The sequence below is a fragment of the Schistocerca serialis genome, chromosome 3 (genome assembly GCF_023864345.2).
Source record: "Schistocerca serialis cubense isolate TAMUIC-IGC-003099 chromosome 3, iqSchSeri2.2, whole genome shotgun sequence".
Lineage (NCBI taxonomy): Eukaryota > Metazoa > Arthropoda > Insecta > Orthoptera > Acrididae > Schistocerca > Schistocerca serialis.
In genome coordinates, this window is record NC_064640.1 from 318,799,983 (window position 1) to 318,872,071 (window position 72,089).

At 44.1% G+C, this 72,089-nt stretch overlaps 1 protein-coding gene across 1 annotated transcript; it reads right to left on the bottom strand.

The window, feature by feature from the left end:
- Positions 1 to 19,844: 19,844 nt before the first annotated feature.
- Positions 19,845 to 52,166, bottom strand: LOC126470805 (uncharacterized). The gene is made up of 3 exons (XM_050098817.1): positions 52,067 to 52,166; positions 31,677 to 32,027; positions 19,845 to 20,015 (listed from the first exon to the last, which is right to left on the bottom strand). Exons 2-3 carry the CDS (start codon positions 32,022 to 32,024, stop codon positions 19,845 to 19,847), a joined length of 519 nt encoding a protein of 172 aa, XP_049954774.1. The 5' UTR covers positions 32,025 to 32,027; positions 52,067 to 52,166.
- Positions 52,167 to 72,089: the final 19,923 nt, after the last annotated feature.

Sequence of the window (72,089 nt, forward strand, 5' to 3'; positions counted from 1 at the left end):
TCTGAATACAGCATCATGATGGACGTATCAATGTGTAAAGGCTCTGAGGAGAAACAACAGAGCAGGATTGTATTCGCCGTCGTCATACGCGCCTAGCACCTTGTGTGACGATACGGAGTGCCACTGGGTACACAATACGATCATCTGTGGTTCGCACAGCAAGTTGTTTGGACAGCAAGCATTACATTTCTAGCGTGTTAAGGCCGGTGACTGCAGCCTATCTTGGAGGTCTTAGTGACATAGTTCAACAAGATAATGCAAGACCATGTGTTTCTTGTTCTGTCCTGACTTACCTCAATACAGAAGATGTTCAGCTGTTGTCCTTGCTAGCACGATCTCTGACCCACTGAAAACATCTGGTCATTTGTTGCCGAGAGACTGGCACGCCAACACTCACCAGCCACCACAGACGAACTCTTTCATAGACTTGACGCAGTATGGAATGATGTACCCACAGCTGTCATGCAAGCTTAGCTCGACTCTGTTTCCAGCCTGATTAGAGCCAATGTACCTTTCGGAGGTGGCAGCTCTGTGTACTAAATGTCGACTCTGTGGACCCCAAAATCACTTACGCATTTAATCATGAATTCTTCCTATTATAGTGTGCACTTGCTCCATGAAATACAGACATTGCCGAAGTCGGATGGCTTGCGTGCCTCAACGATACAGATAGCCGTACCGTAGATATTGCCACAACCAAGGGGTATCAGTGCAGAAGCCAGATACATGTGGTTCCTGAAAAGGGGCAGCAGCTTTTTCAGTTGTTGGAGGGGCAACAGTCTGATTGATCTGGCCTAGCAACATCAGCCAACATAACCTCGCAGCGTTGTTACTGCCAACGGCTGAATGAAGGGGAAAACAGCAGCTGCTGCTTTTACCGAGGACTTGAAGCTCTGATTTATGATTAAGTGATAATGGCATCCTCTTTGGAAAAATATTCCGGAGGTAAAAAGTAAAAAAAAAAAAAAGTAAAAAAAAAGAATACTCAGGAGTATGTCGTCATCAGAGAAAGAAAACTGGCATTCTATAGGTCGGAGCATGGAATGTTAGATCCCTTAATTGGGAAGCTAGGCTAGAAAATTTAAAAAGGGAGAAATTGATAAGCTTAAGTTCCAAATAATGGGAATTAGCGAAGTTCGGTGGCAAGAGAAGCAGGGTTTCCCGTCAGGTGAGTACGGGATTATAAATACAAAATCAAGTAGCTCTAACGCAGGAGAACGTCTAATGATGAATAAGAAAACAGGAATGCGGGTAAGCTCTTGTAGGCAGCATAGTGAACGCATTATTGTATCTAACATGGAGACAAGCGAATACTCCCCACAATAGTACAAGTTTGTATGCCAGCTACAGAGGTGGAAAATAATATGGAAACGCATGCATGAACATTGTCCTCAATGCGTTCCAAGTGTAAGTCGTGGCCAGAACACAGTTCCGTGTAGCTGTGAGTGCGTTATGCCGGAGCTCAATGCACTCGATCATGGACAAATTGTTGGTGCTCGTATGGTGTGTGCTTCCGATAATCAAGACAACCGAAGTGTTTGATGTCTCAGGAGGCATCGTATCAAAGATTTATACTGCATACAGGGAAAGCAGAAAAAAATCATTCGCTAAGTTACAACGAGGACGAAAGATCGTGACAGACGCTCACTGAAAAAGATTATGACGAAAAATGAGCGGACAACAGCTGCAAAAGTCATTGGAGAACTGAATGTCGCACTTGCGAACCCTGTCGGGGTAAAAATAATATGAAGGGAGCTCCATATGCTGGCAATTGTAGGGCGAGCTGGAATTCCAAAATCACTCATCAGTGATACATGACGGGAATTTGGTGGTGATTTGGGCAGCCATACTGTGGTATTCCATGGACCACATTGTTACTCTGCAAGATCGCATTACTGCCAAGGATTATATGATCATTTTGGCTGATCAGGTCGATCACATGTAAAATGTTTGTTCCCCAGTAGTGATGCTGTGTTCCAAGACGGCAGAGGACCTGTTCACATAGCTGGCAACGTCGAAGACTGGTTTTATGAACACGAGAATGAATTGTCACATCCCCCTGGCTACCGTAGTTACGTTACCTCAGTATTATTGATCCTCTGTGGTCTGCTTTGAAGAGAAGGGGGTAAGATCGCTATCCACCTTCATCATCGTTATGAGAACTTGCTTCTATTTTGCAGAAAAATGACATAGGAGTCCCTTGAAAACTGTATAGGATCCTTATCTATCCAGTCAGAGACGACTGGAAGCTGTTTTGAAAGCTAACGGTTTACCTTCACCGTATTAGGCATGGTAATGCGTTGTGTTTTTCGTGTTTTCATATTTATGTCCACCCCTTTTAGCTCTGAAGATGATGAAGAGATTGAAAGAATGTATAACGAGATAAAAGAAATTATTCAAATAGTTGAGAGAGAGACAAAATTAATTGTGATGGGTTACTGGAATTCAGTGGTAGGAGGAGGAAGAGAAGGAAAAGTAATCGGTTAACATGGACTGAGGGGAAGAGATGAAAGAGAAAGCCGCCTGGGAGAATTTAGGAAAGACCATAAATAATCGCAAACACTTGGGTTAAGAATTATGAAAGAAGGTCGTATACGTGGGAGACACCTAGAGACACTGGGAGGTTTCAGAGTGAATATACAGGGTGATTCAAAAAGAATACCACAACTTTAGGAATTTAAAACTCTGCAACAACAAAAGGCAGAGCTAAGCACTATCTGTCGGCGAATTAAGGGAGCTATAAAGTTTCATTTAGTTGTACATTTGTTCGCTTGAGGCGCTGTTGACTAGGCGTCAGCGTCAGTTGATGCTAAGATGGCGACCGCTCAACAGAAAGCTTTTTGTGTTATTGAGTACGGCAGAAGTGAATCGACGACAGTTGTTCAGCGTGCATTTCGAACGAAGTATGGTGTTAAACCTCCTGATAGGTGGTGTATTAAACGTTGGTATAAACAGTTTACAGATAATGAGTGTTTGTGCAAAGGGAAAAGTTCTGGACGGCCGAGAACGAGTGATGAAAATGTAGCATGCATCCAGCAAGCATTTGTTCGCAGCCCAGGAAAATCGACTCGCAGAGCTAGCAGAGAGCTGCAAATTCCACAATCAACTGTATGGAGAGTCCTACGAAAAAGGTTAGTTATGAAACCTTCTCGTCTGAAATTGGTTCAAGCACTGTCTGCAGCTGATAAGATTAAAGGAATCGATTTCTGTGATTTTAACCTTGCTCAAATGGAAACAGATGAATCTTTCGTTTCAAAGATTGTGTTTAGTGATGAAGCAACTTTCCACACTAACGGGAAAGTCAACCGTCACAATGTCTGTATATGGGGCACTGAGAATCCGCGGGAAACAACGTGACTCGCCTAAGGTGAACGTTTTCTGTGCCATTTCAGCCAATAAAGTTTTTGGTCCCTTTTTATTCGAAGGTGCTACTGTAACTGGACTACAGTATCTGGAGATGTTAGAGAATTGGCAGTTCCCTCAGCTCGAACAAGAAGCACAACAATTCATATTTCAGCAGGATGGAGCGCCACCACATTGGCACTTATCTGTCCGTAACTACCTGAACGTCAACTACCCGACGCGATGGATCGGCCGCCAGGCAGCCCGTGACAGAGCACTTAATCACGGGCCTCCAAGAAGCCCTGATCTTACCCCCTGCGATTTTTTCTTATGGGGGTATGTTAAGGATATGGTGTTTTGGCCACCTCTCCCAGCCACCGTTGATGATTTGAAACGAGAAATAACAGCAGCTATCCAAACTGTTACGCCTGATATGCTACAGAGAGTGTGGAACGAGTTGGAGTATCGGGTTGATATTGCTCGAGTGTCTGGAGGGGGCCATATTGAACATCTCTGAACTTGTTTTTGAGTGAAAAAAACCTTTTTAAATACTCTTTGTAATGATGTATAACAGAAGGTTATATTATGTTTCTTTCATTAAATACACATTTTTAAAGTTGTGGTATTCTTTTTGAATAATGGTAAGACAGAGATTTAGGAACCATATTTTAAAATGTGAGACATTTCCAGGGGATGATGTGGACTCTGACCATAATTTATTGGTTGTCAACTGTAGGTTCAAACTGATGAATCCGCAAAATGGTAGAAAATTAAGAAGATGGGACCTCGGTATGTAGAAGGAACCAGAAGTTTTTGAAAGTTACAGAGGAATCATTAGGTAACGACTGAGCAAACAGGGAAAAACAATACAATAGAAGACAAATGGGTAGCTTTGAGAGATGTAAAAGTGTAGACAGCAGTTGATCAAATAGGTAAACAGACAAGGCTTAGGAGGATTCCACATATATCACAGGAGATAGTTCATTTAGTTGATAAAAGGAGAAAATACACTGAAGAGCCAAGGAAACTGGTACATCTGCCTAATATCGCGTAGGGCCCCGCGAGCACGCAAAAGTGCCACAACACGACGTGGCATGGACTCGACTAATGTCTGAAGTAGTGCTGGAGGAAACTGACACCATGAATTGTGCAGGGCTGTCCATAAATCCGTAAGATTACGAGGGGGTGGAGATCTCTTCTGAACAGCACGTTGCAAGGCATCCCAGATATGTTCAACAATGTTCATTTCTGGGGAGTTTGTTTAAACTTAGAAGAGTGTACCTGGAGCCACTTTGTAGTAATTCTGGACGTATAGGGTGTCGCATTGTCCTGCTGGAATTGCCCAAGTCCGTCGGAATGCACAATTGACATGATTGGATGCAGGTGATCAGACAGGATGTTTACGTATGTGTCACCTGTCAGAGTCGTATCTAGACTTATCAGGGTTCCCATATGACCCCAAATGCACACGCCCCACACCATTACAGAGCCTCCACCGGCTTGAACAGTCCCCTGCTGACATGCAGGGTCCATGGATTCGTGAGGTTGTCTCCATACCCGTACACGTCTATCCGCTCGAAACAATTTGACACGAGACTCTTCCGAGCAGGCAACATGTTTCCCGTCATCAACAGTCCAATGAGGATGTTGACGGGCCGAGGAGAGGCGTAAAGTTTTGTATCGTGCAGTAATCAAGAGTACACGAGTGGGCCTTTGGCTCTTAAAGCCCATATCGATGATGTTTCGTTGAATGGTTGGCACACTGACACTTGTTGATGGTCCAACATTGAAATCTGGAGCAGTTTGCAGAAGGGTCGCACTTCTGTGACGTTGAACGATTCTCTTCAGTTGTCATTGCTCCCGTTCTTGCAGTATGCTGAAGATTTGATGTTTTACCGGATTTGTGATATTCACGGTACACTTGAGAAATGGTTGTAAGGGAAATCCCCATTTCATCACTACCTCGGAGATGCTGGTATGCCAACTATAACACCACGTTCAAATTCAGTTAATTGTTGATTACCTGCCATTGTAGCGGGAGTAACCCATCTAACAATTGTGTCAGACACTTGCTGTCTATCCGGCCGCGGTGGCCGTGCGGTTCTAGGCACTTCAGTCCGCAACCACGTGACTGCTACGGTCGCAGGTTCGAATCCTGCCTCGGGCATGGATGTGTGTGATGTCCTTAGGTTGATTAGGTTTAAGCAGTTCTAAGTTCTAGGGGACTGATGACCTCAGATGTTGAGTTCCATAGTGCTCAGAGCCATTTGAACCATTTGCACTTGTTGTCTTATATAGACGTTGCCGACCGCAGCGCCGTGTTCTGCCTGTTTACATATGTCTATATTGGAATAAGCATGCCTATACCAGTTTCTTTGGCACTTTAGCTTATAAAAGTGGAAACAGGCGAATGGGAATACGAATGTCTAAAAAATGAGACTGACAATAAATGCAAAATGACAACACAGGGGTGGTTAGAGGACACATGTAAGTCTACAGAAGCGTGTATAACTAGGTAAAAGATAGATACCGCCTATAGGACAATTAAAGTGGCCTTTGGGGAAAGGAGAAGCAGCTGTTTGAATACGAAGAGGTCAGATGGAAAACCAGTACTAAGCAAAGAAGGGAAAGCTGAAAGGTGGAAGGAATATTAGTGCAGCTATACAAAGGAAATGAAGGCAATATTATAGAAAAGGAAGATCAGGTAGATGGAGGGGAGATAGGAGACATCATACTGTAAGAAGATTTTGTCAGAGCACTGATAGACCCACGCCGAAACAAGGCCGCTGAGTAGAAGACCTACCCTCAGAGGCGCTGATATCCCTGTGAGAGCCAGCCTAGACAAAACTATTCTACTTATTGTGCCAGATACGTGACAAAAGAAATACCCTTCGACTTAAGAAGAACGTAATAACTTCAATTTAAAAGAAGGCGGGTGCTGAAAGGTGTGAATATTACCGAAATACCAGTTTAATAAGTCATGGTTACGAAGTACTGTCATGAATTATTTACAGAAGAATGGCAAAATTGGTAGACACCGATGTTGGAAAGATTAGTTTTGATGGGAACGCACGAGGCAGTACTGACCTCATGATTTATCTTAGAAGATATAACCCTAAAGAGAACCACTGAAATGACGGTCGAAACGTCGGCATTTTTAGTTGTTTCAATGTTTCATAACTACGCGGCCTAATGCCTAAAATGATTTAATTAATTTATTTATTCAAATAACCCTTTTACAGAGCGGGGTAAACCAGTATGTCAGTTGTTGCTAAATAAATTCTTCTTCATCTTCTCGCTCATTCGTTTCATATGTTAGATCTCTGCTTAAGGAGCTGTGGGAAATTATGATGCTGTTTTCTTTTTCTTTCCAGTTCCTCCCTGACGACCATTTTTTGAATTTTCTCCTAAATAAATTCCCGTTGTATGTGTCCACTATGTTGATGTTTGCTTGTTCGGGCCATTAACCGTCTGTGTAAAATTTGATCGTTGTCCTATCAGATCCATGATTTCACTCAAGATTTGCTTTCGTCAGCCTATCATTAGCCAATCTAGTCAAATGTCCGAAGAACGACATTATTCTATTGCACATTGCGTGTATTATGTTCTCTTTTGTTCTCTTTATGTTCACTTACTTCTTTGTTAGGTCGTGGCCTTTTGTTTATGTGATCTTGGGCCTAGTACGCTTCTAACCAGTCTTCTTTCTGTTTTCGTGATTTTGTTTATGCCATCTTCCCGCAGTAGTTTTAGTGATTCTTCGGTCTCACTACTCTTTCACAATGTTTAATTTTGGTGGCCCAAGATAAAGAATTTTTCCTGCATATGTTTCTGGTGTTCTGGAATGGAATCTTCATCGTATTTGCGCTGGTGTGTAGATGGTCCTTTTCATTGTTGCTTACGCTTAGCCACTCACCTAAATATGAGTATTTGAACGCGCTGTCTTTCTTGATTTGGTTTTGATTTATGAGTAATTTCTGTGGGCAATTTTCAATTTTATTGTGAATTCTGTCTTCTTCTTCCTCAATTCACTTACGCTTTCAACAGTCGGTGTAACTTCACTCTGTCTATTTCTTCCATTCCACTCTATTTTTACACGCCACGCGGAGTGGCCGTCCGGTTTGAGGCGCCATGTCACGAATTGGGCGACCCCTCCCGCCGGAGGTTAGAGTCCTCCCTCGGGCATGGGTGTGTGTGTTGTTCTTAGAAGAAGTTAGTTTAAATAATGTGTAAGTCTAGGGACTGATGACGTTAGCAGTTTTATCCCTTAGGAACTCACATACATCTGAATATTTTTTATTCTCGCACAATCTCTTCGTTTTCACGATTGTTTTGCCATTTGTCCCAGTTTCTCGATACTGTTATCCCATGTGATGCGTGCTCTTCCTAGTCGAGATCCTCCCTGCACACGAATTTGAAATACATGTTTAGCTTTTATTTCAAAATGGTTCAAATGGCTCTGAGCACTATGGGACTTAACTTCTGAAGTCATCAGTCCCCTAGAACTTAGAACTACTTAAACCTAAATAACCTAAGGACATCACATGCATCCATGCCCGAGGCAGGCTTCGAACCTGCGACCGTAGCGGTCGCGCGGTTCCAGACTGAAGCGCCTAGAACCACTCGGCCACTTCGGCCGGCAGCTTTTATTTCCTCTCCCGTTCTCTTAACATGCCCTACCACCCCAACTGACGCTCATCAGCCACAACACTCATTGCTGTCGTCTTCTTAGACTCTTCCCTATTTCTTTCATTTCTAGCTCCATCTCTTCTGATCTTTCCCGCTTCTCTCCTCATAAACTAAGTTTCTGTGGCAGTAATCCCACTGTTTGTCTTGTAATGCCAAACTTTCCGTACCATACTCTGTAATTGGTCCCATAATTGCATTGTAAATTTGCATTTTAGTTTTCATACTTATCTCTTTTTCCCTATTACTGTGTTATTCATCTAATAGTACACTGAGACTGAATTTTTAATTCTGTTTATTACCTCTTATTCTATAATTCCATAATTACTTTGTATAAGAAAAGCCAAACTCCGCCCGAGCAGGCCGTGAAGGCCCAACGATACCGACCGGCCGCCGTGTCTTCCTGAGTCCACAGGCGTCACTGGATGCGGATATGGAGGGGCATGAGGTCAGCAAAACACTCTCCCGACCGTATGTCAGTTTACGAGACCGTATTACTTTGTATGGTGACTAGATATTCAAAATGTTCTACTTTTTCATGACATTATCCATATTGAGTTCTTCTTCCTGCCTTGTTTTGAAACCCACGTCACTTGGCTTTTGTCTGCATTCGCTGTCATTCCCTTCCTGGTCGGTTCTTTATATCATTCCACTACGACCTGATGAAGCCTTTGTGGTGTGTGAGTCACTAATACTATATCATCTGCAGTGAGCAATGTTCGCAGGTAGACTGTTGTAGTCTATACCTTCCTAGCTTTGTTCTGTAGGTTTGACGCTTACACCTTTTTGTTATGTTATATAGAAAGATGTCAAAGATTAATGGGCTGTGGCTATTACCCTGTTTGGTTCTCTTCTCCATTGGAAATTCTTCTGATTTTTCATCGTCAATACGAATCACTCCAGTTGGTCGTTCATACGCTCTCTTCACGGCTATCACCAATTTGATTGGTACCCCTTCGCTACCAGTGCTTCTCACAGGTACTGTGTTGGCACAGAGTCATATGTAGCTTTAAGATCGAGAAATGCGAGATAACGCTCCGGTTCATCGTCTATGGTATTCTCCATGATGGTTCTTACAATGTAGATGTGGTCTTGTGATAAATTCTGTCTTAAGGAAAGAAATTTGTGAAACGATTATTCCTGTTAGCACAAGTAGTTTTCTGTCTGGATTTTGGTCTTTTTAGAGTGTCTGTTAACAAGCCAATGTCATCTGCGAATGTCAGGCAGTCCACACAGATATCATCTTTTTGATTTCCCCATTTGATGCGTTTCTTGTTGGATTTTCTCCACACTCCGACCACCTTCCGCAGGGGGCAGCTTAAAAGCAAAGGTGATAGTCCATCAGGGGAATTCTTCAAAGAAGTTGACTTTAGAGGAAACGTTTGTTAATGAGCCTTGGCTAGTGTTTGTAATTTTTGGATCTAAAGCGTATTTTTTCATAAGATCGGCGAGGGATTTCCTGTTATGTAAATTGAAGGTGGAGGGGGGCGAAAGGAATGGTAGGGGGAGGACTATTGATGTCAGCTGGATCGGGACTTCGTGTAGAATCAGCGGCGACGATTGAGAATGTGTGTCGGACCGGGAGTCGAAACCGGGATCTCCTGCTCACTAGACGGTTGCGTTAACCACTGCCCCACCCGGACACGGTATTTACCGCAGCTGCGCGATCTATCTCGCCACACCTCTCGGCCGACGCACATTCCCTTCGAGCGCCACCTATCTGCAGTCCCTGTCCACGTCCTCCCTGCTCGCTGCTTTGAGATTCCCACAGGAGCCCGGACGTAACTGTGCATCCGCACTGAAGGTGGTGGATTCATTATGCATTGAGGCGAATCAGTTATATTCTATATTCTATTGTTATTTTCTATTCCTTCGGCCATGTACGAAAGAATAGAAACCACACATCATGGAATTGGGGGATTTCCTTGGAATCTAAAAGTGCAACTGAAATATCTTTGTTTTTCAGTTGTCTCATTTGCTGAAACCGAGTGCTGCTGTTTCATTATTGATCTAAAAGCGACGTATGCAATCAATCCTATGGAAAGTGAAGAAACATACACAGTAGAATTGTCACATTCAAGATCACCCATACTTCAGGGGATACTCTGTTTTATTACACTGCAAGACAAAAAAATGAAGCATCCAGAAGAGAAGGGGAAACGAAATGAAACATCACGGCTTGAGTGAGTATGTGATGTTTTTTTCAGTAATTACAAAATACAAAAGCGAGTTAAATTACAAAGAACTTCGCAGTATGGGCCCACTGATCAGTATAACGTTGCAACCCCTCTGTTCTGGATGCATGAACTGATTCGGTTGACAAACGTGTTATAAAACTGTTGTATCCTCTCTTGTGGCAAGCTGGCCCACAACTGTTGTAACTGGCCATTGGTATCGTGTATACTGCCAGTGGGAATGTGTTGATGTCCGAACTGGTCCCACACATGTTCTGTAGGGAGCGGATCTGGGGATATTGTCGGCCACGGAAATACCTCAGTATCACGCAGACAGTTTATGAAGACATGTGAGACGCGTCGACGAGCATTGTCCCATTGAAAAATTGCACTACGATGCTGTCACACGAGAGGAGGACGTGAGGGCTAGGATGTCCCTGACATACTGTAATGTCTTCACTATCAAACGTGACATAAAGTCATACCCGATGGCTCCCCATACCATAACGGCAGCAGTAATATCGCTTTGTTTCTCTAAAACATTGCAGGAGTTGGACGCCTTTTCGTGTAGCCGCTATACTCGCTGACAATAGCCATCCGGGGTAGCGCAGAACCGCGAATCATTGATGAACAAAATGCTATGCCATTCACCAGCAGTCCATGTTTTACGGTCGTGGCTCCACTCCAAACGCTGCCATTTGTGTTGCGGTGTCGTATGGGGTCCGTTACTTATTCTTGGATGGCAAGCACAGATGTACCTGTTGCACAATACGGCAATCCTCCCTTGTGGTGGTCATACGGGGTCGACTAGAACCTTGACTACGAGTATTCCTCTCATCACGTTCCCATGCGGTCCAACATCGGGCACTGTCACACTCAAATGCCCGACAAATCAGGATACTGTACGACTGAGCAGCCGGCCAAATGGAGAACCACTATGGGGCCCCTTTCAAACTCAGTCAGGTCTCACACGAGAGAGCCGCATCTCAGTGTCTCCACAGTTACTGCCCAACATCTAACACTGTTCACGCCTCTTATATACAATGTGGGGTAAATAAAATAGTCCCGGACGAGTGGATACGATTTGACGTGAATTTGTGGCAGCGTTAACGGAGGAGGAAACGACCTACAATTACTTCCAACAGATTGGAGTAACTGCCCATACAGCCGGCCGAACCTGGAGCACATATTTACACAGTCTTCACGCCTGACAGAGTTATTAGCAGAGATCAGCCTGGTCGTGGCCCTAGCTGCTCACCCAGGTCATCTGATCTGTCAGTGTGCGATTACTTTGTCTGGGGAGCCCTCAAGTCTAAGGTGTAGCGCCACAACTCTCATAGGCTTCAAGAATTGCAGCAGAACGTTCCGCATGAAACTGCAGCAATTCTAACATTCCAGCTTCGATCTGCCTCCAGCAACTTGCCGACCAATGCTCAAAAGTGCCAACATATGAGTGATGGTCACTCTCAGCATGTACTATAGTGAAGTTTTTACTGTATTTCCCGCCGGCCGGTGTGGCCGTGCGGTTAAAGGCGCTTCAGTCTGGAACCGCGTGACCGCTACGGTCGCAGGTTCGAATCCTGCCTCGGGCATGGATGTGTGTGATGTCCTTAGGTTAGTTAGGTTTAAGTAGTTCTAAGTTCTAGGGGACTGATGACCACAGAAGTTAAGTCCCATAGACCTCAGAGCCATTTGAACCATTTGAACTGTATTTCCCATTCTGTGCCGTGTTCCCTTGTAGCCTGGAACTCTGTTCTCCGGGTCATTTTTATTTGCCCTACCCTGTACCTTACCAGGTCTGGGGGTAACATTAGACAAGAACAATAGTAATGCACTTTGGTGGTAGCTTTACCTGTCGCGGAGAACTGAAGCTCTGTTATCATTTACATACCCGACGATGATGGGTACATGTACGAAGCTGCACTGACATCTGTCCACTTGTTCCAGATGCTTCACTTTTGTGTCGGGTGTTGTGGTACCCCGGGGTGTGGTGACGTTGTAGTGTTCACTATACGAAACAGTCACATCATGCTGCTGTCTGTTAGTAACTGAAGAACTTATTTCCGAAGTGTCTTAAAGGAAAGTATTTAAATTGCCACTATTTTTACGCTCTTGATGCATTATACATCCCTACACGCATGTTATGTGTTACCTACCAAGCTGTCCTAAATATTACGTTAAAAGAACATTTGAAAATTGTTTTATTTCCAAAGCACCTTATATGTTCCCTGTTTTTTTTTTTTCAAATATATCTTAATTCCTTCTGTCACATCCATGATCACAAAGAAGTCCAGTGACTTGTCACATCTGCTCCTATTTTCCTCGTCGGTACGTGAAGGAAGCTGGTATTTTAGAGTTGGTGCATGTTTTATTCTTCACATTTTTGTAACAGAAAAAATTTGTCGGCGATCGTAAGGAGTGTGTCACGTGGGGAATCCCTCAAGATTAAGATTTCTAACGCCTGCGAGCTACCTCTTAAAACTGTAATGTATCAGATAGATGGGTAACCGTCTGCTCAAACACAATAGAAGAAAGCTATTTTTTGCCCACAATACCGACCAAAGACAGATTAATCCTAGACACTTCGATCCGTCTGGAATTCGGAACTGGACCGTAAAAGCCACCACAAGTGAGCTCCCAAGTGCACCAGGTCCATGTTTTGCCCGGCTGCAGGGACGCAGATGATTTGCAGAACAGAGATTCTCGTTTAAAACTGTTCTGCTGCACATGGAGCTTGTAGGTACTGGGGAAACAAAAGAATACTTCCAGCGAAAACTTCTTGGTGTGGGTGTGGTTCTTTTTAGTGTGGGAAAATAGCTTATTAGAGAACTGCTACTAAAGTGGTTATTAAACAATTTGACTCACGAGAAGTAGAATCTGTGCTGGTCGATCAGATGCATGGCGGCAACCACAGAAAACCTTGCATAACACTAGGGAGAAATCTACTCAGTGTAGGGCGCTTAACTGCTAACCTTCAGAAGAAAGATTTCGAAGTGAGCTTCGACACAGCTCGGAGGTCATCCAGTACTTTGGTTCTGACTGCACTGACTCTTAGAGTCATAGCCAGAAGCAATCTTCCGAGATATTTTCTTAAGTTTACCGCAGGCTATGAGTACATACTATAGTCTAATTAATTATTGTTCTTATTAAATGAAATCCAACTGTGTGAAATAACATTCAAAGAATTTGTTCTTATCAAAACGCCGTAGTCTATGTGAGCTAGTTTCTAACATTTCCAAAAGCTGTAGGGTGATTACTGTAGGATAATTATTAACTTGTGTTCGCACTACCCGGTCGCTGTAGACTGACATACCTTCATAATCTCTTCTTAGATGATTCTATAGCTTTCAATATTTTTTCCAACATTTGAGAATAGGAGCTCTCGAAACCAGGCAGTTTTTAAGTAAATGGCATATTGGTTGTTGTTTGGAGATATTTTATGTAACACTAGACGAGTACTCAGCCTTAACTTGGTATGTATTTATTCCAATCTTCTGTAATTCCATTTCCTCCTTTCCCCTTTTCTGTCCATCTCCTCCTCTGCCTCTCTCACTGTCTCCTCCTCCCTCTCTCTTTTTTCTCCTACTCCACACTCACCATAATCTCAGTCCACCTCCTCCTGACCCTCACTCTGTCCATCTGCTACAGCCCCTCTCACTGTCCATCGGTACCTCCTTCGTCTCTCTGTCCATCTCCTCCTCCTCTCCATACATCTCTTCTTCCCCCTCTCTCTGTCCATTGGTTCCTCCCCCATGTCTCTGTCCGTCTCCTCCCTCTCTCTCTGTCCATCTCCTCCTCTGCTCTGTCTGTCTGTCTCCTCTTCCCCCTCCCCCCCCACCTCTGTCCATCTTCTCCTTTTCCCTTTTTCTATCTCCTCCTCCCCCCTCTTTCTGTTCATCTCCTCCTCTTCCCTTTCTCTCCCCATTTCCTCCACCCCCTCTCTCTGCCCACATTCTACTCCCCATATCAGTGTCCATCTCCTCTCCCCTCTTGTCGTTAGTCTCCTCCTCCCCTTTTCTCTCTCCATCATTACGTTGTCACCCCCATCCAAATAGCAAATTCGTCGTTCCCGCCTCATCAATATTTCTTTCCAGATATTAAGTAACATGTGTACCAACTTCGGTCGAAACAGATCCTCGAGTTTATGAGAAGCTTTATACCAGCGGATTTGCCCGCGTTCGGAAATATCAAATATATTTGACCTATATTTAACATATGTCTCACATTACTTCTGCACATATTTCACATGTAGCTCTGGCGAATTTCGCCGTGCAGTGTCGTTTTCAAGCAGCTCAGTTTTTATGGCGTCATGTCTCCCAAACTGTATGTCATACAATGATATAATTTGGCAAGTACATATAGTGGTATATGTAGATACTTCTTGGGAAATGTATTATGAATAGAGTTAGTAGCAAAAAAGTAATAAATGATAACGTTATGCCTAACGCGGCAGTTTTACTGCATGAACAGCGAAAATATAGTAGGCGGTAAGCTTTTTTCCTTTAATCATTTTGTGAAGGGTGTCAGCGAGGACAGGTCTCTTGAGGGTTTGAAATTATGAGTAAAGTTTGTTGCAAGTCACTTAGTGCTCTCGTTCCGAAATATTGGATGAAAACATTCTGGCTATTTGCGCATCATGAGCTACGTTTCATTTTGACCCTCATCCCTTTCAGCGATAGGTGGTTGTTGACCCCACAGCGACAGAAAATGATATATGTATCAAGTTTGGTTGAAATCGATTCAGTGGTTTAGGAGGAGATATGGAGCATACATACATTTTTACAATATGTTTGGATTTCCGAAGATCTGATTTTCCATTAACCAGTGTGAACATTGATCATGTGGTGGTAAAAAAATCACAAATTCATTAAGTTCTGAATGAATTATTCAATTTAAAAATAAAAAATTGCGATTTCTGGGTTACAGAATTTAATGGATGTGAGGCACATTGTGTAGAGGCTCTTCATTTCAATAGGAGGGTGTGACGCGAAATGATGACAGAGCTATAGTATCGGGAAAAGGAAGTAGTAATATTCAGTTTATTAGTATGGTCTACTACCATGCATTCTTTCGAAATAGCGTATCTTAGGACGCTGCTTGCGTAAGCTCCATTTCTAATCAACACTAGTACTTGCTGGCAGCATGAAAAAGTGAGTGGATTGCCTACCCCCCTGGTGCCTAAATATCGGTGGATAGGTGTCTGTTTACAGCGATATCTTTCAAGTGCCCAACAAAGGCGCGAAGGTGGCATCGATGGTGTTACCAAACTAGAGTTCCTAGAGGGATCCTTTGGCATTTTATTTGATAGTATGTCAATGTCGCCACCACTTTCCCCCAAAAACACCCTTTTCTGCTTGAGATCATGTTTAGATTTTGTCGAATGGTTCTGAACGGTCACTAATGGTTCCATCCTGTATACCAGACCAACAATTGACATCATGCTACACTCGAAAGGGATGAGATCACACACGTTCTGTGCGACTGCAGGCCTGTAATGTCCTTAGGGAAGGGTTGAATCGTTCGGGGGTGTCAGCAGTGCCAAAGGTTGTCAAGAACGTCGTTCTGTTACACATCGCACGGCAAATTGTCGTTATCGCTTGTGAAATGTGTGAAATCGAGTACCCCAAGGGAAGGTGTGGTTTCATTCGCACCCTTCACGGCACCTCCTCAGGCCTTCTCTGGTGATTTACGAGCAGAGGTGTGGCCGAAATATTTCCCTTACTCAAACATAAGAAAACTGCGTGATTTCGACGTTGGCCTTTGTCGCAGAGGCTTCACGAGAAGGGGTAAGACGTAAGCAGATGTGTGACCGCGTTTTGATAGTGTGACACGTCCACGGTGGTGTTGGTCAGAATTGCGGTGCCAATGTTATATCAATAATCCACTTCACACCTCACACGAACTTCTGATTTTTTCTTGCACTCGTCGACACCTTATTCTTCGAAGCGTCGACGAGCCCGAGGGTGACGTCGGAGGGCGCTTCGCCTATGTACCATTACAGAGGAAGTTTGGAGGCACCTTCGAGCCAAAGTTCAACTTCATTGTAATCGGAGAAAATGACGGCGTTACAAATAAGCGCCCCTTTAATTTTGTTTCGCAGTGTAAGTTACAGTAGAAGCACAGGACGAAGGAAGTGGAGAGGGTTAGATCGATACCTGTCGCAAGACAGAAATATGAAGAAGGAAGCAAGCAGAGAATCGAATGTCTAAGGAAGTGACTGCGCTTGTTTTAAGGGACCATAGAGACATTCAGCTGAAATGACTTAAGGAAATCACAGGAAAAACGAAATCAAGATGGCTGCTCAGAGAATTAATTATCCTTCGAATTACAAGTGTTGCATCTTAATCGCTATGTCACCCCACTCTTCAGCAGAGATGGTTATTGATAACTGAAGACCGGAAATTAGAAGCACTGAAAGTGACAAAACTGGATATTTTATCTGTAAACCCACTTACGGGTTATGGCTAATAACTTGAGATACACACATAAAAAAACGTTTTGCAAAACCCCGGTTCCCAGAAATCCTGAAGATAGTCGTTGAATGCGGATATTTTATCACAGACACAGTTCCTTTGACTGTTCAGAGATGTAACTAAACCCGCCCAAAGATGTAAACAACCATGGGTGAGCAGCGCCTAATAGACGGAGGGGGTCCGACAGATGATCCGTTCCAGTCATTCCACCAGGAAGAAGGTACACGGCTCGTGTTGTCTATAGTTCAACAATGCCTAGACGCTCAATACCGCGGTTCGATCGCTTCCGCATTGTTACTGTGTGCCAGGAAGGGCTCTCCACAAGGGAAGTGTCCAGGCGTCTAGGAGTGAACCAAAGTGATGTTGTTCGGACATGGAGGAGACACAGAGAGACAGGAACTGTTAATAATGTACCTCGCTCAGGCCGCCCAAGGGCTAATACTGCAGTGGATGACCGCTACCTACGCATTCTAGCTCGGAGGAATCCTGACGGCAACGCCACCATGTTGAATCATGCTTTTCGTGCAGCCGTGTTACGACTCAAGCTGTGCGCAATAGACTGCATATTGCGCAACTTCACTCCCGACGTCCGTGACGAGGTCCATCTTTGCAACCACGACACCGTGCAGCGGGGTACAGATGGGCCCAACAACATGCCGAATGGACCGCACAGGATTGGCTCACGTTCTCTTCACCGATGAGTGTCGCATATGCTTTCGACTAGACAATCGTTGGTGGTGTGTTTGGAGGTAACCCAGTCAGGCTGCACTCTTTAGACACACTGTCCAGCAAGTGCAGCAAGGTAGAGGTTCCCTGCTGTTTTGGGGTGGCATTATGTGGGCCGACGTATGCCATTGGTGGTCATGGAAGGCGCCGCAACGGCTGTACGATACGTGAATGCCACCTTCCGACCGATAGTGTAACCACATCGGCAGCATATTGGCGAGGCATTCGTTTTCATGAACGACTATTCACGCCCCATCGTGCACACCTTGGGAATGACTTACTTCAGGATAACGGAATCACTCGACTAGAGTGGCCAGCATGTTCTGCAGACATGAACCATATCGAACATGCCTGGGATAGATTGAAAAGTGTTGTTTATGGGTGATGTGACTCACCAATCACTCTGAGGGATCTACGCCAAATCGCTGTTGAGGAGTGGGACACTCTGGATCAACAGTGCCTTGATTAACTTGTGGATAGTATGCCACAACGACTAAAGGCATGCAGCGATGCAAGAGGACGTGCTACTGGATATTAGAGGTACCAGTGTGTACAGCAATCTGGACCACCGCTTCTGAAGGTCTCGCTGTATTGTGGTACAACATGCAATGTGTGGTTTTCATGAGCAACAAAAAGGGCGGAAATGATGTTTCTGTTGATCTCTATTCCACTTTTCCGTACAGGTTATGGAACTCCCGGAACCGTGGTGATTCAAACGTTTTGTTGATGTGTGTAGATTGGAAGAACGAAAAAGCCTCCTTGTATTAAAAACTCCAATACTAGATATAGCAGCATGTAAGTTCCTTTGTTCGTGATTTGGGGACGCTGTTGTACTGAGCGTATTTGACCATGGTGACAAACATTTTATAGTCTGTTTTTCGCTTGCTTTCTTAGGAGCAACAAGCAGTAGTTCATTTTACTTCAGTTCAGTTATTTTCGACGTGAATCTTTTGACTCCAGTGCATCACGATTGAAAGAAAAGGCAAGATCAGAAACTTAAAGACTATTGGGCTAAGAATTCTAGGAACCTTGTATGTAACATACAAAGAGACTTCTTGTGCTCAGAAAGAACCACCCCAACGTGCTGTAAGATGAAATCACCATAATTTAACTGCGTCTTGTGCAGCATAATGAAATCAAACAAAATTTCGTGTAATTTCTGAGTTCAAACTGCATACTCTTCCCATCCTACGAAATATTCCTCCCCTTATTGACCGATAAATTAAGTGCTGAAAGAAAGAAGCAGCTATCAGTCATGTTCGATTATCTTAAAATGAAATACAAGGAATTTTATTTCTCGTTGTGTCAGTGATGTCAATGTTGTATTTCTTGTTATTGTTCAGAAATAAGTGAGGTTATCCGTGTACATTAAGTAATTCCTTGGGGGTGAAGCATGGCAATTACATCTTGCCTAGCTATTAATTTACATATTTTAATTATAAAATTATAACACTTTTGTTACACTTTTTGTGTTAGAAGTTACAAATGAGGCCGGCCGCAGTGGCTGAGCGGTTCTAGGCGCTTCAGTCTGGACCCGCGCAACGGCTACGGTCGCAGGTTCGAATCCTGCCTCGGGCATGGATGTGTGTGATGTCCTTAGGTTAGTTAGGTTTAAATAGTTCTAAGTTCTAGAGGACTGATGACCTCAGATGTTAAGTCCCATAGTGCTCAGAACCATTTGCACCAAATGCAAATGAGATTAATCGATCATAATTTGCATCCCTTCAATTAAAATGATTTTTAATGGGAATCTTTCATGCTTTCTTCCTGTTTTCTTAAAATTTGAAATTTCGCCCTTTCAGCGTATCCCATTCCCAGCCGAATATTTATGATCACTAGACTATTCGCAAATAACTTGGTTTAAATTACTGAATTCCCGCTGTATGTCCACCAGATGACCAGTTGTGACACTATTGATGATGACCCATCCGTGATGTTGGAACTTTAAGCTCGGCTCATAGTGTTCTTCATGGGAGTATATTATGTGTCTGCAGCGGGTTTGTTTCGTCCCTTCATTTTTGTGTCCATAATCAGACATCGATACAGTTAAAATTCGAAATCGTCCTGTAGTGGACAGTGTTGCATTTTACAGACAATATATTCCTAAATAATTTTCTACGTGTTTGCGGTGAAGAGGAAATTTTGTATAGTCATGTTGGTCATTCTTTGTACCATGTTCAGCAAGTTGAAGGTCAACGAGGTAAATATAAAAAGAACAGTAGTTGTATACACTCAGACTATAAAGCTGTATTAAAGAAATTTATTACAACTATGTCACTTCGAAGAACTTGGCTCATGTCAGTGACATTACTTTATTGTTAGAGGATCAAATATTACATCTATTGGTATTCACCAAATTTTGTCCACTCATTGATCCTTTTTCTTGTGGAGCAAACTTATGAGACTCAAGCCTATAAACTATAGCGAATAAATAAGGAGGTGACATTTAGGGAATGATGTCGCAGCTGCAGGCGAGGCCGCCGTCCCCCTGCTTGCAGAGCACGTGGCACAGCGCGTCCCAGTCCTCCTCCGTCTCCGCCGCCTCAAACGTCGTCATTGACTTCGCCATTGTTCTCAGCACGGTGTCTTGCTTCTTACATTCGCTACAGCCATAAACCTGAAACATTTCAACAGTCACATTTCTAATCTACGTGAAATTTCTTGAGAATTAATGAGTAAGCAATTGTAAGAATGGAGTTAAAAAAGCACTGTACAAAAGAGTAGCTTAAAATTAAACGAAGAAAAAACTGACCAACTTCGAAAAAAAATTGTATTTTGTGTCAAATGTTACGCTGAACTTTTCCCATTATTTTTCTATGAAAATCCGAGCTTTCGATATGTTTACCACTGTCTTCGTCGAGTAGGCAACTGACTGTCAAAGAAGTAACTGAATCACACAGATGTAAATTAACCCTAGGACGCCCAAGCCTTTTTTTCTAACTTGGATGCCTACGGGGGGGGGGGGGGGGGGGGGAGGTTCGGCGAGCCCAAAGGTATTAAATAAGTTTACTTTAGAAATGGTTTATGTATTTTAACTAAGGCATCGGTTTATACATGTTGTTAATTGTTATAAATATTGGATTGAGTGAATAAAATATTGACATATTACAATACAAAATATAGATGTGTTCACATACATTAGACTACTCTGAGTCCTCAACTTCAAGGCAAGAGACATACTTCACAATTTTTTCTGAATGTGTCTTACACACATGTTTATGACACTTTCTGCAATACTGTTTTTGTTTACTTAGATTGTTGTACTTCTGCTTCTTTTTTTTAGCTTCTCTTACACAAATATGGCACCGACCTTTCCCTGCAGAGGCTGACGTGCTTCTGTTGTCACTTCTTTAATTTTCTTTTGTACAATACTCTCCATTGATTGAACAATTTGGTTAGATAACCCTCTTGCATTGGCACTTTTTTCTTCTACCTGCAATTTCACTAGTTCCATCCCAGCTTGCAGAAGATAAAGTTTCCGTTTGTTGTGTTTCTTTTCATTCCATCTTGGATGTTGCTGGATGAATATGGCGGTTGTATTGATAACACAAATGTCGATGAGAGAGTAAAATACAGATAGAGGCCATCTCTTTGTTCCCCTCTTGCAGGTGTACATTCGCGCCATTTAATGGCTGGCTCTGAGCACTATGGGACCTAACATCTATGGTCATCAGTCCCCTAGAACTTAGAACTACTTAAACCTAACTAACCTGAGGACATCACACAACATCCAGTCATCACGAGGCAGAGAAAGTCCCTGGCCCCGCCGGGAACGCCATTTGATCAATGGTATTAATTCCACCTTTAGTGGAATTATAATATGCATTTATCTCGGTTTTATTCTTCTCTCCTCCAACAGTGCCTTTATCTTAGTGCATTGTTGACAACATCAGTAAGTTTTTACTTGGTTTATACAGTAGTGGAAACCTATCATTCACTTTGTTGGAAACATCACGGATTGCTTTGAACTTCTCTGCTTCCCTTCTTAGCTGGCGGGTACTTTTGTCATCAGACCTTATGATTGCAATAAGTTCCTTGAAACGTTCACTTGTCATAATACCCTTGTAAACTGGCCGACCCATTAGGTCTAACCAAAGATCGTGTACACTGACAGAATTGTCCTTATTTGCCCCCATAAGTATCAGGATTCCTATAAAGGCATACAATTCTTTCTCATTAGTCAAAATAACATTTCGCCTAACTGCCTCTTCATTTGAATGTTTTACTATAACATCCATGATGTCAGGCGTAAGAAGTAACTTCAAGGCTTCTCCAGGTGAATGGCAAACACCAGCTGGAGTTACTCCTGCTTGCTCTCTTACTATATTAGAAACAGACCTCCGAGGAATTCTAGGCTATGTGGTTACGTACCTTCTTCCAGACTTGGCCACAATAACATCCTGATGGTCACTGCCTGAAGCGGCGCTATCTTCATCGTCTCTAACATCCACATCACTTTCCCGATCTGAATCATACTCCATAACACCATCCTCATATTCACTTCCACTCCCCGAGTCAGAATATTCATCTAAAATTTCATTAAGAACTCTTTCTAACGACGAGTCACGTATTCTTTTAGTCATTTCTAAGTCTGGGTGTGAACAGTAGGGAAATGCACTAACTCACTGCAAGTTTACAAGATGAACAACAACTGACTGACATCAACAATTACTTCCTCTGAAAGTAAACCGATTGTTGTGAATATCAAGAATACCAACCAACAAGAAACTAACTTGCATTGTTGTAGAGATGAGAAATACGAAATCCTACTAAGGGAAATTTTTTATAGCATGGAAGCCTAAGGGGGGGGGAGGGGTTTTTTCGACCCATAATAAGTTTATTTATTTTTTCTTTCAAAGCAGGAATTTTATAGAAAATATATTGACACTAATGTTTCATAAAATAGCCAACAAACAATAACTCAAAGGGAATGTGTAGTATGAAAGTTACTTGGGCAAAAGCAGGGGACATACAAAAATTGTGGGTTCAACGAACCCCCTCCCCCCCCTTAGGCGTCCTAGGGTTAAGTAGTAATAGCCGCTGCGAACAGAGAATACGTTGGTGCCAACGATGAAAAGTGATCCTAAGCGGTTTTGTTGCCATCACTGGGACATATCTTGTCAGTCCAAAAAATTTCGGGATTGCATCAATAAAAATAGACAAAAGTTAAAATGCTGGTTTTAATGTTTCAGGTGTTATTCCAGTTTTGAATTTATTATCTGTTTGTTAGTAGAACTCATAGATAATAAGTTCCCATAGTTTCATTGATGAAATCGTATCCGAAGTGCCTGAAAAATAATTAAATGTGTGACGCAATCTTGCTGCCACGCCCATTGTTTGAAGCAAAAATTCAGTACTGGCTCGGTTTACAACGATTCCGTGGACTACTTTTAAGCAAACCTGCGCAGGATACATCTAGAAGGCTGTGAATCCTAAACTTCTAAACACGTGTTTTCATACAAATGAGCCTCTAAATTCACTCACATGGAAACGGTGCCCTAAAAATACGTTTTCATCTGCTACGGTTGCAGAAGTGCAACATATGATGCAGTTCTTGTATTTAATGGAGGAAATATAGGGAGGATAAAGATATCAGAGACACTTGCTTTAAGGTAGCAAATTTTACTCAAGACATCTTGGGAGAAATAGATTTGCATCGTTTCTACGCAGCTGAAAAGTCTTTGAAGACCTGGCAAAGGAAAGAAGGTAGAAAACAAGAAACCAGAAGAGAAGCCTTGAAGGGAAAGAGGACCTTGAGTACAAATCTGGGGCCTTCTGAGGAGGTGACACAATAAAAAACGTTAGAGTGAACTTTAAATTGCATTCCCTGAAAGCTATGGTTTCTGAAGTTTATGTACCTTTTACTCAGAATCTATGAAGGCTATAATTACGAAATTTTGTGCACTTATTTCTATAAACCCAATAAACGTTGTTTCAAGAGTAAATTTTGAAATTATGAGTCTAAGCTGAGACATGGGCGAAGAGCTTGGAAATTTGAATGCGTTTTATATTACACTCACAGAATTATAATTAAAAATTATTAAAACTGTCCTATTGGATATAGTCAAGAACCTCTTGGAAGATCTTACTATATGCAAAGAGATTAAACAGAGAAAATTCGTAGAAATGTCTTGAATAGTTTCTGAGAAAAAGGTACATATATTATTTTCTGAAAATAAAATTTTTATATTACATAAAAAGTTAAATATATACAGGGTGTTACAAAAAGGTACGGCCAAACTTTCAGGAAACATTCCTCACACACAAAGAAAGAAAATATGTTCTGTGGACATGTGTCCGGAAACGCTTACTTTCCATGTTAGAGCTCATTTTATTACTTCTCTTCAAATCACATTAATCATGGAATGGAAACACACAGCAACAGAACGTACCAGCGTGACTTCAAACACTTTGTTACAGGAAATGTTCAAAATGTCCTCCGTTAGCGAGGATACATGCATCCACCCTCCGTCGCATGGAATCCCTGATGCGCTGATGCAGCCCTGGAGAATGGCGTATTGTATCACAGCCGTCCACAATACGAGCATGAAGAGTGTCTACATTTGGTACCGGGGTTGCGTAGACAAGAGCTTTCAAATGCCCCCATAAATGAAAGTCAAGAGGGTTGAGGTCAGGAGAGCGTGGAGGCCATGGAATTGGTCCGCCTCTACCAATCCATCGGTCACTGGATCTGTTGTTGAGAAGCGTACGAACACTTCGACTGAAATGTGCAGGAGCTCCATCGCGCATGAAGCACATGTTGCGTCGTACTTCTAAAGGCACATGCTCTAGCAGCACAGGTAGAGTATCCCGTATGAAATCATGATAACGTGCTCCATAGAGCGTAGGTGGACGAAACTAAAATGAGCTCTAACATGGAAATTAAGCGTTTCCGGACACATGTCCACATAACATCTTTTCTTTATTTGTGTGTGAGGAATGTTTCCTGAAAGTTTGGCCTTACCTTTTTGTAACACCCTGTATAATCAAGGAACTTAACAGTAAATGTGTTAAATTCATGTTACGCATCTTACAAAGTTTCATTTCTGTATCTTCAAAATTGTGGATTTGGTGCTTCCTTTAAGTGGAGTGTGTTTTCCTTAACGTCCCCCCGGCGCTCGCGTGTCAGGTTGGCTTGAATGTCTATTACATGGTCAAAGCGTTGACCCTTCATTACAAGTTCTTTACTTACTCATTTTAGATAGGTACGTACTGACAACACCATGTCTCAACATCTGTGATGTTTTTTTTTTTTTGCAGAAAAGGATTGTCCGATTTTTGCATTTCAATCTAGTGTCGGCAGACGTCCTCACATGGCTGTTTGTGTTTGGGAGTCAAGGCCTGAGGGACAAACTTTGCACACGCTTTTCTCTTCTTCAGAACATTCTGAGTACTGTCTTGACCACATAATTTATGGACAGATGGTGCCCCATTGGAATGTGTGACACAATGACACTGACATACTAGGGCTGCACGTGCAAATGTCTGCTGAGTGATCAATTGCACGTATGTTGCCTACAGTTGTTAGTTCAAGCTGCGACCGTATTACTGCGCTGACGTCGCTTAAACGCAAGAAGTAAAACTAGTCTCGAAACTTTTATGACGAACGGTGTACTGTGCTCCTAGAAGTCACTTGGTATCAAGTGCTCGCTTTCAGGCGCTGCTAAATGCGTAGCCCGTATCTCTGTTAATACTGTTGACACACATTCTACGTATTATGCCGCAGCCTCTTCGATGACGAGTGCCAATAGTTCGAAGCGTGCCCCAGAAAAAGTGTCTGCTCGAACAAGATTCTGTGCGTATTCGTAATGCTGTGCTCTGTAGTAACAATTTTTTTTACATTTCTGTACTCGATGTGCTGCCAGTGTTCGTAGTGCGCTGGGAATCGGCTCAACTGATACATTCACATGGAACACATTCGAACTCTAAGGCCACGAATATTTGTCAAAGGATGCTGAGCTACTTTTGAAAAATAGGCTGCTGCTGAAAATACACTCCTGGAAATTGAAATAAGAACACTGTGAATTCATTGTCCCAGGAAGGGGAAACTTTATTGACACATTCCTGGGGTCAGATACATCACATGATCACACTGACAGAACCACAGGCACATAGACACAGGCAACAGAGCATGCACAATGTCGGCACTAGTACAGTGTATATCCACCTTTCGCAGCAATGCAGGCTGCTATTCTCCCATGGAGACGATCGTAGAGATGCTGGATGTAGTCCTGTGGAACGGCTTGCCATGCCATTTCCACCTGGCGCCTCAGTTGGACCAGTGGCGTGCTGGACGTGCAGACCGCGTGAGACGACGCTTCCTCTAGTCCCAAACATGCTCAATGGAGGACAGATCCGGAGATCTTGCTGGCCAGGGTAGTTGACTTACACCTTCTAGAGCACGTTGGGTGGCACGGGATACATGCGGACGTGCATTGTCCTGTTGGAACAGCAAGTTCCCTTGCCGGTCTAGGAATGGTAGAACGATGGGTTCGATGACGGTTTGGTTGTACCGTGCACTATTCAGTGTCCCCTCGACGATCACCAGTGGTGTACGGCCAGTGTAGGAGATCGCTCCCCACACCATGATGCCGGGTGTTGCCCGTGTGTGCCTCGGTCGTATGCAGTCCTGATTGTGGCGCTCACCTGCACGGCGCCAAACACGCATACGACCATCATTGGCACCAAGGCAGAAGCGACTCTCATCGCTGAAGACGACACGTCTCCATTCGTCCCTCCATTCACGCCTGTCGCGACACCACCGGAGGCGGGCTGCACGATGTTGGGGCGTGAGCGGAAGACGGCCTAACGGTGTGCGGGACCGTAGCCCAGCTTCATGGAGACGGTTGCGAATGGTCCTCGCCGATACCCCAGGAGCGACAGTGTCCCTAATTTTCTGGGAAGTGGCGGTGCGGTCCCCTACGGCACTGCGTAGGATCCTACGGTCTTGGCGTGCATCCGTGCATCGCTGCGGTCCGGTCCCAGGTCGACGGGCACGTGCACCTTCCGCCGACCACTGGCGACAACATCGATGTACTGTGGAGACCGCACGCCCCACGTGTTGAGCAATTCGGCGGTACGTCCACCCGGCCTCCCGCATGCCCACTATACGCCCTCTCTCAAAGTCCGTCAACTGCACATACGGTTCACGTCCACGCTGTCGCGGCATGCTACCAGTGTTAAAGACTGCGATGGAGCTCCGTATGCCACGGCAAACTGGCTGACACTGACGGCGGCAGTGCACAAATGCTGCGCAGCTAGCCCCATTCGACGGCCAACACCGCGGTTCCTGGTGTGTCCGCTGTGCCGTGCGTGTGATCATTGCTTGTACAACCCTCTCGCAGTGTCCGGAGCAAGTATGGTGGGTCTGACACACCGGTGTCAATGTGTTCTTTTTTCCATTTCCAGGAGTGTAATTTTACGAACAAGCACAAGGTAACGTTCGGGGAGACACGCATTCTAGCCCACGCTCCAAACTACTGAGACTCAAATCATCAAAAAAGCTAAGATTCAAATGGCTCTGAGCACTATGGGACTAAACTTCTGAGGTCATCAGTCCCCTAGAACTTAGAACTACTTAAACCTAACTAACCTATGGACATCACACACAGCCGTGCCTGAGGCACGATTCGAACCTGCGACCGTAGCAGTCACGCGGTTCCATACTGAAGCGCCTAGAACCGCTCGGCCACACCGGCCGGCAAAGGGGCTAAGGAAATTATTACGTGCGTCAAGATGTTTAATATTAATACGACATATGCAGTCAGCAATATGTAGAAGTGAGAACTTAATACTGAGACACTACCTAGGAGATCATCCCTTATCTATATAGTGATGGAAACAAAAGACGCAGCGAACGACGTTTCATCATTGGTGGCAATGCAATCACTGGTTACAGTGCGTAGTACTACACATGTACGATTCCGTTACTTATTTGTCAGTCAATTGCTTTCCCGATGATGATAATGGTGGACACTATTGAATGCTTGAATTTTTGTGCAGAATTAACGCAAAAGTACCATTTAATACAACAACTGTGTCATGAAATGCTCCACGAGTATATTAAATTAAGTATTAAATTAAAATTATTTCTTTTACTCTCTGTTTTGTGGAAAAAGGAGTGAATAGTGAGAAATTCTACGCACTATCTACATTAATTATTGAAACTGAAGTGTAATTCCGTAATAACGTTCAAGAAACATGCATCCTAAGCAAAGATGATAACTGCATCGACAAAATGGGGTGGAGTGTTCGAAGAATCCAAAAATTACAATTAAAAATCAGAATGTTGTGCATAAATACACAAAGCATCTGATGTCTGGAAAGTGATGCTTGCTAAAACGTCTGGTAGAAGCAATGGGAATGAAAAACAATTGTTGATGACAATTAAGACACGTCAGCTCTGGTAAATTATCACAAGTGTTATCTGCACTGTTCCTCCCGAGGCAATACAAAACACCGAATTTTCAAATTGAAATTACTTGGGTAGTTGCTGATGTTAAACAATATCCTGGATTTAAAGAGTGGTGAAATTTTGAAGAAATGTTTTGTAACGTAGCTGTGAAAGCAAGTTTACCTGCCCAATGAGTGTGCCGTGAAACGCCTCATAAAAATTTTCTGGCCTTATGACAACATACACTTATGAGTACTTGAATTATAGACAGTTGCTATGTTAGAGAGAGGAAGCTTCTTCCCTCACGCTGAATGGATTAGTCTCACTTGTCAAGCGACTGAGATGTCTGCACGGTGGTCGAGCTCAGAAGAGGCAGGACGAACGATATGAGCCCATTAGTTGGCGATCAAATCATGGTTGCCCTGGACGGGGGTGCATGCTTTGGACTGTTCGGGAGCCATTCTTCTTGAGTGTACTGGGGGTACTTCGATTCGGGAAAAACTGACGCCCATAGTCACCTTTCGTGATCAACAGCTCGTTGATAATGAAGTTTCGCCTCCGACTATCACTGATCATTTCAGCGGATTGACGGGACACATTTGCCGCGCGGAGTGGCCACGCGGTTAGAGGCGCCATGTCACTGGCTGCGCGGACCCTCCCTCCGTAGTTTCGAGTCCTCCCTCGGGCATGGGTGTGTGTGTTGTTCTTAGCATAAGTTAGTTTAAATAGTGTGAAAGTATAGGGACCGATGACCTCAGCAGTTCCGTCCCTTAGAAATTCACACACATTTAGCGGGACACATTGCAGCATATTACCCCCAATTCAGAGCTGGATGCCAACCTGTGAGCAGCTAAATGATCGAGAAACACTTTCCCCTTATGACGTACAGAAGTCACAGCCCCATCATTATACATAGGCTCTTCGCATGTCACTGAGCACAGAGGTTAAAATTGACTGTGGGACACGAAGAGTGCAATCCCGAAGCATGGAGAAAGTTCTCCTATACGGATGAATCACGGTTCAAACCGATGACAGGCTACGGGTACATCGGAAACCGCATGATGTGATGCCTGCTTACTGGTTAGGCTGCTTATTGGTTAGACTGGTGACAAAACGAGGTGACGCAGTGGTTAAGACAATGTATTCGCATTCAAGAGGAGTTGTTTCATATCCCCATCAAGTCTTACCGGGCTATGTTTGCATAGTTTCTCTCTATTAAAGTGAATCCTGGAATGGTTTGTTTTAAACGGTCGATTTCCTTCTCCATTCTTGTTTCATTCAAGCTTGTGGTCCGTCCTTTATCAACTCATCATCGAAAAGACGCTAAACCTTGATATTCTTCCCTTTCTTCAGCAATCTGCGGAGGAGGAATTCTCGCGTGGAAGATGCTTACCTGGGAAGTTATGGGATACCTACTGACCTGCTATCGTCTCTTGCAAGCGGGCGGTGCAGAGACGTATTGTCCGATCAAGTGCAAGCGTTTGTTCGCCTTCAGCAACTGACCCGTACATTTAACAAAACAGTGTATCGTTCCATAACTCCGGAGCTGTGTTAGAATGGGTTGAGGAATCCACTACGAATCTAAAAGCGCTTGTGTGGCCTCGTGATTATCACGAACAAAAAAATGGTTCAAATGGCTCTGAGCACTATGGGACTTAACTTCTGAGGTCATGAGTCCCCTAGAACTTAGAACTACTTAAACCTAACTAACCTAAGGACACCACACACGTCCATGCCCGAGGCAGGATTCGAACCTGCGACCGCAGCGGTCTCGCGGTTCCAGACTGTAGCGCCTAGAACCGCGCGGCCACTCCGGCCGGCTATCACGAACAAACACAACACTTCAGTACTAATTCTAGACTGGTAGTATGATTCCTAGTTTCACGAATGTATGAATCGATTCTTTTTATGTTGTGTCCTACATAACAGTCGGAGGCGAAAGAAGAATTGACCGGGACTTCAGAGATGCTAATCACTTAGGCATATCGCTGCCGACCCTCATTCTCCGGGTAATGTGGTGTGATCCCATAACCGAATTCCAGGAACAAAGGAGCGTAAAGCAGATGTAGCAGAAGAGCATTTGTAGACATATCGTCACGGGACGAAACCACTGTATATTGTGCTTCTGTCGGTGAGGTAGAATTAGACTTGCTTTTCCTGACTGTATCGGTATGCGGTAGTTTGTGGACTATCTAGGCTTCTTGGCTCTAACTCATGTATATCAACAATCAATAAATGTATTATGACTCGATTTCATTGAAACTTTCTATTTCTCTTCCTGATGTTTAACCATGTATCAATATTCAGATAAATAAATTCTCTCAGATACCATATTAAAACAGCGGAAGTATCCGTACGTATAAAGGAAGGCCAGATTGGTGTTAGAATATGGTGACGCATTGCCACAAGAGTAACGCCGTTATCAGCACAATACTAGGTGACTTTGTCATTTAGTGACGTAGCACATTTCATAATTCCTAATGTACCTTTTACATTATTACTAACTTTTGCCACGAAAATGTAGAAAGCGTTGAGATCAGTTGGAGTAAACGTATGTCGTAGCTTGGAAGTCGTAGGCACTGAGATAAATACTCATGGACACTTACGTTGTAAAAGCTAGAGGAGGTGTGTTAGATTAATATCCATATCGCTGATTTAACATTTTTATTCGTAAAAAAAGTTTGCGTAAAACTTACACTGAGATGACAAAAGTCATGGGATGGCGATATGCACATATACAGGTGGCGGTAATGTTGTATACACAATGTACAAAAGGGCAATACATTGGCAGAACTATAGTTTGTGTTCGGGTGATTCACGTGAAAAGGTTTCCGACGTGATTACGGGAGCAGACTTTGAACGCGGAATGGTAACTCGATTTAGACGCTTGGGACATTCCATTTCGGACATCATTAGGGAATTCAATATTCTGTGATCCTCAGTGTCAAGAGTGTGTTGAGAATACCAAATTTCAGACATTACCTCTCACCGCGGACAACGCAGTGGCCGACGGGCTTCACTTAACGACCGAGAGCAGCGCCATTTGCGTAGAGTGGTCAGCGCCAACACACAAGCAACACTGCGTGAAATAACTGCAGAAATATATGTGAGACATACGACGTACGTATCCATTAGGACAGTGCAGCGAAATTTGGCATTAATGGGCTCTGGCAGCAGACGACCATCGCGAGTGCCTTTGCTAACAGCTCGACATCGCCTGCAATGCCTCTCCTGGGCTCATGACCATTTCGATTAGACCTTAGAGTGGCACAGACCTCACGAACCCATGGATCCAGGTTGTTAACAAGTCATTGCGCAAACTCGTGGTGGCTTCGTAGTTGTGTGGGTTGTGTTTACATGGAATGTACTGGATCCTTTGGTCCACTTGAACCGATCATTGACTGGAAATGGTTAAGTTAGGTTACTTGGAGACCAATTACAGACATTCATGAACCTCATGTTCCCAAACAAAGATGGAATTTTTCTGGACGACAATGAGCCATGTTACCGGGACACAATACATCGCGATTGGTTGGAGAACATTCTGGACAGTTCGTGCGAAAGATTTGGCCACACATATCGCCCGACATGAATCACACCGAACATTTATGGGAGGTAATCGATACCTCAGTTCGTCGCACTGGCAGCTCTTTCGCAATTATGGACTGCTATAGAGACAGCATGACTCAATATTTCTGCAGGTGACTTCCAACGACTAATCGAGTCCATGCAACACCGAGCTGCTGCACTACGAAGGGTAAAAGAAGATCCGACACTGTATTAAAAGGTATCCCACGACTTTTGTCACCTCAGTGTAAAGCGGACCATTAAGGCAGACATCGTACTGGTTACAGTGTGGGGACTTGGTGAGCTGAATGAACTGACCGTGACATTCTGCAGCGAACAGAAGGCGTCACAGACGGCTGTCCAGTTGGCGGCGGGCCGCGGGAACTGCTGCCTGCAGCGACACAACGGATAGCCCAAACCGTTTTGGCAGAGCGTGGGACACACAGTGTTGCGCGGCTTGACACCACTCTGCTTGTCCGTGGCCGTGTGCGTCAGGTTGGGCGGCACGGCAGCCTCGAAGAGAGAGACGCACGAGTCAGCGCCCAGCCCGTTGATGCACAGGTCTACGTACGTGCGGCGCTCGCTCAGCAGCTGCGGGGGCAGCGCCACTGCCGACAGCGCGCCCGCCGCCACCACCATGCATGTCAGCCTCAGTGCCGCCTGCATGCTCTGCAACAAACAGAAGTCATCACAGCTACACACTTCTGCATCTCCTGTGCAACCATCGTCGTCGTGGCAAATTGTTTGGTGTCCCCCGAAACATGTATACCCACAACATTCGTGAGTATTGCTCATCAGTCTGGGACCCACCCGGATAGCTGTGCATCTTAAATCGCCCTCTTCCGAGACGTGAAGTCGAGGCGGATCAGGCTCGAATCTGCTTGGTGGGTTAACGACGAGGCCCGGTTTGCGATGTGTGTGAAATCTTATAGGACTTAACTGCTAATGCCATCAGTCCCTAAGCGTACACACTACTTAACCTAAATTATCCTAAGAACAAACACACACACCCATGCCCGAGGGAGGACTCGAACCTTCGCTGGGACCAGGTGCACAGTCCATGACTGCAGCGCCTTAGACCGCTCGGTGCCGACAAGCCTGGAAGTGGTTTACAGGCAGTCCCACACTAGGTGAATAACGAGCTTGTACCCACGTTACACCTTAGATAAATGATACACAAACATTAGAAAACTCTCTCAAACTTGCACATGGACTTTACACGCAGAAAGTTGGAGTACACTGATTGCGTCCTTGGGGAGGGGGCTGGAGGTGGTAGGAGGGGCAAATAGAAGATATATGACCTTAAATCTTCTTGAACTGATAATCAGTATCAGTCTGAGACCCTTACCAGGTTAAATTAATAAGGGAGATAGACAAGATCCACCGGAGAACGAAACGTTTCGTCACGGAATCGCTTAGTTGGTGCCTGAGCGTTACGGAGATGCTCAACAAACTCCAGCGGCAGACGCTACGAGAGAAGTGTCATGAATCATTGAGAGGTTTACCATTGAGTCTCCAAGAGAGTCCGTTCCGGGGAGAGTCGGACAACATATTACTTCCACCCACATACGTCTCGCGTAATAACCATACCGAGAAAATTCGAGAAATTAGAGGTGGCAGCGGTAAAATACAGGGAGCGAAAGGCTATTTACAATTTGTACAGAAACCAGATGGCAGTTATAAGAGTCGAGGGGCACGAAAGGGAAGCAGTAGTTGGGATGGGAGTGAGACAGGCTTGTAGCCTATCCCCGATGTTATTCAATCTGTATATTGAGCAAGCAGTAAAGGAAACAGAAGAAAAATTCGGAGTTGGAATTAAAATCCATAGAGAAGAAATAAAAACTTTGAGGTTCGCCGATGACTTTGTAATTCTGTCAGAGACAGCAAAGGACCTGGAAGAGCAGCTGAACGGAATGGGCCGTGTCTTCAAAGGAGGATATGAGATGAACATCAACAAAAGCAAAACGAGAATAATGGAATATAGTCGAATAAAATCGGGCGATGCTGCGGGAATTAGATTAGGAAATGAGACGCTTAAAGTGGTAAATGAGTTTTGCTATTTGGGGAGCAAAATACCTGATGATGGCCGAAGTAGAGACGATATAAAATGTAGACTGGCAATGGCAAGGAAAGCGTTTCTGAAGAACAGAAATTTGTTAACTTCGAATATAGATTTAAGTGTCAGGTAGTCATTTCTGAAAGTATTTGTATGGAGAGTAGCCATGTATGAAAGTGAAACGTGGACGATAAATAGTTTGGACAAGAAGAGAGTAGAAGCTTTCGAAATGTGGTGCTACAGAAGAGTGCTGAAGATTAGATGAATAGATCACATGACTAATGAGGAGGTATTGAACAGAATTGGGGCGAAGAGGAGTTTGTGACACAACTTGACTAGAAGTAGGGATCGGTTGGTAGGACATATTCTGAGACATCAAGGGTTCACCAATTTAGTATTGGAGGGCAGCGTGGAGGGTAAAAATCGTAGAGGTAGACCAAGAGATGAATACACTAAAGAGATTCAGAAGGATGTAGGTTGCAGTAGGTACTGGGAGATGAAGAAGCTTGGACAGGATTGAGTAGCATGGAGAGCTGCATCAAACCAGTCTCTGGACTGAAGACCACAACAACAACAACAACAACAACAGAGGTTTCGTGACAATCATCTTTCCCATACGTCATTCACGAATGGAACAGGGAAGGGAGGTCAGTGAGTGGTGCGAGAAGTACCCTTCACCACGCACCATTAGCTGACTTGCGAAGGATAGACGAAGTGTAGACGGCGAGAACAGACTACTTGGGAAAACCTATGAAGTCCTTTCCCTTCTTAGTCTATGCCGTGGCATCTAAACCGAGGTTGTCAAGGAGTGTGTCGACGCGAGCCACTCTGACAAAAGGTATCGTCACCGACATTTAACTAGCGAGGGGAAAGTAGGTTATGACGTACGGATGATGATCATTCAACTATGCGCCCGTGTCCTGAGTTAAATGTTCCATATGAAGAGACAGACTGGGATGTTGTTGATAGAGATTGATTCATAGGAGGGGAACGTTAAACTTCTTCTATCCCCTTGCGATTATTCGTGTGTGCCACATCGGTATTTAACTTTTACCTGCAACAGGAGTATCAGGTGGCAGAAGACTGCATAATTGGCAGTGATGTAGGATATGGACGTCTAATTTTGCCTGAGAAGAAATTTATGGCACATTTGGACTAAAAAAAGGAATCAGTTGATAAGACACATCCTGATGCATCAAGAAAACTTCAGTTTGGTCACGGAGAGAAGTGGGTGCAATGGGGGAAGGCTCTAAAATTTGTAGAGGGTGACCAAAGCACGAATCCACTAAGCAGTTTCCAATGGGTGAGGCTGCAGTAGTTACGACAAGAAGAAGAAGTTTGCACAGGATAGACTAGCGAGGAATGAAGAAAACATTTTTTTTTTTTTGTAACTCCGAGTATAAGATCAGATTAAAAATCCAAAGCATTTGTTTTAATTGCCGGTTAGTCATGCGCGCACCTTTAACCTACTTAAAGTTTGTATATTTGGAAAAAAATTAAAGTGGACTGTGATGGGCGTATCATCGCCAAATGGAGACACCGAAAAAGTTGGCGCAGTGAGAAAACGCTGCACTCATATTCTGGAGAAAGTCGGTTCAAACCCTCGTCCAACCATCCAGATTTCGGTTTTCCATCATTCCCCTAAATCGCTTAAGGCGAATGGTGGTATAGTTGCTTTGATAGGCTATGGACGATTTCCTTCCCCAAACTGAATCTATGCGTCGTCTCTAATGACATCGTAGTCGACGGGATGTTATACCCTAAGTCTCCTTCGATTGCGGCCATGAGTCACAACGCGAGACGCTGTTCGACTATCTTTCAGCAGAATAAATACTTTGCTTGTTTTCAGAAAGACAATACCAGTTAACTATTTTCAGACCAATAGAAATACCGTTACTGACAGGCTTATGAAGCCACTATGATTGGCAATTATGCTATCTGAATTTGTGCTCTGAATCAGAGAAATAGCGGACATGATTTTGAGGTATTGCCTACTACTTTGCTAGAATTTCAAGACACGCTAAAGTAATACTCACTTGGGATGGAGTGTAAGAGATCATTTCTCAACCGTGGCTAGCTGATGCATTTTCAATAAACGACATGTGTGATGCCATGTCAAAATACCAAGCAGTATTTGTGTTGAAATTTTATTGGAGAATTTAGTCTCAGCCGCCTTGAGAAATCGCAAGTACACGAAATTTGATGTAACTCGTGTCGTCGATGATATTAAAATTTCTAGGAAAGCATTTGTGAGCTTTGAGCTTTCCCTAACCAACTTCTCAGATAAGTTCAATGCGGTTAATATTCAACGAATTTATGGAACTCAGATCGAGTGAAATTCATTATGATTATTCTTAAGCGATATTAAAATACACCTGTGACCGGTTTATTCACTATAAAATACCACGTCTGGAGAGAAGAAATGAATGAACCATGATGTGGTGGATCTGGCCACCAGTAACACTGAAACATACTTTAGTTTTATGTAACAATAACAGCAACCAGGAAAGCTCAAGCCACTGTCCTCTTAAGAGAGTAATCCCGCCACTGACCCGTTTCTTATTTTTTATTTTTGTTTACACACATCAAAAAGAGTTTTGCATCACCTCGTTTCCGAGAGTTCCAAACCTATACAGAAAATTGGAACAGAGATCAACATAAACATTATTTCCACCCTTTTTCTTGCTCATGAAAACCACACATTGCATGCTGTACCACCATACAACGAGACATTCAGAAGTGTTCGTCCAGATTGCTGTATACACCGGTACCTATAATACCCATTAGCACATCCTCTTGAATTGATGCATGCCTGTGTTCGATGTGGCATACCATCTACAAGTTAATCAAGGCACTGTTGGTTCAGATTGTCCTACTCCTCGACGGAGATTCGGCGTAAATCCCTCAGAGAGGTTGGTGGGTCACGTCATCCATGAACAGCTCTTTTCAATCTATTCCAGGAACGTTCGATAGGGCTCATGCCTGGAGAACATGCTGGTCACTCTAGTCGAGCGATGTCGTTATCCTGAAGGAAGTCATTCACAAGATGTGGACAGTGGGGGTGCGAATTGTCATCCATACCTCGCCAGTATGCTGCCGACGTCGTTGCACCATTGGTCGGAGTATGGAATTCACGTATCATACAGCCACTATGGCGCCTTCCATGACCACCAGCGGCGTACGTCGGCCGACCACATAATGTCACTCCAAAACAGCAGGGAACCTCCACTTTGTTGCACTCCCTGGACAATGCTCTAAGGCGTTCAGCCTGACTGGGTTGCCTCCAAACACGTCTCCAGCGATTGTCTGGTTAAAGACATATGCGACACTCATCGATGAAGAGAACGTGATGCCAGACCTGAGCAGTCCATTCGGCATGTTGTTGGGGCCATCTGTACCGCGCTGCATGGTGTCGTGGTTGTAAAGATGGACCTCGCCATGGACGTCGGGAGTGAAGTTACGCTTCATGCAGCCTATTGCGCACAGTTTGAGTCGTAACACGACGTCCTGTGACTGCATGAAAAGCATTATTCAACATGGTGGCGTTGCTGTCAGGGTTCCTCCGAGCCATAATCCATAGGTAGCGGTCATCCACTGCAGTAGTAGCCCTTGGGCGGCCTGAGCGAGGCATATCATCTACAGTACCTGTCTCTGTATCTCCTCCATGAGCCAGCAACATTGCTGTGGTTCACTCCGAGTCGTCTGGACACTTCGCTTGTTGATAGCCCTTCCTGATACAAAGTAACAATGCTGACGCGATCGAACCGCGGTATTGACCGTCTAGGCATGGTTGAACTACTACAAACAACACGAGCCGTGTACCTCCTTCGTGGTGGAATGACTGGAACTGATCGGCTGTCGGACTCCTTTCGTCTTTACATCTTTTAGCGGATTTAGTGACATCTCTGAACAGTCAAAGAGATTGTGTCTGTGATACAATATCCACAGTCAACGTCTGTCTTCATGAGTTATGTGGGCTGGGGTGATGCAAAACTTTTTTTGATGTGTGTATATCTTTCTGTGAAAGCTCTTATTTCCTTTATTTTCTTACGACGATCGTTTCTCCCACTGTTGGTCGGTGACAACAAAATGTTTTCGCTTTCGGAAGAGAAAGTTGGTGGCTGAAATTTCGTGAGAAGATTCTGTCGCAACGAGAAGCGCTTTGGTTTTGATGATGTCCATCACAAATCCTGTATCACGTCTGTGACACTCTCTACCCTCTTTCTTGATAACATAAAACGGGCTGCCTTTCTTTGACCTTTCTCGATGTACTCCGTTAATCCTATCTAATAAGGATCCCCAATCGCGCAGTAGTACTTCAATACAGAATGGACAAGCGTGATATGGGCAGTCTCTTTAGTAAATTTCTTGCATCTTCTATGTGTTCTGCCAGTAAAAGTGGTCTTTGTTTTGCCTTCCCCGGAATTTTTCTATGTGTTCTGTCAAATTTAAGTTGTTCGTAAAAGTAATTTGTGGTGTCACCGCCAGACACCACACTTGCTAGGTGGTAGCTTAAATCGGCCGCGGTCCATTTAGTACATGTCGGACCCGCGTGTCGCCACTGTGTGATCGCAGACCGAGCGCCACCACAAGGCAGGTCTCGAGATACGGAAGAGCACTCGGCCCAGTTGTACGACGACATTGCTAGCGACTACACTTACGATGCCTTTCTCTCATTTGCCGAGAGACAGTTAGAATAGCCTTCAGCTAAGTCCATGGCTACGACCTAGCAAGGCGCCATTAGCCTTACATAGTTTGATAGTTATCGTATGAAAGGTCTCATCAAGAATGCTGTATTCATAACAAGGATAAATAAAAGTTAAGTATTTGAGGAGCTGCATACTTTTCTTATTAGAATTCACTACTTATCCCGTTACAGAATTCACGCCCGTCTGCGTTAGATAGCGTGCATTTCGGCCTCCTCTATCTACAAGGTGTTGGCACATTTGCCAACACATCATAATTACTAGATATTTAGCTGAATTAGATGTGACAGATTTATCGTGTAAGCGAAGTTTAACGGATTCCTTTTGGCTCTCCTGTGGATGACCTCACGCTTTTCATTATTTAGGGTCAAATTACAATTTTCACACAATACAGATATCTTATCTCAATCATTCTGCAATTGATTTTGATCTTCTGATGAATTTACTAGACGATAAACGAAAACGTCATGTCCAGATAACCTAAGACTCCTGCTCATATTGTGTCTTAAATCGTTTATACAGGGCGTTACAAAAAGGTAGGGCCAAACGTTCAGGAAACATTCCTCACACACAAATAAAGAAAAGATGTTATGTGGACATGTGTCCGGAAACGCTTAATTTCCATGTTAGAGCTCATTTTAGTTTCGTCAGTATGTACTCTACTTCCTCGATTCACCGCCAGTTGACCAAATCGAAGGAAGGTAATGTTGACTTCGGTGCTTGTGTTGACATGCGACTCATTGCTCTACAGTACTAGCATCAAGCACGTCAGTACGTAGCATCAACAGGTTAGTGTTCATCACGAACGTGGTTTTTGCAGTCAGTGCAATGTATACAAATGCGGAGTTGGCAGATGCCCATTTGATGTATGGATTAGCACGGGGCAATAGCCGTGGCGCGGTACGGAACATTCCAGCCTATGGCTCGTGACTGAGGAAGACCTAGAACGACGAGGACACCTGCAATGGACGAGGCAATTCTTCGTGCAGTTGACGATAACCCTAATGTCAGCGTCAGAGAAGTTGCTGCTGTACAAGGTAACGTTGACCACGTCACTGTATGGAGAGTGCTACGGGAGAACCAGTTGTTTCCGTACCATGTACAGCGTGTGCGGGCACTATTAGCAGCTGATTGGCCTCCACGGGTACACTTCTGCGAATGGTTCATCCAACAATGTGTCAATCCTCATTTCAGTGCAAATGTTCTCTTTACGGAAGAGGCTTCATTCCAACGTGATCAAATTGTAAATTTTCACAATCAACATGTGTGGGCTGACGAGAATCCGCACGCAATTGTGCAATCACATCATCAACACAGATTTTCTGTGAACGTTTGGGCAGATATTGTTGGTGATGTCTTGATTGGGCCCCATGTTCTTCCACCTACGCTCAATGGAGCGCGTTATCATGATTTCGTACGGGATAATCTACCTGTGCTGCTAGAACATGTGCCTTTACAAGTACGACACAACATGTGGTTCATGCACGATGGAGCTCCTGCACATTTCAGTCGAAGTGTTTGTACGCTTCTCAACAACAGATTCGGTGACCGATGGATTGGTAGAGGCGGACCAATTCCATGGCCTCCACGCTCTCCTGACCTCAACCCTCTTGACTTTCATTTATGGGGGCATTTGAAAGCTCTTGTCTACGCAACCCCGGTACCAAATGTAGACACTCTTCGTGCTCGTATTGTGGACGGCTGTGATACAATACGCCATTCTCCAGGGCTGCATCAGTGCATCAGGGATTCCATGCGACGGAGGGTGGATGCATGTATCCTCGCTAACGGAGGACGTTTTGAACATTTCCTGTAACAAAGTGTTTGAAGTCACGCTGGTACGTTCTGTTGCTGTGTGTTTCCATTCCACGATTAATGTGATTTGAAGAGAAGTAATAAAATGAGCTCTAACATGGAAAGTAAGCGTTTCCGGACACATGTCCACATAACATATTTTCTTTCTTTGTGTGTGAGGAATGTTTCCTGAAAGTTTGGCCGTACCTTTTTGTAACACCCTGTATAGAGAAGGAACAACAGACGACCTACAATACTACCTTGGAGAACTTTCAGACAATAAAATTTCGCTTTAATAGGAGTTCCATCTCAAAGACTACATGCATTCAATTTTTTTTTTACAGTTAAGAGTTAATCTTCTCTGAAAGCCACATGCTAATATTTTGACTACGCTGTTAGCTATGTCTGAGGCGCTTCAGTCATGGACTATGCGGCTGGTTCTGGCGGTGGTTCGAGTCCTCCCTCGGGCATGGGTGTGTGTGTTTGTCCTTAGGATAATTTAGGTTCAGTACTGTGTAAAGCTTAGGGACTGATGACCTTAGCAGTTAAGTCCCATAAGGTTTCACACACATTTTTTTGTTTGCTATGTCATTTACTTTACTTTCCAAATCTTTCACGATAATATTTCTGCCATCTGCATAATATTTGTGCCATCTGTTATGTTTAGTGGCAAATCGTTGACACATATCAAGTAAAGCAATGGACTCAGAACACTACGCTGTTGCACCTCCTATCTTACATGACTCCAGTCAGATTCAAATCTCTTCTCTGTTTCTTGACAGTGGAGGACATAATTGTGCTTCCCGCTTTCCAGCTATGAAGTGAAAGATTGTTGAGCTTTTTGCCTAGTCCCTTAGTGTTCTAACTTCTTCAGATGTATTGCTTGGCCCACACACTTACGTTACATTGTTAAATCAAAGAAAGTAGTTACTGTCCTCAGCTTATTGCTTAGCTCCAATTGTACCTCACACATACAAGAATAACTTGCATTTTCTGTAGGTTCCTCTTTCCTGAAACCAAACTGCAAGCTTGAGAGAAGCTTATGGGTACCGAGATGTGCTCTTACTCTCGTGTATATTGCTCCCTCAAAAACTTTTGGAAACACTAGTAACAACGAAACTGGCCGGTAATTATCTGCATTCTCTCTATCACTATTTTTACGAAATGGTTTAAATAAAGAATATTTCCGTATATCAGGGAACTGACCTCACAAAAAAAAAAAATATTGCACAAGCGACTGAGTCGAGAACTAGTGTATGGTGCAGTGATCTGCATAATAGTACTTGAAATCTCATTACACTGTTGGGAGTCTTTATTCGTTAATGATATAATAACTGAATCAGTTCCATCTTTGCTTGTTTGCTGCAGTTGCATGTTATGTAGCCTTTTTGGAACACCAGATATCAAGTGCTCTGCATATTTATCGGTACCAATCAAAATTTTATTTAATTTGTCGACTATCGACATAGATTGATTAATAAATACCTTGCACAATTCTGGCAGATCACTAATAATTTCAGTCTCATACAAGAGTGATGTAATATGTTTGGCACTATACTCTGCGCTGATACCTCTTTTGCAGTTTTACAAGGGTTTTAATTTTACTCTGAGAGCCGTTTAATCTCTTGGCGTAATGCGTTGTTTTAGCCGGTCTCATGACATTACACAGCACTTTGAGATGAAAATGAAATGTAGTGTGGCGATGGCCTCCCGGCGGGTAGACCCGATCGCCTTGTGCAAGTCTTTTGAGGTGACAACACTCGGTGATTTGCGCGTCGATGAGGATAAAATGATGATAATGAAGACGACACAAACACCCAGTCCCTGAGTGGATAAAATCTCCAACCCAGTAGGGAATCGAACCTGGGCCCCCCGGTATGAGAAGCCGGCGCGGTGTCCACTTCTTTTTAATTATAAAGAAAATGGTGAAGAGTAGAGTGATCAGTTCTGAACTGGTGGAGACAGAGTGGGCAGGGGTCGAAAGCCGAGGCCTGGCCACGACGCCTTCCCCTACTCATTCCTGAATCACTCCCCTCTAGGTTCTTTTTACCGGGAACAGGATAAGTAAACAAAATATCTTTATTTGTACAAGCATAAATACAACAGAAATGCCATCCTTCCGGCGGAATCATTACACTCTAACAAGGCGAGCAAAAGTCTCTATTAACAAGGTGTCGGAAAAGACTTGCAGGCAACTGCCCGGCAGATGCAGCGTGGAGGCCTGGCTACTGTGTCCCCAGCACCACTACCGGGAGTAGCGCCCGAAAGGAGGGTGAAGTCAAAGAGGAGGGGACAGTAGAGTTGCGGGAATGACCAGCGTGCTCTGTTATAGTGCATGGCACCATCCAGCTGAGCGGGGGTGATGTAAAGATCGCGTGTAGGTAATTGGCGAAGAAGGCGCGGTAGCGCGGTCCGTGCTCGACTTCACTGTGGGCAGTTTGTGAGTACTGCCAGAAGTCAAGGCGTGATTTGTCGCCGTCATTATACATGTAGGTGATCGTCCACCCCTTTGACCCATACAATCGCATGATTTTTGGTGGCGGGAAAATAAGTATCCTCAACATGGATAAAAGTCCATGGGTCAATCGAATCCGGCGGAACGCGGGGGTAACAGGCAACTGACTGTCGACCAGACGTCACTGGCGGCAGCACAAGTAAGTTGGTCGACAACTTCATCCATGAGGTGACAAACTGAACAAAGCGGAAAGTCCATTAGTCCGATAGCGTGAAGGCCTTAATTTGTGGCGAATTTTCCACATGAGACGTGGTACCATGTTGCACGGACGTTGGAGGGAAGGAAAAGCTGGTGGATATGACGCCGCCACCGCGTCGATGGATGTCTGAGCTCGACGTTGTTGCTGGATATGTAACGAAGCAGTGGGGTGTAAAATTCTTTAGGTCGAGAAGAAGGCGTTTTATGTAAGTGTGTGTGAGCATAACTGAAGTCGACGATGAAATAAGAAATGTGCGTCAGATGGTGCCTGATGTGTCCGACTGGTACTGGTGGCGTTATGGTCGCGAGCATAAGAATTTCCAGCAAGCTGCGCGTAAGGGAGGGGCCCCGTTCCACTGCTTGTGCGTGGTGGACAGTACAAGGACGCCTCTCCGAGTCGCACATTGACAAGGCCGAGGCCTCCTGCTCGTGGGTGTAATGTGAGTGTTTCGTAACGGACCTTAAGTAGCGTACCGGCCTTAAGAAAGTATCCGAAAATAGCCTGGAGGCTGCCTGCTTCCAATAATTGATGGCAGAGGGTGTACCTGTGCGATGTGGACCATTCTGGACCTCACATGTTGATTGAGGCATTGGACACGTTGCAAAGAATCGAGCGATGTGGACCATTCCGGACGTCACATGTTGATTGAGGCATTGGACACGATGCAAAGAATCGATGTCGACCATTCTGGACGTCACATGTTGATTGAGGCATTGGACACGTTGCAAAGAATCGAGACGGTGGAGGAGATTTTGTCGCAAAGCCGTGCGGATAATTTGGAGGGCACTCCGAAAATTGACGTCAGTGGGGCGGCGCACGGTGGAGGTGAAAATGATACCAAGGTATCGCAGCTTCTGTACACACGGGAGAGGTGCTAAGTCGTCGTGTGAGAGACCGCGTCCAATGGACACTGCCGTGGGTTTAGCCACATTCATGTTACTGCCAGCTGCTGTTGCGAACGTTGATATCAAATCAAGCACCGTTTGCGTTTCATTCCGTGAGCGAACTGAGAGGAGGACGTAGTCGGCATTCTCACCACACCGAACACTGTGCTGTCGCAAAGTGAGAGCAGAAAGGTGGCTCCTCAGATTCCCGATGAGTAGCTCCAGGTTTATGGCATAGAGTAGAGTCGAAAGTGGGCATCCTTGCCCTATGGAACCTCGGATCGTCACTGGTCCCGCCACACGGCCATTGACATGAGTCAGCGATTTGGCGGTGCCGTACAGGCGCCGCATGACTTCGAAAAAGGCGGGTGAAAAACTCATTCGGCTCATTACTGAGAACAGAAAACGATGCCGCACCTTGTCGAATGCGCTGTCAAAATCAACGGCAACCACCGGGCAAGGGGTCTGCACGCCGCTGCCAGTGCAATTAAATCACGACATTCTCCTGTCGCCGTTTGTATATTAACTGGGTCACCCGGAGTTGTCTGTTCCGGGGATAGAATGCTAGGCAGGGTCTTGTGCCATCGCATCGCCAGGAGTCGTGTAAAAATTTTACAGTCTGCGTTAAGCAGAGTCAGGGGACGGTAATGTGCTGTAGTCATTCCCGGTGTCGGTTTGTGGATGGGTATAATAATTCCCGTGACGACGGTACGGCTTTTCCCATTGTCATCAGTTCATGAAACATCGTCGTCCACCGTGACGCCATTAGCGCGAGGAAAGTGCGATAAAATTCTAACGGCAATCCGTCAACAGTGACTTATTCAGAGCACCTTTGTTGATTGCATCGTGAGCTTCGTCGCGCGTAACTGGCTCTATCAGCTCGTCCGCTTCGTCGCTGGCGAGGGTACGAGTTACGTGTGGTAAACACAAACTCAGATGGTTCAAATGGCTCTGAGCACTATGGGACTTAACATCTATGGTCATCAGTCCCCTAGAACTTAGAACTACTTAAACCTAACTAACCTAAGGACATCACACAACACCCAGTCATCACGAGGCAGAGAAACACAAACTCCTCAGCGCGGTTGTTGGTAGTCTTCTCCTGGTACAATGTGCAGTAGTGGTCTACAAAGGCATTGGCGATTTCGGCCTGGCGACTTTCTGGGCACGACAAGTGCAGATCTCGGCGATGAGTCGTTGTCGTCGGTGTTTCCTATCGGAGGTAATATGATGCATGGTGTCATGTTCTTGTTCCGCCGAATCTTGACGTCGGGGCCGCACCATCGACCCCTGCAGCCTATGGTGTGACAACGATACAATTTGTGCCTTAATACTGCTGCTTTCCCTCTGGGCTTCAGGGGTGGGCGGCTGAGCGTCCAGATCCCGGAGACCGGCGAAGAAATGGCTCAAATGGCTCTGAGCACTATGGGACTCAACTGCTGTGGTCATAAGTCCCCTAGAACTTAGAACTACTTAAACCTAACTAACCTAAGGACAGCACACAACACCCAGCCATCACGAGGCAGAGAAAATCCCTGACCCCGCCGGGAATCGAACCCGGGAACCCGGGCGTGGGAAGCGAGAACGCTACCGCACGACCACGAGATGTGGGCAGGCGAAGAAATAGCCGGTAGTGTGCCGGCGCCACGCAACTACTTCCGTGCCATACTGAATCAAGGTACGTCGAATGGCAGGTTTGGCACATTCCAGCCACCAAGTCAAGGTTGTGCAGTACTTGGGTAAGCGACGTTCTCAGGTGGCTCGTGTCTCGGTAACACGTTGAAGACATTCGGGATCAGGAAGGTGGGAGGTGTTTAGCTTCCACCGTACACGACTGCGCCAGACCAATTGTTGCGGGAGGAGAATGTTGCAGATGTAGGCACAATGGTCCGAAAAGGCCAAGGGCCAAAGTTCTGCACCTTGGACTGCAGGTGTGAGTTCCCGAGAGGCATAAATCCTATAAAGGGGGCTCGCGGAGTGACTCGTCTGGTGAGTATGTCCAGGTGCGTCGCCGTGTCGAACTTCCGAGGTGTCGCGGAGTAACAGATCACGGACGACAAGACACTGTTCTTGACAAGTGTCGTTGTGGGGCATTTGATCCTTTGGGTGCAAAACATAATAAAAATCAACCTCAGGCAAGTAAATGTCACAGCGCCCAAGAAACACAGGGGCGGTTTCTTCTGAATAGAAGTGTGCCCTGTCGCGTCTGCGGGAGGAGCCTGACGGAGCTGATGTTGACAACACGAGTCCCGATGACGGTGACGGCCATGCCTCTGGCCGATGGGAGGTATGTGATATCAGCCACATGAATGTCTTCTCGGCCGCAGATGGCTATGCCACGTCCCAAGTGGTCACCATTTTTATATCTCGCGACGTCTGGAAGTGTGGCCAAGTGTACTTCCTGTAGTAGTGCGATATCGACGTCCGATGCCCATATCATCTCTCGCAACAGTTGAATTTTCACGGGGGAGCTAATTGTGTTAGTGCTGAGCATCGCTACTCGGTAGGTTTGGAGTCGTACCCCGCTGTGGGGGGAACTCCATCAGCGGAGGGTGAAGAGGAGCGATGCAACGGCGAGTCATGCTGTACGCCACATGACGGTGTTATCAGCTTCGTAACTAGGCTTCCGCGTGAGGTAACTCAGTCCCCAGCGTGTGGTTCGGGCCTTTGTCGACGTCGTCACTCCACGCCATTGAAGGTGTTGTCATGTTCTTACGTTCCGCTTCGTTCGTAGGAGCGGATGACGTCTCGGCGGCAGTCGCAACGGTGGAGTCCATTGGTTCAGGTGCACCTGGGCGAACCAACAGAGTAGGCGCTGGCGCAGCCACAGCCACAGCCGGCGTCATGTTGTCTTCATTCGTGTCGTCGTGCACGTTTTCCGAGGCTTCGTCGGGCCGGACGGCCTCTGGAGCCTCAGGGAGGTAATCTGTCTCGTTCCGTACGGGGCCTCCGTTGATGGAGTTCCCCTCCACTTGCGCCTTTTAGGTGAAAGTTGTTTGCGTGTTCGTCCCTCTGTGTCGGAGGACTGGAGGGAGTCGCGGCGGTCGGGGAGGAAGGCCGTCGCGTGAACGATAAGTGAAGGGGCGTCCATGTCATCGGCCGGGTGTGGGGATGGGAAGTCGTCGCTATTGGTAGAGACGCCGGAGTAGCGTCAGGGTATGAGCGGGACGCGTCGACCCCGGCGATATCCGTAGCAGCAGGAAGGGTCACCGATACATGGTCCGACCGACGGCGACCGGTGGGAGGAGAAGAGAGCCCTGGTAAAACCGTCGTCGGAGTCGGGGAGGCGCCACGGTAGCGGCTGGCAATTGGGAGATTCGTCGCTGAAGACACTCAGACTTGAGGTGGCCTTCTTTGCCGCACCCGAAACAGGTCTTGGATTGGCGGTCGTATATGACCATCGCGCGGCATCCGCTGATTTGCAGGTAAGATGGCGCGTGGCGATGGAGATCGACGATGATCTGTCGTACACCGTTAAGAACGGGGTACGCTTAGAATTGCGCCCAGCGTCCTGCAGTGTGGCCATGTACAGTGCCATAAGGGTGGAAAGCCGCGATAACGTCTTCCGCCGGGAACTCGAACGAGAGTTCGAAATCTCGTATGGTGCGCATTCCCAAGCCTGAGTGGTCGACAGTCACCGCACCAACGTTTCCATCGGCATAGCAAAGGCGTAGTCTCTGTCTGGTGTCATAAAGTATTCTTTCGCACACCGCGTCATTGACGACTTTGACGTACACCGTAGTGCTTAATATGGACAAATGTATGCCCAAGATGTCGGAAGCTGGGATCTTAGCGACGTCGCGTAGGAAGCGTACCACTTCCAAGGCCTTTGGTCGTGTGTAGTCGTTGCAGAAGGTGAATCGTAGAGTTGATTTTCTAAAAGGATTGGCCATTGTTCTACTACACGTAAGTGACGGCCGCTGAAAAGTAAACAGCCGGCCATGGTGGCCGAGCGGTTCTAGGCGCTCAGTCCGTAACCGCGCGACTGCTACGGTCGCAGGTTCGAATCCTGCCTCGGGCATGGATGTGTGTGATGTCCTTAGGTTACTTAGGTTTAAGTAGTTCTAAGTTCTAGGGGACTGATGACCACAGATGGTAAGTCCCATAGTGCTCAGAGCCATTTGAACCATTTGAACCATTTTGAAAAGTAAACATCAGCGAGCGCACGCCTTCCGCAGGCGGAAACAACAGCACGTCCGCACTGCACGGATGCGAAAGCCGGACTCAGCTACGGTGCGGACACTTTGAGGTATTGTTTGTAGTAAAGTGCTGTTACCGGACTCTGACTGTCGTTGATATTCTGATACAGCTCCCGTTGCATTCTACATGACTTTCTAATGCCATTAGTCATCCAAACCGGTTGATTATTAGTACTGCATGTATACCTGCAATTTTTAACGGGAAAGAGTTATAAAAAAGTGATAAAATTTTTCAAGAAATGTATTCTTTTGTTCACTACTTTGGGATATGACTCTGATTTCGTTTCAGCGTACTCGTACTATCTATGCAACTTGATCTGACACGTCAGTTGCCAATTTATCCGCACGCTGTCCTCTTCAAATAGAGAACAATCAATGCAGGTATTGTCCATGATCGTGCCACTGTTTTCCTGAACTCTAGTTGGGAAGTATACTTTCTGTACAAGGATGTAAGAGACAAGTACATTTAGTGAATTTTCCATATTTCGTACATTCTCATTTCTTACGTAATAAATAAATAACTTTCTGTAGTGAGTAGATTTGGAAAACAACATTATACGGCATGCGCTTGTAGCTACTTTTCATAAATGTTCTTTGCTCTGATTGGACAAGAACCGCAGACGGCACGATATTGGAATTTGACAGATTTTGTACACGTATTTGTAGTTGGTTTGTTAACAATGTTGCACTAGTTATATGGGTTGGGGGCGTCAGTTTGGTTCTAGTAATTGAGTACATTTATAGGTGCAAGCACACTTATTATTTAACGACACTGAAACTATGCAGATTGCTAAAAATGTATTCCATATTTTGAAAGATGATAGTACGGACGAAGGGAAGTCCAGTGAACATGGATTCTAAAATGTATACCTTAAGAGCTATTAGCACTTTTTCATCTTTGCTACTGTAAAACACAATCTTTCTACTGCAGGCTCTTTGCTATTGCCAACGACCTACAGAATCTAATAAGCAAATGAGGACACATTCCGCTGTTATTGTCCATGGATACAGCATGCAAAAAACACGTTTTAGCGTTGTTACTGTAAACCATATTCACAGTTCTGGGGAAGGGCAGCAGATACCTTAGTTCTAATGGAACCAGTTTGTGTTTTGATAAGTTTGTGGAATGCTTTTACATTGTTGTTTTGTCTTTACACTTACCAGCATAATGAATACCTATTATTCCGAAAGAAAAGGTCACACATGATCGTTTGTTATAGTCTGCCAAATGGAAGTAACCTTCGAGCCCGTGTCCTACACGCAGAACAATATCCAGAATACAAGGTACCATCTGTACAATTATTCAGCTGTCATTTCCTGTGGCTAGCAGACTGTGGCTCTGTAGCCCCAGCAACAGTGGCTCGAGGCAGACCTGTCACCATTCGCACTGTATTATGAAGCGGCGACTATAGCAACGAATGGAAGAAGATCTTGGAATCAGCGTATGAACTATTCCAGCATCTATCGAGGTTAGTCATCCTCTAGCCTGGGCGATCCTGCATACACAGTTACTGTGTCGATATCATTTTCAGCGTGTCCAAGACTTCGGGCGAGAGATAAGCCTGGCAGAAAGCAATTATACCAATGGCTGTTCTAACTCGTGATCGTGTTAGATAAGCGATGAACCCCATTACTTATGCCAGAGAACATTCAAGTATCGTGACTAACAGTGGTCGCTCAAACATAGTTTATAGCTACAGAGATGGCCGGTTCAAAAATGGTTCAAATGGCTCTGAGCACTATGGGACTTAACTGCTGTGGTCATTAGTCCCCTAGAACTTAGAACTACTTACACCTAACTATCCTACGGACATCACACACATCCATGCCCGAGGCAGGATTCGAACCTGCGACCGTAGCGGTCACGCGGTTCCAAACTGTAGCACCTAGAACCGCACGGCCACTCCGGCCGGCAGATGGCCGGTACTGAGCAGCCTCAGCTCATGAACCATAGGTTCTCCAAACCTTCATCTAACTAAGATGGGACACGTTTCCTGAGTTGCTCGCCGTTTGCCACTATCCAGGGGACACGGACACAGTTAGCATAAATTCCCCCCCCCCCCCCTCGAGAAACTTGTTATTTCCATTTCACTTATAATAGCAATCAGTAAATGGTACACGCAAAGCCGTTGTCTAAATGCACTTTTTTTTCGAAAAATAAGTGTTCGTGATTAACCTCCTTTACATTCTTGCGGATGGCGCTTCTAATCCATTCATACAAATTATAAAAATGGGTGTACGATTTATGTATCTATGTATGCATGCATGGATGTATGTATGTATATTCCACATCTCCTGCTAAACCACTGGGCCGACTTCACCCAAACTTGGTAGACGTATCATTTACTGTCTGGAAAGAATCACTGTGTAGGTAAGAACCACCTACCTAACAAAGGGGAGAGGGTGAGGGCGAAAAGGCAGTGCAGCTGGTAATGAGTGAGTGTCCATACTTTCTTCGCCCAGTAGTTGAGGATGGGATCACTTAGCGACTTGCAACAAATTATAGGCATAATTTCAAACCTTTAAGAAACTTTCCCTCGGTGGTACCCTACAAAAAATGACGAAAGATAAAAGTTTATCGCTAACTACATTTTCACTGTTCATACAGCAAACAGCCGTATCAGGCATGGCATTTTAATTTATTGCTTCTTTCCTGCTAACTGTATTCGTGATACATTTTTCAGACAGTATTCACGTATAGCACTGAATTTACCTCCAAAATTATATCATTATGCGCCACATAGTTCAGGAGTTATGATGTCATAAACAGTGAATGCGTGAATACCTACCGCAAGACCCAAAACGTTTGAATTTATTACCTCGTTGCTACTAACTCTATTCGCAAAATGTTTCGCAGACAGTATTCATATAAGCCACTGAATGTACCTACAAAATTATATCATTTCACAAGTCATAGCTAGTGAGATATGACATCATGAAAACGGAACTATAGGGCTAAATTTGTTAGAGATTCAGGTGAAATATGTGTACAAGTGTGTGCAAAATATGTTAAATATATTTGAAATATATATGGAAAGCGCATATACAGGCAAATCCGCAGATAAAAAACTCTTCCGAAGCAGATGGATTGGTTTCAAACAAACTTGGTACACATATTATTTATTATCAGCAAGGAAAGACTGTGGTAGTAGAAACCAGCAACTTTCAACTAGAGTGAGGGTGATAATGTACAGAAAGAATTTGTAGAGGAAGAGATAGACAGACAGAGAGGGGGAAGGAAGGGATGGACATAGATATGGGGGAGTAAATGAACAGAAAGAGGGAGAGGGGGAAATGGCCAGAGGAAGGATGGAAGAGGAGATGGACAGAGAGAAGGAGGTGGACGAGATGAACAGAGAGAGATGGAAGGAGATGGGCAGAGAGATGGGGAGGAGGAAATGGACAGAGAGAAGAGAAGGAGGAGAGGGTCAGAGAGGAGGAGGAGGAGGAGGAGAAGATAAAGAGGGAATGGGCGAGGATGACATAGAGAGGGTGATGAGGAGATAGAGGGGATAGGAGAAGATGGAGAGACAGGGGGCTGGAGAAGATGGACTTAGAGTGGGAGGAGTAAATGGAAAGAGGGGGAAGGAGCAGATGGACAGAGAGACGGGGTAGTAACAGATGGTCAGAGAGAGGGGCAGGAGGAGATGGATGGAGAAGGCGGTGGAGAAGGTACACAGAGAGGTGGGGAAGAAGGACATGTACTAAGAGAGGGGGGGCGGAGGAGACGGACAGAGAAAGGGGGAAGGAGGAGGTGGACTATAGAAATGGAGTAAATACAGACTCTGGCAATGCCGGGTACTCAACTAGTCCATTTGTACAATTTGCAAATGCCGCATTCAAGTGCTGTGTTAGATGCTGGGATTCCTCTTATTTAATACGAAAATGCCGCACCCAAGTGCTATTTAAGATATCGTAATTCCCTTTATTTGTTGTAAAAATGTCACTCTCAAGAGTAATTTATATAGTGTAAAAATGTCGACCACTTCAACTTCCATAATAGCTCTTCCATACACGACATGCAGAAGCATTCATTTTAGTCCTCCACTCGGCACAGTGATACATTTGAGACATTTTTAATGGAAAAATGAATTAAATGACAAATAAAACTCTATTGCTCTGTAATCTCAGGATTTTGCGATTTCCGTCTCTCTTCTCATCAAATTCGTCGTTTTGCTAGTTGAAACTCTAATATTGTGTCATAATATAGACAATCTGAATGGTTGTATATTAAAGACTCCTTTATTCAACACTCCTTGCCTAACGACGTTTTTAATAACAGAAATTTGTTTGAGGCATAACATAGAAGTATGAACTAATGACTACATTCGCTCAGTATAGTAGAAAATACTTACCTCTAAGTTACAAGCGCTGGAAGAAGAACGTTATCACACCTCGAACAAGCGGCTTTACTCGCGAATCGCTTCTCGGAAATCCCTTGTCACTTCTTACCTGAAACAAAAAAAAATTTTCTATTAGCCTTGTAACAAAAGCTGTATACTGATTTTGTATTCACTTGTACCAGATGTACCTGAAAAATTCGGTGAATGGTCTGAGAAAATAAAGGAAACAATAGTTACAAAGAAAACATTTTTAACTGTCTTCAGAGCTATTACCATTAGCTACAACACAATTCTGACATCGGTTGTAAGGTTGTGGGGAACGGTCAGCAAAGGTTTCTTGTGTAATCGCCCGAAGCTCCGTGGTTACGCATTGCTGGATATCCACATCTTTACAGGAGATGTGACTATGCGACAGTCAATGATATCGTGTTCATCGCCTTCCCGCCTCCAAAAAGATTCTGTTGGCAAAATCCAAGATTAAGATGATGTTGATCGCCTTTTTCGACAACAAGGACTTGAACCATCATGAATATCTACCTGAGGGAGGAGGGGAAGACGATGAACATCATGCCATACCAAACTTAGTCTCAGGATGGTATTGGTAGTATCAGGTCCCATGTCTTGTAATGATGCGGATGTCCAACGGCTGACCACGGTGCTACGAATGATTCCACAGTAAGGGTTTGCTGACAGTTTCCAACAGCTTTACAACCTATGTCAGAGGCGTGTTGTAGCTGATGGTGATTACTTTGAAGGCCAGTAAGGGTATGCTGTTTTCCATTATTTTTGAGACCTTTCACCGAACTTTTCAGACGCATCTTGTATATGTGTACGTTTCGTCATACATTTCGGTAATAATGGTAAGGGTGTTAAATACGTTGCTGGATATGACATTTTATTGACATAAGATTGACTTCGTAAGTAATGCATGTACGAGACGAAATCTCGCGGTATGAAAACCACATTTCTAGGAATACGCTCACACTCTCTTGTCTGCACATGCTTATACCGTTTTTCTTATTTAATATGAAAACTTCGACGACAGAAACAGGTGATTTATTTCACGTTTCCACAACGTATAACGGTTCTTCTTCGACTGGATTTGGCGAAAGTCAGACTTCTTGTTCTTGGTCGAACAAGAGAGAGAGAGATGTCGAAGAGTCCACATCTACACCATCTCTACCATCTTAGTCACTTATTGCTTGTATACTGCTATACTTATCCTTCATTATGGCTATTTCTTCTGGTAGGTGCAATTTTCACAAAAGTCAGTGCAGTGAAATAAACTGTTCCAATCTACGTGCTCACAGCTTACGCATCAGGGAGCCGTTGAAATCTTTCTAGGGAAGCCCATCAAATAGGCAGCTGCCACATATATGAGAGGTGTTCAATAAGTAATGCAATAGATTTTTTTCTCGACCAGTTACGGTTGGAAAACGCGGAATTTGTTGTGTGGCGTCCTGGAATATTCCCGCTTAAGCCCCTTTAGTTTCATGAAGTTCCGATAGGTGGCAACGCTATACATAGCTTCCAAAATGGCGTCTGTAACGGAGATGCGTTCCAAGCAGAGAGCAGACATTTAGTTCCTTTTGGCACCAAACCAGAGCATCGAAGATATTCATAAGCGCGTTTGGTCAAGTGTTATCCAGTTTAGATTTTTCGGAATTTGTAGCATTTTCCCGAGTGTCAAACAAATTTATGTCTCTTCGTTCTGCGCTTCCTTTATCCGCTCGATGTCCACTGTGAGGTGCATCCAATGACTAGTGCACTTTCGAAGTCACTAAGCTCTCTTGAAACGACCATTCTGCTGTTCCCGCTTCCCTACTGAAAACAAAATACTCCCCGCCTCCTTTTATACTGGTGGTTTGGCGTTTCTTAATATCTAGTGGTTAATTTCGCATTACACTGGCGTCACCGAGTAATTTTTTGCAGATTCAGTGTTTACTATTTTTGGGTATGCAGTATTTTGGGTGGCCTGTCCTAGCTGCCTCACCCTGTACTAAATAACTGATTTTATTTACGTCTAATTAATCTTATAGTCAAAAGATACTACATTTTAATGTTTAATGATTTCCACATCTTTAATTTTGTTCCGTATTTGCAAATCTTTGTAACGTCCTATTGCCTCCAGATGTTAATGGCTTTAGTATAGATTTCCAGTAGGAAGGCATATCATTTAACTGAATATCTGTTTCCATGTATAACATCCAGCTGCACTTCTCGTAGTAATCCTGATTATAGACTAATAAAGAAGGAAAGCTAACTAGGGTTAAACGTTCCGTCGACATCCAAGCCACTGCAGACAGAGCAGTAGCTCACTTGCACAAGAATCGGTGACGAGATTGTTCATAGCCTTGTTGAAGAAAGGAGGCTGACATTCGTCCAAAGTGATTTAGGGAAACCACGAGAAATTTAATTCAGATCTGTCGTGTGGGATTTGAAGTCAGTTCCTCACTAATGTGGGGCCAATTTCCTGGACTGAGCCACACTGATACAGATGACGACTAGATTTAAGACGGTCAGTTGAAGAGACAAGTACCAACGGCAGCAATGGGTGAAGGCACGACTGAAAGTAGTTCAGACTCTCACCTACGAGAGTTTAGACTTGACCAAAGTCATCGTCGCTCTTATGCACTTGACCCTGCTACGTGGTTACAAAACTTCTCGAGAAACACTCCACCGCTAATTACTGTCTCGAGAGCCTTTCTTCCATCAGGAGTTTTGTAGTATTTATGACACTCGTTGCAAAATATGCGTTACACACAGACGCTGGAACTAGCGTCCAGTCATCGTAGGCCGTTTTGTTCGGCACAGATCTTAATTAAAAAGTAAGCGATCGTTGGAGCTATGTATTGTGCGCGGTGGCAGCTGCGCACACAATGGGCGCAAGTTTTTTCATTAGTGGGCGGTACCGCCTCCCCTCGCCGCCCATAAAACGCGACCCGCATCGCGTTCGGTAATCACAGCAGCGGCATCAACTGCGCCCAGCCGTATCTCCCGCGCCCTTGCCTGCCTCTCCATGTATCACTCCCTCGCTGTACGTCTGTTTTTGCAGAGGAGGTTACTGACGCATTTCAGCCACAAGCATTTCCTAACATGGACATGCACTTCAGTCTGAGAAGCATCTACCTAATCCCCGTCACCGATTTTGATCATCTTTCGCACGACTGTGGCACATACTTACAGCTAACAAATGCTGCTCTAGTCAATGCCCTTCTCAGATTTTTACGTTGAACAGAGGTTGAAAGTTTTACAGAGCGCGTGCCAGAAGAAGTCGCACCAATTCGTATAAAAAATTATTTTTAAGGCTTTCCACAGAAGGCCACAAGAAGTGTAAGTGGTTGCAATAACATACTAGACAGCTTGGGACCATACTATCCTGAGCAATTAAAGACAGTCATGACGGATACAGGGATTAGTGGCCACTATATCGTTATAGCGAGACTGAATATCGTAACATCGGAATCCACCAAAAATAAAAGCAAAATATGTCTATTTAAAGAATCAGATAAAAATTCGCTGACGGCTTTCTGAGAGACAGTCCCCTTTCTCTCCAAACCAAGTATGTAAACACAGAGCTGATGTGGTCTACATTCAAAGAAATAGTCATGACGGAAATTGATTCACATCAAGCAAACCAATAAGAGGCGGAACAGATCCCGCGTGATACATAAAACAGGTCAGGACACAGTTGCAGAAGCAACAAAAAAAGCATTCCAAGTTTAAAATCACGCAAAATCTCCAATATTGACGATGTTTTGCAAAAGCTCGAAATTTAGCGTGTGGCGGTTCAATGCGAGACGCTTTTAATAGCTTTCACAATTATACTCTCTCTCAAAATATGTCATAAAATCCAGAGATATTTTGGTCATTTGTAAAATTCACCATTAAAAACGCACAATTATTATCTTCACTGAGCGATAGCAATGGTAAGGTTACCATTGACAACGCCACTAAAGCGTAGTTACTAAACACGGTTTTCGGAAATTGGTTCACCAAAGAAGATGCAGTAAACGTTCCAGAATTCAAATCAAGGACAACTGCTGGCTTTATTAACTTGGAAGTAGCTATTCCGGTGTAGCGAAGCAACTAAAGTCACTTAATAAAGGTAAGTCTTCCGGTCCAATTGAGTACCAATTCTGTTCCATTCGGAGTGTGCTGATACAATAACTCCATATTTAACAATCTATATAACCTCTTTCTCGACGAATCATCCGTACCTCAGCACTGTAAAGTTGCACAGATCACACCAATGCACTCCCGCTGGAGGTTCGAGTCCTCCCTCGGACATGAGTGTGTGTGTTGTCTTTAGCGTAAGTTGGTTTAAGTAGTGTGTAAGTCTAGGGACCGATGACCTCAGCAGTTTGGTCCCATAGGAATTCACACACACACACACACACACATAAATGCGCAACAAAGTAAACAGAAGTAGTCTGCTGAATTATAGATCCCTATCACTGACATCAATTTGAAAGAAGATATTGGAGCATATACCGTGTTCAGACATTATGAATTACCTCGAACAAAACTGTCTATTGACACATAGTCAGTACGGATTCAGATAATATCGTTCTTGAGAAACATAAATAGACCTTTATTCACACGAAATAATGAGTGCTTTCAACAAGAGATTTCAAGTTGATTCTATATATCTATATTTCCAGAAGGTTTTTGACAACGTTCCTCGCAAGCGGCTTATAATCAAATTGCTTGCCTACGGTGTACCGGATCAGTTGGGAGATGGATTCGTTTTCTGTCAGAAGGGACACAGGTCACAGTAATGTATGAAAAGCCACCAAGTGAAACAGAAATGATATCTTTGACAGATAGTGTGAACAGTCCTCTTACATTGTTTATAGATGATGTCATTTACAATCTAGTAAATTATCAGAAGATTAATACGATTTAAGAAATGATTTAGACAAGGTATCTGTGTGTTTGCAATTGTGGCAATTGACCCTGAAGTATAAAAGATCTGAAGTCCTCCACATGAGTGCTAAAAGGAATCCATTAAATTTCGGTTACACGATAAATCACACAAATTTAAAGGCTGTAGATTCTGTTAAATACCTGGGGATTACAATTTCGAAAAACTTAAATTGGAACCAACACGTAGAATATGTTTCGGAAAGAGCGAACCAAAGACTGCGGTTTAGAAGATACAACAAATCTACTAAAGAGATAACCAACATTACGCTTGTCCGTTGTGTGCTAGAATGATACTTACTAGATGATACTGACGGAAGACAACGTAAATGTTCAAAAAAGGACAGCTCGTTTTTCATTATCACGATATAGGGGAGAGAATGTCACGGATTTGACACGCGATCTGGAGTGGCAATCATTAAAACAGAGGCGTTTATCGCAGCGGCGAGATGTTTTCACAAAACTTGAATCATCATTTTCCTCCTACGAATGAGAAAATATTTTTTTGACTCCCATCTACAAAGGGAGAAATGACAACCGTAATAAAAAAAAGAGAAATCAGAGCTCGCATGGAAAGATTTAGCGGTTCATTTTCCCCACGTGCTATTCGATAGTCGATATAGTCGGTTGAGAAATAGTCTGAAAGTGATTCTGGGAACCCTCTGCCAAGCACCTGGATGTGAACTGCAGAGTAGTCATATAGAGTTAGATATCAGTTTGGGCTGACGCTACAGCCTGAACTGAAGATATTGTCGTCTTACCACCCTAACGATGAGACTGTTGATTTTTTCCTATGAAACTTCGCTACTCGCGTTGCGCATGATCACATATTTCTTCTCTTTTACCACACCTCTCACCCCTCTGGGGACGAACATCTCGTGACGTGAAAATAGTAACAAAGTGTTGAATGCCATAAGTGTGTGCCAGACGTCGAGTAGCGGTTAAGGTGACTTACTATTCATCTGTTGGTTCGTTGATTTGGGGGAGGGTACCAAACAGCGAGGTCATCGGTCCCATAGGATTATGGAAGGATGGGGTAGGAAATCGGCCATGCCCTCTCAAAGGAACCACTCCCCCGTTTGCCTGAAGCGATTTCGGGAAATCACGGAAAACCTAAATCAGGATGGCCGGACGCAGGTTTGAACCATCGTCGTTCCGAACGCGAGTCCCCTGTGCTAACCACTGTCCCACCTCGCTCGATGCTACACATCTGTCCCTACAGCGATCGAGCCTTATCATTTATCATTTTCTTGTAATTTTCCACCAAATACTACAACAAATTATATTTCATCGCAAAGTAAGAATTAAAAAAATGACAAAATTACAAAACAGGACTTCAGACGCCTACGCGCATTGAAATAATTCAGTGGGGAATGTTGAAAATTTGTGCTTGACCGGGACTCGAACCCGGATGCTCCACTTCTCTAGAACGGTTGTCTTAGTCGCCTATGCCGCCTGCAAACACTTCATGGGCCACCAGACAGAACAGATAGCACACACATATATGTATGAAAGAAGAAGACTCTGTGTACTTTCAGAGCGGATGCACAATAATATAGAACCTCTGCGGGACATCACGAGTGCAGCTAGCAGTTGGGCAACGGAAGTGGGCACTACTTGCGCGTGACAGGTCGAGAATTTGGATCGGACCGTGAAGCGTTTCCGGATGGCCGAGGTAGTTGGGGACGGGAGTATATGCAGAATTACACTCCTGGAAAAAAATCGTTGTAATGCTAAGAGCTTTTGAGATTAATCAATGAAATTTGGTACACCCACTTAAAAACGTGTTCTTTATGGGCGAAACAATTTTCAAAGATCTCCGTCTTACACTTCTTTTTACTAGAGTTTACATTTTCCGATAATGTGTACCTTTTTAGTGTACCGTTTTTCCTTACAGATTTGGCATGATGTACTTGTAAAGTATGTATCTCTTTGTCAGTAGGCCTATTAGGACCGCCAAAGTACTTATCATCTTACAGTTTCTGACCCTTGAGTTCTTTTTTTAATTCCAAAAGCCTGCCACCCAACCTCTTTTGAATGTGCCCAGTACATTCCAGTTTCTCAATCTTACGATCAGCTCTGTAAGGGTTACTATCAGAAATAGTTTTAACAGGAACTATAATCACCATCACCAAGATACGTGACATAGAGAACCCCGTATCTTTCAACACTTTTTTTGAAACATAAATTTCATACCAGTTGCTTCCATCCCGCCACTATACCCCAAACAATTCCTACAGCACACTTTTTAATTTTCACTCTGCCATTTATTCTCTTCTCCTGTTCTGTCACATTTCTTCCTAAGAGCACAAAAACTACAGAACTTGCTCATCAGCTGAAGTCAGTCAGTTAGTTAGTCAGTTAGTTAAAATTTCCATGGATGATTTTGCACTTTAGATCTTTAAGATGTGGAACCAGTCATTTTACATTCATATCTCAAATTATTTTGCACCTGTGGTTACATTCCGAATATTTCTAAGACCTTTTTTTTACAAAAAGAAAAAAGAGGCATACATATGTGACTTGGTAATTCCTTCCCACCATCTTTGACACTTTTCAATAATAGAAATTCCTCAGCGGAACAGAAGGAGTTGTCAAAGAGAGACTTTCTCCGTTTCTTATCAAATTTTACTTTGCTATCTGTCTGACATTTTATATCACCGGGTAAGTGATCAAAAATTTTGGCTACAGCGTTGTGCACCCCTTTTTATGCTGAAGACAACTTTAATGTGGAGTAATGAAGATCATTTTTCCTTCTGGTATTGTAGTTATCTACCTCATTGTTCCTTTTGAACTGTAGTGAATTATTTACAACAAACTTCCTGAGGGAATACATACACTGTGAAGCAGTAGCCGGAATGCCCAACTCCTTAAACAGATGTCCACAAGATGATCGTGGATGAGTACCACATATTATTCTTACGTTTTTGTCGAATAAAGACTTTCTTTCTTAAAGATGAGTTACCCCAGAATATTACTCTACACGATATTATTGAATGAAAATATGCAAAATATGTCAACTTACTGATTTGTCTCTCCCCAAGATTTTCAGTGATTCTAAGACCAAATGTGGCTGAAGAAGTTGTTTTAGGAGTTCTAAAATGGGTTTTTCCCGATTAAATTCTCATCAATATAGACCCCTAAGAATACTGAAATTTCCATCCTATTTATTATTTGCTTGTCATATGTTACACTTATCATTGGTGTAGTACCTCTAGATGTGCAGGACTCTTTAAAATTGAGGATGAGACCATTCGGAGAAAACCAGTCAATGATACTTTCAAAAACTTTGTTTATCATTTCTTCTATTACTGTAGGTATGCTTGGACTGATTACAATACTAGTGTCATCTGCAAAAACAACTAGTTCTGCTCGTATATTAGACTGAAGATCGTTTACATATGTAACGAACACTAGTGGACCTAAGATTGCCCCATGGGCAACCCCATACGTGATGTCTTCCCAGTCCGAATTATGTCCCTTGAATTTGCTTGAATTTCTAAGTACGATTTTCTGCATTCTTTTGGTTAGGCATGACATTATCCATTGGCTGCCTATACCAACAGTCCCGTAAAATTTCAGTTTACCTATGAGAATGCTGATTCTCACAGTCAAATACCTTAGAGAGGTCGCAGAAAACACCAACCGGTAGTATTTTATTTTTTAATGGTTGTAAAATCTGGTGAGTGAACGTGTAAATTCCATTCTCAGTAGGCCAACCCTTCTGAAACCCGAACTGTGATTTACTAATGACACTTATTGCTAAGGTGAGATACTATTACAGAATACATCACCTTCTCAAAAATTTTGAAAAATGATGTCATAAGTGAAAGAGGGTGGTAATTATTGACATCTCTCTTATCACCTTTAAAGGGAGGTTTAACAACGGCATATTTCAATATCTCTGGAAAAATGCCCTGAGTCAGTTATATTTCAGATAAAACAGGAATTTTTACATGGGAACAAGTTCTTAGTGCTCTATTGGAAGCACTTACAAAACGAGATAAGCTTTTATTTTTTAGAGGACGAATAATTTTCATAATTTCAGAAGGAGAAGTTGGTGATGCATTCATATGCATGAATTTTATGAAAGTTTCATTTTCAACGTATTGCTGTGATTTTACTCTTGAACTGCTTGTCCATGTACTTTGAAATTTTGTGGTAAGTTCCTATGGGGACAAACTGCTGAGGTCATCAGTCCATAGGCTTACATACTACTTAATCTAACTTCAACTAACTTACGCTAAGGACAACACACACACCCATGCCCGAGGGAGGACTCGAACCGACGACGGGGGGCGCCGCGTGAACTGTGGCAAGGCGCCTAAGACCACGCTGCTATCCCGCGCGGCTCCCTGTACTTTCTGCTATATTTAAGGAGTGATTATTAAATGCATTTGCTGTCTATAACTCATCGTTTATAGCCCTTCCATTCAGTTCAATAGTAATGTTATCTTGTTCCTTGGCTGGTTGTCCTGTCTCTTGCTTCACTACGTTCCATATAGTCTTAAGTCTGTTGTCGGAAGTACTGATTTCTGGTGTTATGTGCATATTCTTTCTTAATAACTTTGAGTGGGTTTTTAATGTGCAACTACTGCATGATTCTTACTCGTTCCCGCCAAAAGATGCATTTTTCCTTTTTCTTTCACAAGGTATTTAAGCGCCTCTAGTGATCCACCGTTTTTTGACTGGCTTTTAATTTCCTTTCTGATTAGTCTATGCAGATTATGATGTTTCTTGTCAGTATCAATACAGATGACACTCCATACAACGAAATGTGATCACACTTCAAACATGTGTCATCACAAGAAACGCATAAATCAGTACTGGGCACATACTTATCTGTCTGTAGATCACTATTTAGTATCAGTTTCCTGCACTACAGAAGTAAGATTTCGTTTACATTCCTACTCTAAAACATGCAGAAGTTCTGTTTTTGTGTAACTGTTCCTTACGGCAGGGGATGGCATGTTTATAATTCCATAAAACAAGTTCATACCTTCCGTGCCAACACCCAAGCACCTCATCCCACAACATAGTCTCAGGTTTCTTCATATGTCCAGTTATTCACTTCAGCAGTTTTGAAACTAACATCTGGCTGTCATCTGTCACAAAATAAATGCAAAGTATAGGCTGTGATATAACTTCAAAGCATGGACACTACAGTTAACACAAACACAAGCAGATTGAATTACGTTAGACAGAATGCTGAAATCTATAAGTCTAAATCCACTTGACATTTCAATTTCTTCCTTGAAATAATCGAGAGCAGTGCCTCAGTCAACTTTTTTGCTTGAAGCACTTCATTTATTCGACATACAATCTTGTTTCATTATCCAAGAAATACGACAAAAATCTTGTACCCAGTACGCGGGTTGCTAGAAGTGATTGGGGGCCATTTGCATCATCACTCGGGTTCATTCTATTCCTTCAGTTTCCTATCCTCATAAACTATATTTACTTTTCAGACACAACGCCTTCTCAGTGCCCAGAGGAGCTTGCGATTGAAGGTAACCTTATCAATTCAGACAGCTGAAGTCCTAAGTGGTTGGCGCATACAACAATTACATACATTGTGGCCAGTTGTTTAACAGTGAACGCTGTTCTCTATTTTCATGTATATTTGTGGAACATTCTCAGAAATTCTCCTGGGCGTGGTGGTGGTGGTGGTGGAGGGGGGGAGGGATTTATGTTCTTACCGTGGCGTGTCTAGTTTGTTATGTGAATGACTGTTATGAGTGCCTGTCCAATGTTGGTATGGATGATTATCGAATCGGAAAAGAGGAGAGAAGTGGAAACTTGCTGCCAGCCAAAGCCTATTCCTCTCAAATACTAAGATGGGTGTCGTTGTGGTAATCGACCACATTCAAGGGACGGAAAACCATAGAAAATATCACAAATACTCAATCCATGACTCCATCTACACACTGACAATAGTCACAAAGGTAATTAGTTAGTTAGTTAGTTATCTAGCTAGTTAAATGTTCCACTTCCATATCATTCTATCCCTCAGTTCAGTTTAATATAACATTTTCGTAGTGATTCTTTCACTGGATGATGATATTAGACTCCTGTTCCTCTCCCTGTGCCCTCCCCTTCCTTACATGGTACCAACACTCAGCAAACTCACAGAGTTTTCCTCGCGCCCAACAGTTACATTTATTGAAATCATTTGGAACGAGTCAGTTTACAGGATACAAGTCCTACTCATGCAACTATACTTAAAAACAAGGGGTTTTCTCTGCAAGCTATCAGTTTTTAAGTAAAAATTCGTTCATGGAACGGAAGGAGTTGTCCAGAAGAAAAAATATTAGATTAGATTTGCTATCTGTAAGTCATTTTATGTTAATGGGCAACTGATCAAAGATTTTTGTTGCTGCATATTGAAATCCTTTGTAAGTCACTGGCAGTGGGTCATAAAGGTCATTTTTCCCTGCAGTGTCGTTTGTATGGACCTTACTGTTCTTCTCAAATTGTGATAGATATTTTATGACGAGTTTCATTAACGCACTTATTTACTGAGATGACGCAGTTAAAATGCCTAGCTCCTTGAAGAGCTACCTGAATTACATCAAAGAGTGAACGGTACGAAGTATCCTTAGCATATGCTCTTGTGCAGTCAGTAATCGTGTAGGAAATCGAATTACTCTATAATTAACTACTAAAGAGGGTTTTATATAGTGTTTCAGCTGCCCCTATCCTTGGGTTTTATGCACCCCACAACGCCCTCAAATACCACCTGCAAGATTTCCGTATTCTCTCGCTCGCTATACGTGAACTGTTAGTCCTACGGAAATTATAAACAGCATCTTTTTATAGGAAATTTAATATTAAATTTTGTACTGGATACGTTTCCGCTAGAGGCCACAAGTTTTCGAATTGTTCAAGAAAAACGCAGAAAAGTGACCTTCAAATGCGTTTTTCTTGAGTAACTCGGAAACTGTGGCATCCAACGATAACATATCCCAGTACAAAATCTAACTACATTAAGTTTTCTGCAAAGAGGTCCTGTTCATTTTTCTTTAGGGCTATTAGTTTTCGTTTAATGTGCGAGAAAAAATGTAACACTTGTATGTGATTTTTGAAGGCATTGTGGGTTGCATAAAACCTATTGGTAGGGGCAGCTGATGGCTCTGAGCACTATGGGACTTAATATCTGAGGTCATCAGCCCGCTAGAACTTAGAACTACTTAAACCTAACTAACCTAAGGTCATCACACACATCCATGCCCGTGGCAGGATTCGAACCTGCGACCAAAGCGGTCGCGCGGTTCCAGACTGAAGCGCCTAGAACCGCTCGGCCACATCGGCCGGCTAGGTGCAGCTGAATCACCCTTTATATAAGATCTCAGAAAACAACGCTGATGAACGTCTGACATTTCTTTCGAGTTCCTTAATCTTAACATGTTGCAGTGACGTTGCTTAGTTGTCACTTCAATCATTTACTTTTACTAACAATATTTTACGAAGCTGTAATTGGATAAATTGAAATGGATGTGTTTAAGGTGCCCAACAGCCTACAAGTGTCAGGAGGTGGGAGCTACGTATTATGAAGAGTATCATTTTTGTATAGCCCACGAATTAATTACTAAATAAAACAGCAACTACTTCATAATTATTTGTGTATTTTTCTCAAATTCCGGGAACCCGTCAAAGCCAGAGTTACTAACGACTGCAGTGAGTTAAAACTGTCTGCCTCGACAGTTTCACTCGGGCTGCTGCAGCTGTACGAGTCATTTTGTATGTTTTTCACAGTCCAGAAACCACGAATGCCTCAAACTGTTAAAGGCGCTCACGTGAACATCGTCATAGTAGCGCTTTCCGCCGAGATTCCGTTTGCGAGTTATGGAGAGGCTAACATACCGTATTGTAATGCCTAGTCCCAAGATACCTGTAGTTGCGTGCGTAAATTCTTACGTCCAGCTGGGACTATTAATACTTGTGCAACGTGGAAGGACATGGAGAATTATTTTTTCACTCTGCAACGGAGTTAGTGCTGTTTTGAAACTCCCCGACAGATTAAAACAGTCTAGAGGACCATGACTCGAGTCCACCACATTCCCTTTTTCACACAATGCTTTTATCAACTGAGATATCCAGTCACGTCTCATAGCCCGCCCTCACAGCTTTAGTTCAGTCAGTACCTCGCTCCTACATTGCAAACTCCGGAGAAGCTTTCCAGCATACCCAGCAGGGTTCAACCACCTAGAAGAAAATACAGGGCTACTATAAATGATTCATTTGTTTTCATAGTTCTGTATTTTCGAAAGTATTACTTGTATATATATGACTGATGTATGGAGAGAACCGTAAACTCACCGATTTTGCCTTGTGCCCACAAGGTTAATGTTTTCTTCGCGATGTCACAGACGAAACTGTATGGCCGTTTTTCTTCTACGAGAAGGCTGTGATGGGTACCTGTTACTGCGATATGTTGCTGTTGTGGTTGTTTTCATGACTGACTGCTGATTCGGAGAATTTCATTATCCAACAAAGCAGGGCTCACCCTCACTGACATTGATGTTCGTCACTACATAAAAAACGAATTTCCGCATCGCTAGGTTGGGCGTAGTTGTGAAGATGGTGTGGCTCTATTGCCTTGGGCTCCTAGACTCCCAGCTCGCCTGACCTAACACATTGTGACTTTTTCTTTTGTGGGTACATTAAGGACCGCGTTTACGTACCGCCACTGCCAAGAAAACTGGAACAGCTCAGAGAAAGCATCAGTGCTCCTCTGATGACCAGCGACAGGATATTGCTGCATAAGGTATGGATCAAGTTGACTACCATTTGTATCTGTGTCATGTGACCAGAGGGCCAGTCATAGAACATTTGTAGCGTGTAAATTGCAAACTTGTTGAGGTTACCATTCAGCTCATGTACACTACTGGCCATCAAAATTGCTACACCACGAAGATGATGTGCTACAGACGCGAAATTTAACCGACAGAAAGAAGATTCTGTGATATGCAAATGATAAGCTTTTCAGAGCATTCACACAAGGTTGGCCCCGGTGGCGACACCTGCAACGTGCTCACTTGAGAAAAGTTTCCAACCGATTTCTCATACACAAACAGTAGTTGACCGGCGCGGCGTTGCCTGGTGAAACGTTGTTGTGATGCCTCGTGTAAGGAGGAGAAATGCGTACCATCACGTTTCCGACTTTGATAAAGGTCGGATTGTAGCCTATCGCGATTGCGGTTTATCGTTTCGCGACATTGCTGCTCTCGTTGGTCGAGATCAAATGGTTCAAATGGCTCTGAGCACTATGGGACTTAACTTCTAAGGTCATCAGTCCCCTAGAACTTAGTACTACTTAAGCCTAACTAACCTAAGGACAGCACACACACCCATGCCCGAGGCAGGATCCGAACCTGCGACCGTAGCAGTCGCGCGGTTCCGGACTGAGCGCCTGAACCGCTAGACCACCGCGGCCGGCTGGTCGAGATCCAATGACTGTTAGCAGAATATGGAATCGGTGGGTTCAGGAGGGTAATACGGAACACCGTGCTGGATCTTACGGTAGCGTTCTCACTTCCCGCGCACGAGGTCCCGGGCTCGATTCCCAGCGGGGTCAGGGATTTTCTCTGCCTCGAGATGACTGGGTGTTGTTGTGTCCTCTTCATCATCATCATTCATCCCCATTACGGTCGGAGGAAGGCAATGGCATACCACCTCTTCTAGAACTTTGCCTAAAACAGAAGTGCGGTTCTCCCGCATACTCCCCTATGCTCCTCGGTGTATAGAACCTCATCATCATCATATACTAGTGAGCGTTAGTAAATCAGACGCTAGGAAAAGTAACCGAGTTTCGCTAACTGAGCAAAAAAATAACTAATGATGGGTGAAGAAACGATGACATGAAAGTCAGAGTGACAATAGTAAGAAAAGGTTTCTTAACGACAGAAATACGCTAATATCTTATAGACATGCAAGTGTTAGAAAGTGTTTTCTGAAGGTACTTGTCTAGATTTTATACTTGTATGGAAGAGAAACGTGGACGATATACGGTACAGACAAGTAGAGAATATAAGCTTCTGAACCGTGTCACCGACGAATGCTGGGGATTAGTTGGCTAGATCAGATAACTAATGAAAGGCACTGACTCAGATCGGGAGAAAAGAAGTTTGTGGCACAGCTTGACTAAAAGCGGGGGTAGGCTGACTGCGCAAGTCCTGAGGTTTCGGTGGATAGTTAATTAGGTAATGAAGGGAAGTTTGAGAGGTCAAAATTGTAGAAGAAGACCAAGTTTCGACTACAGCCTTCCTCTCCCTTGACTGTTCCCGTTCTCTTCGTCATGAGCGTTGTTAGATGGCTTGAAGCAATGTTAATGATATAGTTGGTGGTTGATGGCATCGTGCCCTTCCTGACTTCACCACTCCTCCTGGGACGGATTGCACCTCTGCAACCTGCGTCTAGGGCAAATCACGTATACAAGTGCTATAGCGATTATTAAATGTTTGTATATCGAGTGTATAAGGGGGACCGTCGGTACCAGCCGGGTATTCACTTATGTGAAAATTGGGAAGCGCCTAAAAACCATGTCGACGTTCACCAGCTCACCAGCCATCGTTATTAATCACCGAGATGGTTTCGACAATTTCGACATGGGGCAGGCTCGCTTCCCCGAATCTCGGAAGTGAAGTAGGTTAAGCTATAGGTCAAAGTCTTTCCTCAGACGTAGAAAGGTCGAAGTCAAAGTGCAATAACCACTCACAGATGACAGTGGCAGCATTAGCAGCGGAGGGTATGTAAAATGTGTCTGGAGTACGTGGAAAACAGGGCAGTCATTGCCATAATGTGAAAACGGAGCGATTTATCTGACGATCAAAAGGGCATAATCATTAGCTTTTGGGCCAATGGTAGAAGCATTTCCAAAACGGCTAAATTTTTAATCTTCTCTTTTGCCGCCATTGTTAAAGTATGTTGTGCATGTCAAAACGACGCTATCCGAAACCAGCGTCGAGGTAACTGAGGTGCACCAGATAACAAGGGTGAACGGTGGCTGCAGAGATATGTATGGGTGAATAGACGTGCAGATGTTGAGAAACTGACCACCCAGATGAACCAAGACGCTACCAACAGTGTCTTCTCAACGACCGTTCAGCGAACGCCGCTGCGTATGGGGCTTCACAACAGGCGCTCGGTTCATGCACCCATGCTCACTCATGTTCATCGGCATGGTGGCTGGAACTTGCACGCCAGTACCACAATTGGACATACACTCTCGGATGAATTACTTTTTATGCTCCATTGAACAGACAACTGTTGGCGTGTGTGGTGTAAAACGTCTGAAAACAGACACCCAGCAATCAGGAGGGAAGGTTATGGTCTGGAGAATGTTTTTTTGGCAGTCTCTGGGTGATCTAGTCATTCTGGAAGGCACAACGGATCGAGACAAGTAAGGGGACCATGTCCACTCCTGCATACATTTTGTTTTTCCTCGGCAGTGGAGCATCTACCAGCAGGGCGATGCAAAGTGTTACACAGCTCGCAGTGCACGTGCATGGCTCAAAGATTACCAGGATGTGTTCATCGAACGTATCGGGCCATAAAACTCCTCGGATTTAAATCCAATCGAGAATCTGTGGGACCATTTCAGTTTGGTTGTTATCGGCATGTATCCTCAATCGAGAAACCTAGCACTGGAGTTGATATGGCTCCACGTCCCAGTTGGTACCTTCCAGAACGTCATTGACTCTCTTCCTGCAGATCTCGTTCTGAAAAGATCGTTATTCAGTTTTCTGACAGGTGATCATATCACTATAAACCAGAAGAGGGCAGTGAGTGTGAGAGTTGCGCGTATATGAATGTGAATGTATGTTTTTCTACGTCTCAGGAAGGACTACTGTTTTTTCATTGTTTTTTTATATATGCCTGTCTGCCGCTCAAAGACTTCTCTTCGTCGTGAGCTGCAATTTATCTTGTTTTATTGTTGTCATAGTAATATGTATATTAGTTTCTTTTCTTAGAAATGAAATTTGTGTATAATTTAATTTAGTTTATATTTTAGGTGATTAAGTAATTCAGATTTATGTTGTTTGTGGAATATTCATTTCAATTATTTAATTGAAAGCACATTATGTTTGATTTCATTCATGGAAACAATGCTTGTTGAATTAGTCCTTCATTCCATAACAATTACAGAAGTAAAGGCGGAGCTAGAGAGGTACTGAATTGTGTCCATGATGTAGGTAGCCCGGTGTAGCATGCGAGAGTAAAGAGTAGCCTAGCAGAAGGACGGTACACTGCATGTTCAATAGGTCGATGGTGGTGGCTGGAGAGGAGCCACAGCTGCTGGCTTGATCCTGCAGATCGCAGAAAACAGAGCATGACAGGTGGACTCAAAATGCACCTTTCAGTATGACTGATGACGATGGCATGGGCCGACAGTTGGACTGTGATAGCGTTTACTTGTACAAGGCGATAGTGACTAGGCAAATAGATGGCTCAGAAGTGAATCGTAATCCACCAGGAAGGTGAGCAGGGGTAGATGACACTCACCCAACAGGTGATCCACCAATGGAGAGACACCAGCTTGATAGTATTTGGACTCAGCTCAGGCATTGGCCTACAGCTACTGGCAGCAGAGTCCAGCAGTGGCAGCTGGCTGTTGCATTTTGATGCATAGACCGGGGTGGATTTCCCCTCAGCTAGCAGCTGGTGATGACTAAGAATGAGTGACTAAACTCGGTGGTATTTTTGATAACCAGGCCTGCTGTCCTGTCTGCAATAGCAGCAGTTTTACCCTCTAAGCCAAGGCATGAGGCCAGCTACTGAGCAACCATGACATCATGCTCCAATTCTTCCAGCAAGTTCACTGTCCTGGGGTACTGTGAAGGTGTCGCAACTTCTCCTTTCAGAAGCCCTGACCAGCGATTTCCACATTGTCAGCTTGCTGAATCGTGGTTATTGTGTACTGAATGCCTGTTGTTGTGACATGGTACCTAGTTACAGAGGTGGCCTGTGATGCACTCCTTATGATTTCGTTTGGCTGTGTCATCACAAGAGCCTCTACTTCACCAGGTGAAATCATGGCGTAACACTCCTCTCTCCTAAGAGTAGTATGGTCCACACGTTTGTCAACCGCTATCATTTCTCGAAAATCCTCACAACACATTTCGCAGTTTGACTGATAAGTCAAATATTTTCCAATATTCCTTACTCACCGCGAACCACAGTGTTCATTGGTTGCTCATTAAATTAATCACTCTTATCTAGTATTATCCAGTCTTTGGGCAGTTGATGAACTGGGAGCTCAAGCTATTGGGCGGTTGTCTTCCAAAAATAGATACAAACTGCACAAAGTAGAGTCAGAATGAGAACAGCACCAGAAACCGAGACACTTATTGTCATGACTTGACCACGTCGTTCGTTGCAGTATTGCTGCAAGTGCTGAAGCACCTATTCCACCACAGTGAATCTCATTTCTCTTTGTTATTAGTTCATCCAGCGAATGGAGGTCAGGTGCTATGGTGCTGTTTTTTTTTAAGTTAGGTTCTGAGTGGGAATTTCCTTCTATGGTTTATTAGGCCAGTACAACGACGGCTGTTTCACATTTATGGTAGTGGTCCCAATGATAGTAGCTGAGAGACGAAAAGCTGCTCCCGAGATATCATAAGCTGTCCCATTAACCAGTAACCCACTAACTCATAGCTGTCTACTTTGGGTTTGAACATGGAGAACGTTCGATGCATATCAGCCCTTTGGAAGTTAAAGCTCCCTGATAAGATATCCGTGCGCATCCTTCTCCTTGTATCAGTCTGAACCACTGGGGTCAGACATTTCGTGAACTGCTTTCTACATTACTGGCCATTAAAACTGCTACACCATGAAGATGACGTGCTACAGACGCGAAATTTATCCGACAGGAAGAAGATGCTGTGATATGCAAATGATTAACTTTTCAGAGCATTCACACAAGGTTGGCGCCGGTGGCAACACCTACAACGTGCTGTCATGAGGAAAATTTCCAACCGATTCCTCGTACACAAACAGCACTTGACCAGCGTTGCCTGGTGAAACGTTGTTGTGATGCCTCGTGTAAGGAGGAGAAATGCCTACCATCACGTTTCCGGCTTTGATAAAAGTCGGATTATAGCCTATCGCGATTGCAGTTTATCGTATCGCGACATTGCTGCTCGCGTTGATCGAGATCCAATGACTGTTAGCAGAATACGGAATCGGTGGGTTCAGGAGGGTAATACGGAACGCCGTGCTGGATCCCAACGGCCTCGTATCACTAGTAGTCGAGATGACAGGCATCTTATCCGCATGGCTGTAACGGATCTTGCAGCAACGTCTCGATCCCTGAGTCAACAGATGGGGACGTTTGCAAGACAACAACCATCTGCACGAACAGTTCGACGACGTTTACAGCAGCATGGACTATCAGCTCGGAGACCATGGCTGCGGTTACCCTTGACGCTGCATCACAGACAGGAGCACCTGTAAAGGTGTACTCAACGACGAGCCTGGGTGCACGAAAGGCAAAACGTCATTTTTTCGGATGAATCCAGATTCTGTTTACAGCATCATGCTGGTCGCATCCGTGTTTGGCGACATCGCGGTGAAGGCATATTGGAAGCGTGTATACTGGCGTATCACCCGGCGTAATGGAATGGGGTGCCATTGGTTACACGTCTCGGTCGCCTCTTATTTGCATTGACGGCACTTTCAACAGTGGACGTTACATTTCAGATGTGTTACGACCCGTGGCTCTACCCTTCATTCTATCCCTGCGAAACCCTACATTCCAGCAGGATAATGCACGACCGCATGTTGCAAGTCCTATACGGGCCTTTATGGATACAGAAAATGTTCAACTGCTGCCCCGGCCAGCACATTCTCCAGATCTGTCACCAATTGAAAACCTCTGGTCAATGGTGACCGAGCAACTGGCTCGTCACAATACGCCAGTTACTACTCTTGATGAACTGTGGTATCGTGTTCAAGCTGCATGGTCGTCTGTACCTGTACACGCCATCCAAGCTCTGTTTGACTCAATTCCCAGGCGTATCAAGGCCGTTATTACGGCCAGAGGTGGTTGCTCTGGGTACTGATTTCTCAGGATCTATGCACGCAAATTGCGTGAAAATCTAATCACATG

Excerpts from the sequence above, each read along its gene's own strand:
- LOC126470805 (XM_050098817.1), bottom strand. The coding sequence starts at position 32,024 with ATGCAGGCGGCACTGAGGCTGACATGCATGGTGGTGGCGGCGGGCGCG. Across the intron at positions 20,016-31,676 it reads GTTCGCTGCAGAATGTCACG|GTTTATGGCTGTAGCGAATG; the intron begins GTCAGTTCATTC and ends GAAATGTTTCAG.